This window comes from Oncorhynchus gorbuscha, linkage group LG06 (genome assembly GCF_021184085.1).
Source record: "Oncorhynchus gorbuscha isolate QuinsamMale2020 ecotype Even-year linkage group LG06, OgorEven_v1.0, whole genome shotgun sequence".
NCBI lineage: Eukaryota > Metazoa > Chordata > Actinopteri > Salmoniformes > Salmonidae > Oncorhynchus > Oncorhynchus gorbuscha.
This window is the reverse complement of record NC_060178.1, coordinates 95,015,176-95,087,264: the sequence shown is the minus strand read 5'-3', so window position 1 is coordinate 95,087,264 and position 72,089 is coordinate 95,015,176. Positions and strand designations below refer to the sequence as shown.

At 44.3% G+C, this 72,089-nt stretch overlaps 2 protein-coding genes across 7 annotated transcripts in view; one reads left to right on the top strand and one right to left on the bottom strand.

Moving 5' to 3' along the window:
- The window catches only part of LOC124038590 (casein kinase I), a 16,775-nt gene extending 4,915 nt beyond the window's left edge, over positions 1 to 11,860 (top strand). The window contains exons 2-10 of one of the 5 annotated variants that reach the window (XM_046354641.1): positions 4,322 to 4,432; positions 6,363 to 6,511; positions 6,684 to 6,912; positions 7,051 to 7,221; positions 7,509 to 7,657; positions 7,812 to 7,980; positions 8,217 to 8,356; positions 8,948 to 9,023; positions 9,985 to 11,860. In XM_046354641.1, coding sequence (XP_046210597.1) covers positions 4,322 to 4,432; positions 6,363 to 6,511; positions 6,684 to 6,912; positions 7,051 to 7,221; positions 7,509 to 7,657; positions 7,812 to 7,980; positions 8,217 to 8,356; positions 8,948 to 8,980 — 1,151 coding nt within the window. In that variant the 3' untranslated portion in view covers positions 8,981 to 9,023; positions 9,985 to 11,860. Of the gene's footprint in view, positions 1 to 4,321; positions 4,433 to 6,362; positions 6,512 to 6,683; positions 6,913 to 7,050; positions 7,222 to 7,508; positions 7,658 to 7,793; positions 7,981 to 8,216; positions 8,357 to 8,947; positions 9,024 to 9,984 lie in introns of all 5 variants that reach the window. The other 4 variants (XM_046354638.1, XM_046354640.1, XM_046354639.1 and 1 more) reach the window with 4 other exon arrangements.
- Positions 11,861 to 17,446: 5,586 nt separating this feature from the next.
- LOC124038589 (monocarboxylate transporter 4-like) lies at positions 17,447 to 39,370 on the bottom strand. Of its 2 annotated transcripts, none has more exons than XM_046354636.1 (8): positions 39,137 to 39,370; positions 26,489 to 26,767; positions 25,181 to 25,324; positions 24,116 to 24,252; positions 23,444 to 23,911; positions 22,845 to 23,025; positions 21,065 to 21,285; positions 17,447 to 19,873 (listed from the first exon to the last, which is right to left on the bottom strand). In XM_046354636.1, exons 2-8 carry the CDS (start codon positions 26,709 to 26,711, stop codon positions 19,826 to 19,828), a joined length of 1,422 nt encoding a protein of 473 aa, XP_046210592.1. In that variant the 5' UTR covers positions 26,712 to 26,767; positions 39,137 to 39,370; the 3' UTR covers positions 17,447 to 19,825. The 2 variants fall into 2 exon arrangements, with proteins under 2 accessions (XP_046210592.1, XP_046210591.1); XM_046354635.1 differs by lacking the exon at positions 39,137 to 39,370 and adding an exon at positions 33,044 to 33,194.
- Between the last annotated feature and the right edge of the window lie 32,719 nt (positions 39,371 to 72,089).

Genomic DNA, 72,089 nt, shown 5'->3' with positions numbered 1-72,089 from the left:
ATTTGTTTACATCCCTGTTAGTGAGCATTTCTCCTTTACCAAGATAATTCATCCACCTGACAGGTGTGGCATGTCAGGAAGCTGATTAAACAGCATGATCACCTTGTGCTGGGTATAATACAATTCCTCTCTCTAAAATGCACAACACTATGCCACAGATGTCTCAAGTTAAGGGAGTGTGAAATTGGCATGCTGACTGCAGGAATGTCCACCAGAGCTGTTGCCAGACAATCTAATGTTAATTTCTCTACCATATGCTGCCTCCGTTGTGTTAGAGAATTTGTTAGTACATCCAACCGGCCTCACAACAGCAGACCACATGTAACCACGTCAGCCCAGGACCTCCCCATCCGGCTTCCTCAACTGCGGGATTGTCTGAAAGGAGGGTGGGGGATGCTGAGGAGTATTTCTCTCTGTAATAAAGCCCTATTGTGGGGCCCAGTGAAGTGAAATCCATAGATTAGGGCCTAATTTATTTAAATTGACTCGTTTCCTTATGTGAACGGTAACACAGTAAAATATTTTAAATTGTTGCATGTATATTTTTGTTCAGTGTAGATACAAATGGTATACATACTCATGATCTACTTCTTCCAGGTAAGTCTACTTTGCATTTAACATTTTAATTGCGACGGTTTTAGTTTTTTCCTTCAACCCACACAGGTCATCACATCAACTGGCTACACACAGTGATACATGCGCGCACACACAGTGATACACAAACTCGCACTACGCAGACAGGCAAAATTGCTGGAAATTGGCAGATAGTTAGGTTTGGCTTTTTAAGCCAATAGTCGCTAACCAGGGGTGGGATAATGTCATTATGACAGTTGCTGGGAAATTGCAGTGTCTGACTTGTGAGATTTGCTTGTGAGAGTTTAAGATAAACATGAAAAATTGCATATACTTTCAGAATTGTTTGGCGAACTACTCATAGGTGGGCTTTGACCTGTTGGAGACCCCTGCTATAGACAATGAACAGCATTTTAATTAAAAAATATATATATATATAAGTTTATTGGTGGAGAGACGCATCGATCGACCATATTGCTTGCTGAATGGCTATAAAATGGGCTACAGCATTGTCAATGAACTGTCAGGAAAATTTGAATGGCGAGAGCGACGTGTAGCCCTAGTGTGATGTTATCACATTGGCTAAATTGATACCTTGCTGCACTTACTCATTGCAAATGTAAAACACAGGCAGAGAGAAATTTAGTGAATTCACACAACAAACCCACAGACCTCTGTGGCAGTGCGCGGCCTGTCAGTGACAGTGTCCCAGATAATAATTTATATTGGTCAACAGCTTATTCGTTTGCAAAAAGATCAATTTAAAAAAAACGCCGTGTTCCGAATAAATAATTGACGGATTGTGGCAGGACGATATTTTGCAATTGGTGTGAAAGGCATCATAAACAAGACGTGCCCATATAAGGGTTTCCGTTAAGAAAATGCAATGATGTGTATCCTTACTTCACACTTTGAAGATGTTAACTGTCCACGTGTACTTTTCCTCAGCCAACAACACGAGTACCAAACCGCAAAATCACCTGCCTATGCATAGGCGGTGCGTGAGTTTCAAGTTTTGGGAAGCTCATTTTCACCATTAATAATGCACCTTTTTATAATCAAGCATTCCATGCATCATCGCATATGTAAGAGCCTTCTAATCGTAATTTGATAGTCATAATTTAGGATCATATAATTCAATCACTGTTCGCAAAAAAATATATTTCAATGCATGGCCGTGTGTGGATGGCGTAGATGCCTGGCCTATAGGCTATATCAGATACTTTCCTTTCGCAGTGCGCACTTACCTTGGATTTGGTCTATGCTCTCCACTGGTGCCAATAAGATGGGCCATAGGCCTGCTGCTGTTCCCTCAATTAATAATTTTGATAACTAAAAGACAGATTTGTCTTTTCAGCAATGGTCATTTTGTTTTCTTGCAATTGAATAGTTTAATTTTGTGATATGCCTGACCTGTACTTTTCACTGACCGTCGCAGCTCAACAATCTTCTATTTGTTATTTGCCGCACGCGCAATTGTTTCCTTTCCTTCCGACTGTAGGCAATGTGATTCAATACAATCCACAACGTAATCTTTCTTTTAAGGAGAAGCTAATGATCCTCTGTTGCCAAAGTATGCTTTAGTAGCCTGTTTTGAATTATTTTATTTATTCATGTATAGACAGGAATAGGCTTATGCCATATAATTTTGCCAATTCAATTACGGAAAGCTTAGCTAGTATTAGTTTTCTTCCTAATTATTTGGACCAAAATATCAGACTTGAGAAAGGGCCTTTACTGAAAATAGGCTTTTTGCAGTATTTAAATCATGACATGAGCATCTAATTCTTCTTAAAGATCCAGATAGTTTCCTAAAGTAGCCTTTATGAATGGACATAGGCCTATAAAGCGAATCATCAAACTCACAATCACATCCTGCAAAAGGACCCATCAACGCTGGTTTGGATAGGATTGACCGTTTGACACATTGTAGGAGCCAGAACAACCTTGTCGACTGCTGTTGAATAATTAATAGACACATCCAACTTTTTTTTTTAAAGACTGCTTTATTTATTAGCAAGAAATGAAAATATGCATTGTGTAAAAAAGTCCACATCAAGCTTTTCTTTTTAGGCTTCTGCAACCCCGCTCGCTGCTGGAGCACCAGACAACAGTTGGAAAGAGGAGATGTAGACGGAGTTAGCAGAACTGCTTATAATTGTTAACACTCCCGCTATTAGATTAAGTTGATCTACATTGTAAATAAAGTTCATACAAAATGTATGTAGGCCTATTAAACAGTTTGATGGCTATTTTATCTTCCACGATAAATGTCAATTACAGGGTTATTCAATTACTGTCACAGTCCTATTAAATGCACTGTGTGTGCATATTCAGGTTCAGAGACACTCTCTGACCTTTAGGAAAGTAGATTTATTTTCTCCTTGCATGGCTGCAGTTTAACTTATGGTCAATATATAAATTGTGTTGCAGATGAGAAACCACATGTCCAATGAAACTCAATGTTCCAACTCAACAGACATGAAGTGTAATGAAATTGCACCACTGAGTGTAGGGCTGAGTGGATGTTTTTAATGAGTCGTGACTGAAATAGGAGACGTTTAGTGATAAGGCCATCCAGCCCACCCCACCGAACCACTTAGGATATGGTGTGGGTGTTTTGCTTTTGACACCCTAGCTTGATTGCATAACCAGACCATACATCTATATCACTCTCCTAGGTCACATGAAACATTCTGACACCGGAAGACTTATGTTGAGTTCATATAGTTTGACTACCATGTGAAGTACAATTTGTTCATTTCTAGAGCACGCAGACTTGACTGCCAATTTTGTGGATCAGGCTAAACCGCTATGCCATGGGGCAAAAAATTAACGTGTCAGTCCTAAGTGCCTAGTTCCTATCCATTGTAATGGGAGAGACAGAATGTAATTTCAGCGAGGGAATGGATTAGCTGTGTTCCTGTGTACTCTTCAGGTGAGTGGGGGGAGGGCATTCATCCTACTCACACAGAGGGGAATGGGACGCTCCAGTCAGCTGTAATTCCCTCAGATTAATGCAGCCCCCTTTATGTAACCACATGTAGGACTCATCCAACATGTTATTGTGTGTTCATGGAGGTGTTAAGTGCTTTTCAGGAGGGTCTGAGTCATTCACTGGCTGGTGGCTCTGTTGTGTAGCTGACTGTAGCCTACTTTTGAAATGAAATGTCAGATTTATAAAGCTCCTATTTCCCACTGCTAGCACACAAGCAGCAAATGTGCACCTCTTCAATGCATGTTTAGACTTGTAGCTTTTGCAAGCTGCCCAAAGAGAAGTAGGCCCAGTTCTAAAGTAGATGAATAGAGAAGTAGGCCCAGTACTAAAGTAGGATTCTGGTCACACATGCTGGCAGTACTCCTCATGAGGAAACGTTAAGATTACAGTTAGTTGGTTTGTTTACCTGTTTGAGTTGCATTCTTTTGTGGCTGGTATGATATGAATGGAACTTGGTGTATATGCCCCATCTACATTTTAGTCATTTGACAGACACTCTTAACCATAATGGCTCTGGTTAAGTGTCTTGCTCAAGGGTTCGTCGACAGATTTTTCACCTGTCAGTCAGCAGGGGCATGCACATCACCAGGCCCATGAGTTTACCCTCCCTTACTGGTCAGGTAAAACTGTCCAGGACCTAGTCCTTTATAAGCCTAAATCATACTCTGAACTGAAAGCAATAACACACCTGGTGGCTCTTTATCCATCTACATACATTTGTATTGACAGTATTTCCTCTTTCTCCCCCAGGCACAGACATCTCAGTGGGAGAGGAGGTCGCCATTAAACTGGAATGTGTGAAGACCAAACACCCACAGCTCCACATAGAGAGTAAGATCTACAAGATGATGCAGGGAGGAGGTGAGAAATGGGTCTGAAACATTATACAGGGGCCAGGCTGTGGCTATCAGTCTCTCTTTCCCCATCTCCCTTCTATCTACACCCTTTATCTTCCTTCTCACCCTATTTTCCCCCAATGTCCAGTGATGTGAACCACATCAGGCAGTCATCCACATCAAGCAGGCAGGCAGGCAGTCATCCACATGAGTCAGTCATGCCAGGCAGCAGCCTGAGCGAATAGACTCAGTGGAACCTGTCATCAGATCACAGAGCCAGAGAAACAGCACTTGTGTGTGGTGGGATAGGTATCACACAAGAAATCATGTTAAACCGGATACAGAATGGGATTTCCATTCCCTACGAGTGGGTATCCTTACAAATCACTCTCTCCCTTCCATTCCCTACGAGTGGGTATCCTTACAAATCACTCTCTCCCTTCCATTCCCTACGAGTGGGTATCCTTACAAATCACTCTCTCCCTTCCATTCCCTACGAGTGGGTATCCTTACAAATCACTCTCTCCCTTCCATTCCCTACGAGTGGGTATCCTTACAAATCACTCTCTCCCTTCCATTCCCTACGAGTGGGTATCCTTACAAATCACTCTCTCCCTTCCATTCCCTACGAGTGGGTATCCTTACAAATCACTCTCTCCCTTCCATTCCCTACGAGTGGGTATCCTTACAAATCACTCTCTCCCTTCCATTCCCTACGAGTGGGTATCCTTACAAATCACTCTCTCCCTTCCATTCCCTACGAGTGGGTATCCTTACAAATCACTCTCTCCCTTCCATTCCCTACGAGTGGGTATCCTTACAAATCACTCTCTCCCTTCCATTCCCTACGAGTGGGTATCCTTACAAATCACTCTCTCCCTTCCATTCCCTACGAGTGGGTATCCTTACAAATCACTCTCTCCCTTCCATTCCCTACGAGTGGGTATCCTTACAAATCACTCTCTCCCTTCCATTCCCTACGAGTGGGTATCCTTACAAATCACTCTCTCCCTTCCATTCCCTACGAGTGGGTATCCTTACAAATCACTCTCTCCCTTCCATTCCCTACGAGTGGGTATCCTTACAAATCACTCTCTCCCTTCCATTCCCTACGAGTGGGTATCCTTACAAATCACTCTCTCCCTTCCATTCCCTACGAGTGGGTATCCTTACAAATCACTCTCTCCCTTCCATTCCCTCCACGAGTGGGTATCCTTACAAATCACTCTCTCCCTTCCATTCCCTACGAGTGGGTATCCTTACAAATCACTCTCTCCCTCCTCTCCCTTCCATTCCCTTCCACGAGTGGGTATCCTTACAAATCACTCTCTCCCTTCCATTCCCTACGAGTGGGTATCCTTACAAATCACTCTCTCCCTTCCATTCCCTACGAGTGGGTATCCTTACAAATCACTCTCTCCCTTCCATTCCCTACGAGTGGGTATTTACAAATCACTCTCTCCCTTCCATTTAACCAGTGGGTAGTCAGTTACAAATCACTCTCTCCCTTCCATTTCTTATTTACAAATCACTCTCTCCCTTCCAACAGTGGGTTACAAATCACTCTCTGCCTTCCATTCAGGGGCATCCTTACAAATTTGTACCTTCCATTCCCTACGAGTGGGTATCCTTACAAATCACTCTCTCCCTTCCATTCCCTACTTTATTTTATTTACCTTTATTTAACCAGGCAAGTCAGTTAAGAACATATTCTTATTTTCAATGACGGCCTGGGAACAGTGGGTTAACTGCCTGTTCAGGGGCAGAACGACAGATTTGTACCTTGTCAGCTCGGGGGTTTGAACTCGCAACCTTCCGGTTACTAGTCCAACGCTCTAACCACTAGGCTCCCTTCCATTCCCTACGAGTGGGTATCCTTACAAATCACTCTCTCCCTTCCATTCCCTACGAGTGGGTATCCTTACAAATCACACTCTCCCTTCCATTCCCTACAGTGGGCATCCCGTCCATAAAGTGGTGTGGAGCAGAGGGAGATTACAACGTGATGGTGATGGAGCTGCTAGGCCCCAGTCTGGAGGACCTGTTCAACTTCTGCTCCCGCAAGTTCAGCCTCAAGACTGTCCTGCTGCTGGCTGACCAGATGGTGAGACACAACTGACCATTAAATCCTCAGCTCTTATGCTGGCTATTAGGGTCCTCTGTATCTTCTACAGTTATGGCCACTATGTGCTATAAAATCTGCTAACAAATTAGAAGCGCAAAGTGAAGCTGTCAAGGCGGTGTAGTGGCCACCCCTGCTCTCCTCTCTTCTCCAGATCAGCCGGATTGAGTACATCCACTCTAAGAACTTCATCCACAGAGATGTGAAGCCTGACAACTTCCTGATGGGCCTGGGCAAGAAGGGCAACCTGGTGTACATCATCGACTTTGGCCTGGCCAAGAAGTACCGCGACGCCCGCACACATCAGCACATCCCCTACCGCGAGAACAAGAACCTGACCGGCACCGCGCGCTACGCATCCATCAACACACACCTGGGGATAGGTAGGTCGCACACATACACTCACATCTAGAGGTTGATCACATGCGCGCACAATCCTCAGCACAAGCCTCATAGTGGAGCACTTTCCTTCGATCATGTCAGATCTGGAAAGGATCCTTTTTTCTCATCTCCCTCTGCAGAACAGTCTCGTCGTGATGACCTGGAGTCTCTGGGTTATGTCCTGATGTACTTCAACCTGGGCTCTCTGCCCTGGCAGGGCCTCAAGGCCGCCACCAAGAGGCAGAAGTACGAACGCATCAGTGAGAAGAAAATGTCCACCCCCATCGAGGTGCTCTGCAAGGGATACCCCTGTGAGTAATGTGATTTTTCTACATTTACTCCATCCTGGTTATAGTTTACTAAGGGTTTCTGTGCTTGTCATGTAGTAACAATATACTCTTGGAGTGTTTCTGTCCATTTGTCTTGTCCTTTCTGCACCTCTCTACAAAGAGATCATGCTGTGACTCTGTAAACATGGAAATAATTTCCCTTCCCTATGAGAAATTATTCTGATTAAAAGATGGCGAGAAATTATTCTGATTAAAAGATGACGAGAAAGTATTCTGATTAAAAGTAACACTTTTCTTCCTCCTCACAGCTGAGTTCTCCACCTACCTGAACTTCTGTCGTTCTCTGCGGTTCGACGACAAGCCAGACTACTCGTACCTCAGACAGCTGTTCAGGAACCTGTTCCACAGACAGGGCTTCTCTTATGACTACGTCTTTGACTGGAACATGCTCAAGTTTGTGAGTACTGCCTCTAAATTGTTAATTAACCAGGATGAAACATATTAATGATTTATTACACATTAGTCCTCTTAACCATTAGCTAATGGTACCTCAGCGGCAGCTTTCTGATCTAGTCTCCATTTCTATCCTTCTGACTGCCCCTAATTCCAAGGGGGCCAACCGTGCAGCAGAGGAGGCGGAGCGGGAGCGGAGGGACAGAGAGGATAGGTTGAGACACAGCAGGAACCCCGGGGCCAGGGGACTCCCTGCCGCCTCAGGACGACCCCGAGGAACACAGGACACGGCGCCGCCTACACCCCTCACACCCACCTCACACACAGGTTAGTGTTTCTGACGCACATCTTAAACCCCTCACACACAGGTTAGTGTTTCTGACACACATCTTAAACCCCTCACACACAGGTTAGTGTTTCTGACACACATCTTAAACCCCTCACACACAGGTTAGTGTTTCTGACACACGCCTAGATGTATGGATTACGTAACAATGTGCTTGACTATTGTCTTGTCATGGTCAGGGAGCATAGTATTTATAGTATTTATTTCTCCTCTCTAGCCAACACGTCTCCACGCCCGGTGTCTGGTATGGAGCGGGAGAGGAAAGTGAGCATGCGGCTTCACCGGGGAGCTCCCGTTAACGTCTCCTCGTCCGATCTGACGGGACACCAGGACACCTCCCGCATGTCCACCTCACAGGTACAAGCTCGCCCCATCCCTAGTGTCACCCCCTCGGGCCTCACCACATGACCCTTAAACTCATACGACCATGCCCCATCGTGACCCACTCCTGCAGAGAAATATGCAACACATAACTAATGAAGTTGTCTATAGTCAACTTGAAGCAGGAATGTCCTGACTGTCTTCAAATGTCAGTAAGAGTAGCTATATGTCTAGCAGTGCATCAGTAAGGCCAGGATCACATCAACATAATCTTTTAAAACATGAATGAACATAAAGCTGTTTATTGGAGGGAGGAACTTCAGCTAGCTATGTAAAGGGCCCTGGCGTTAGCCTGCCAAAACAAGACAAGGATAAGAAGGGGAAGGAAATCTACACCAGGATTGAGAGGAAACCCTGAACATCTCCCCACTCTCCTTGGGCAGCGTCAACATCTCCCCACTCTCCTTGCCCATGTCTTAATGTTTCCACCAGGTGGTCATGGGAGTTTTTTATCTCCCACTCCCAGGGCATTGGTGTGACGGTAAGCATCCAATACTACAGACCCAGATCCACTTGTCTGACTTGCCCTATGGCCTTCTCTCTCCCTCCTTCCCCCCCCAACCCCAGAATAGCATTCCCTTCGATCATCACGACAAGTAGAGGCTCGCCACATCCTCGTGTGATGGCCCGATGGCCACACTAGGTGAGTCCCGCTCAGGCTGGCGCTTTGTCCTTAAGCACCAGGGATGCACGTCTCCTGTGTTATTGGGCAGCACTGTCTGTCTGCAGGCTCTCCATTCCTCTCTGTTACACTATGAAAGGGGGTTGAGACCATGTGATCACTGGAGACAAGTAGCTTCAATGTTAGCAGCTAATATCGCTGATGACAATAGGAGCTAGACTTCAGCAGGCCAGACTCTTCCCTTTCATAGCGTACTGATCAGTGTGTGAGTCTTCATATCATACACTGCAGCCCTTGAGAACTGGAGTGCTGCATTCCAGCCTTGTGATAACAAATACACGTGGGGAATTAATGTTTCCCTTATTCCTGGCTGTCACCCCACCTAGCTCTGTGACCTGTGACCTATCCTCCGCTCAGTGCGCGTGACTTGTTGGACTGTGCTGATGCCTGTCTGACGTTCTCCAGCATGTGACTGCATTAGGTCCTATACTGCTCCTAACTCTCTAGTGTCCTTCAAACCCTCTCTCCCTTGACTTTTACCACTGCTCAATGCTGCATGGTTTTTCATAAATCTCCAGAGATTCTCCTCAAGCTACAGTTTAGGTTCGCCACGGCTGAAAGCGTAAACTCTGGTGAATACTGAATTGAGTTGTATTTTTCTGACGTGTGAATGATGCACCAGACTAAAGCCATGTGATGAGGTGGCCCAACGCTGCCTACCCTCATCTATCACCCTCAGCATATCTGCTGCACTACTCAGAAATACTGCTGCTGCTACTGAGAAATATGACAAGATGAAGCTATTTTCAACCCTTCATGCATGTCTTGAACCTTATGAAGAATATTGTACGTCTGGTATTTTTAATGACATTTTAAGTGCAGAAGAGAATGAAGTATAATGAATGATAAGATGGAGATTCCATGCAGAGAAGCTAGAGTAGAGATCCCTGCCTGCAAGTATAAAAGTTTCTCTTTCTCTCAGATGGTGCCTGGTATGATCCCTGGTGGCCTCCACTCTGCAGCGCCTCGATGAGACAATACCCACAATGCACCTGGCACAGCGGAGGACTGCACCAAGCCTGGCTCAACCAATCAGCTGCCAGCCAGCCTAACTACTTCGGAAGATCACCTCTTTCCTCTCCTGACCTGGCGTTCTCTGGTTGATCCTCTCTTTTTCCCCACTAGATCTCTTGTTCCTTTCCCGCTCGCCCTTGATTTCCTTGTACTCTCTCCCAAACACTTACAATCGTTTTGATAAAGAATCTCTGAACTACAGACCACATCTGCAACCTTTTTTCTGGGAGACATTTTAAACGTCTGTGCAGAGGCCGTGGTCTTTGCTGCCATGGCGATCTAACAGATTTAATTAAGACGACAAATGGAACGACAACAACCGCCACCGTTATCGCCATGGTTACTACTTATCATCCATGGCACTTTGTCAATAGACACCAATTTCTACTCCCACAGTACATTACTAAATAACCCTAATCGATAAATCTGGTATGAAAAGAGCTAATCGATGATTGCGGCTCTATTTGAAATGGATCAGTTTTGGTTTTTCATTTGTACTTATTTACAGACCTCTTTTCTCTGACCACCAGCAGGCTTTTGTTTTCACAGCCCTGATCTGTAACTCTAAAGCCATTTGTAATATATACTATTTGCATGTTTTAACACTGGACATCCCTTTGACCAAGCTGAGGTGTATGAGTCAGGTGGAGGGTTTCAACTCTAAACCACATTTGAAGTCTGTTGTCTTTATGGAGTTCTATGATCAACATCCCTCAAGTTGTATGTGTTATGGAGGGGCCCCTGATAAGGTTTCCTCTTCACACACTGAGTCAGACTGCCTCATGGTCTACTGTACAGATCTACATTCTCATTATGTTATTTGTATTGTTTCTAGGCTGTGAAATTGTATTTTAATGAAGATGTGAAATGTTTCAGCTTTTTCCCTTTTTGGTTTCCTTATTGTGGTGAATTTGGGTTTCTGACCGTAGGTCTCACTTGGGGCTGCTCTAAAGTGGGACATCACTGTCCTATAATCGGTCTGTTTTGGGCTGTCAATCATTGTCTGTTCCCAGGCTTTTGCCTTGTCTGTCCACAAAGATGAAGTGCAGGATTGTTTTAGTTGGAGTTCCTCAAATACACCAGATACCCAGAGACTTGAGTGTCTGTTAAATGGCTGCCATTTTACACTATCATTTGTTTTTGAGTGAATGGCTCACAATTACTTACTGGCTCCATGTGAACACTGGTGTTATTTTTACATGTTTTGAGAAGTAAAATGGTCCTGCACTGATGTGGCTAGAAGCAGTTGACTAAACCACTGTCATTACTTCATCTATTCCCTGATAAAAGAACCGATTTACACTTCACTTGGGTGGGCTATGGCCTTGGACGTTCCAGTTGATGGTCATGTTCCCCTGCTCAGACGTTGCATGCATCGACCAGTGATCGATAATGTGGTTAGCTGATGCGTTGTAAGATCTAGCATGCGCTGGCAAGGCCTGGGCAGAGTAACACGCCATGTCTTTACTGGTTCTCAGCAAAGAGTGGAGCAAGAGTTTGGGATATTCAATTTGACCTCTGAGGATAATTTCAATCAGCAAGATGATGAGATTTAAGGGCGGGCACAGCTGAACTGTTGCCATGGTTCAGCTCTATAGGACTGTTTAATGCTGAGCTCATTATTGACTAGTCCTTTCTGGTTTGACTCAGGGCCAGTTTGGTCAATCACTGACTCACCCTCCTGTGTAATTAACTAAGCTACCAGCTCTAAGAATATTCCTTTATCTCCCATTTGTGTACTTTTAAAAACTGTAAATAAATGAAGTACTTTGTACTACCCTGTGCTTTCATTTTCAAATGTTATTTTTTTTGTATGTATGGATGGATGTTTTAATGTCTACCACCTGACATGCACACTATGATTGCCCTAAACTGGGGCACCTGATGGGAAGAGAGACACCCAAAAGACAAGTGGAGATGAAGGACTGTGACCCAACCTGGGGAACCCTCACCAAGAAGATTAAGATAATGGGCGTAATGCCAACCTAGAGATGGTGCTAGTGGGGCACCTATCTAGGATATATAAACAGGGACATTGAGTGTCTGATTCAGATGTTGTGACCTGTCACATGTAATACCTGAGTAAATGATTATACTTGCATTTTACTTAACTCTCCGACGCTAGTTATTCACATACACATAACATGGTGTCAGAAGTGTGAACCCAAAGCCAAGCACTAAGGAAAATGGGATAAGGTATGTGGACAATGTAATCACTATCGGATAAACGCAAACAAGTGAGCGAGGACGACAAGCCTGCAGTGGCAGTCAAATTCCGGTGCCTATGCCATGGATATGAAAGGCGATTTGTATCAAAACAACCAGTTTTTCCGTGATCAGTGGGAAAATTATAAAATTCCTACAGGTTTAGATAAAAATGAGCACCATATGCTTCAGCGTCACCTAGATCTGGGGGAAGAGGATAGAGCAAATCCAAAGAAAATCCTTGACATTTTGAACCCACTCAATGTGATTTATGAAATATTTGTTTTTAACACGTGAACAAACTCAAGCAGAGATGTCGGGTCAATGTGTTATGAGGCTGCGTCAATTGTCTGATTTATGTGATTTTGGGTCAATGAGAGACGAAATGATCAGAGACAAACTTGTGATTGGCTGTAAAGGTAAGATCAAGTATGCCACGCGAAACCCAATTTACGCTGACCAAAGCCATAGATTTATGTAGAGCAAGCGAACAGATCCAATTTTTAAAAATGAACAGAATCTCAATTATGCCACACGGAACAAATAGAGACCATGTCGATAAAAAATGGAAACCATTTTATCAAACATTGATAAAGGCAGAAAAATACTAAACATGGATGCATGTACTGTGGATCTACACACGCAAAAGCCAAATGCCCCACATATTGGGTTATATGCTAATTATGTCAAATAAAATTAAACATTTTGCTAAAGTGTGCAGACAGGGTAAGCCTGTCAATCTGCTAGAACATGATACATGCAGTGATCATAATGCTGATGAAGTGGACATGCTATACATAAGACTTTGAACAATTATGTTCAAAGTTGCACAGATAAATGGTAACTGATTTAATCCAAGCAGCACTATCAAACGCCAGCTAGACAGTGGCTCAACTGTTAATATACACAACTACAGAGACTTTATGCAAGTACTGCAGGATGGAGATGCAAAGCCACAACCAAGCAAGATATGGTGGCTCCGTTATTACACCAGTAGGGGAGTGTGAACTACAAGCCAATCATGATGGGGAAACATGTGCTAAAATTCCAAGTGGTGAAAACCTTGCAAACGCCTCTCCTTTCAGCAGAAACATGTGAAAAGCTTAAGTTGCTACAGCTCAAACACCAACATTCATCATGTCAGCACTAAAGAAAAACAAAAGGCCCCATCAGACTTGAACACCTGAGGCAATACTGAAACAGTTTGAGGACATTTTTGAAGGGATGGGGGCTCTGCCAGGTGAGCTTTGCCTGGTGGTGGATGAGTCTGTTAGACCAGTTCAACAGCTTCCTCGCTGAATCCCTATTCCACTGAAGGAAAATATACTGAAGGCTGTTGATTCAATGGATGAACAGGGTGTCATTACGAAGGTCACCAAACCTACTAAGTGGATAAGCAACATGGTTGTGGTGGAAAAGCCTGGTAAAATAAGAGTCTGCCTTGATCCAAGTGCCCCGAACAAAGCCTTATGTAGGGCACATTACCAAATGCCTGCCATTGAAGAGATACTGCCAAGCCTGCCAAAAGCAAAAATCTTTTTGGTTATGGATGTAACAAATGGGTACTGGCAGGGTACGTTTGAATGAAGATAGTAGTTACCTCAGAACATTTTGGACCCACAATGGTAGATACTGATGAACAAGGTTACCTGTTGGAGTGAAACCAGCTGCAGAGGAATATCAGCTTTATCAACATGATGCACTTCAGGGACTGCCAGGAATAAGCGTCATAGCTGATGACATCCTGGTAGACGGCTGTGGTGCCACGATGGAAGAAGCACTACAGGACCATGACCACAACCTGACTCAGCTCTTACAAAGAGTAAGGGAAATTAATCGAAAGCTGAATAAAGACCTCAGTATTACATACATGGGACATGTTTTGACAGCTGAAGGCCTGAAGCCAGACCCTAGAAGGTGGAGGCAGTACAGCAAATTCCCCCACCTACAGACGCAAAAGCAGTGCAGCGACTGCTTGGTTTTGTAAATTACTGTCTGACGTATGTGAGCCATTGTGTTGGCTGACCAATAAAGTTGTGCTGTGGGCATGGCTTCCTAAACATGAGGCTGCATTGGAGCAACCAACCAATACTGAGGTACTATGACCTCTGAAGAAGTGACCCTACAATGTGATGCAAGTAACAAAGGCCTAGGGGCAGCTCTCCTGCAGAAGCGGCAGCCCATTGCATTTTCTTCAAGGACATTGTCACCCACAGAGGAAGGATATGCCCAACTTGAAAAGGAGTGCCTCGCCATAGTGTTTGCCTGTGACCGTTTTGATCAATACCTTCATGGTGGGGCCTTTATCACGGGGGACACTGATCACAAACCTCTTGATGTTATCATCAAAAAACCTCTTCTGTCTGCCCCAAAGCGACTTCAAAGGATGTTAAAGCCTCAGCGTTATCAACTACAGGCAGTATACAAGAAAGGAGTAGAGCTTCACATTGCAGATTTCTTGTACAGGGCAGCACTACCAACAACTAGTCACCTGCAATATTGGACAAATGACAGTATATGCTCTACAGGCTGAGGTTGAAGATGTGAACCATGCTACTGATCAAAACATCTCCCCGCAGACACCGGATGCTATTAAAGCTCAATAGAGGACAAGACTTCTTGAATGCTTCCGTTTTTTTATCCTAAGAGGCTGGCCGGACACAAGAAAGAGTACACCCATCCTGGTGAGGGACTACTGGACATACAGAGACAAACTCACAATGCAGGAAGAGGTCGTCTACAAAGGCGACAGGATGGTAGTGCCAGAAACTCTACGCCCGATGATTCTCTCTCGTATCCATGCTGGGCCCTCAGGGGTCGAAGCCAGTCTCAGGAATGCCAGAGACTCAGTATTCTGTCCCAACATGACCCAAGAAATGAAACATTTTGTGGCTGTGTGCAGCATATGTAATGCTAATCTACCTAAGCAGCAAAAGGAAACGCTGCAGCCACATGACAACCAACACGTCCTTGATCTAAAGTGGGAATGGATCTGTTCACACTAAAGAACGTTCCTTGGCTGATTATAGTGGACTACTATTCAGATTTTTGGGAGGTGAAGAAAGTGATTGACACAACAGCCGCTTGCATCATCGACTGTTGTAAGCAGCAGTTTAGCCGATATGACATACCTGACAGTGGTGTAGTTACGGATAATGAGCCCCAGTTCACGAGTCAAGACTTTGCATTGTTTGCAAAAGCCTAGGAGTTCCATCATGTGACGTCCTCACCCTACCAGAGTCAGTAATAGTAAGGCGGAGTCAGCAGTGAAAATAGCAAAGACTATGCAGGAAGACACAGATGTGTGACAAGCCATTTTGGCATAGAGAAATGCGCCCAGTTAAGGAGAGCATAGGGCATAGGAGGGCCACATGGGAAGGCCACTGTGAATATCTTCTAGATGGTGTGGGCAGGGCACATAGTGAGGAGACGGGGAAGATCTCTGCCAACCATGCCTTCACAATTTCAGGAGGCTGTGGAAGAGGAAGGAGAGGCTCCCAGAGGTGCCCAACATCCCAGGAGTGCCAGGAGAGGACCTGAGGATACCAGAGGTGCCCAACATCCCAGGAGTGCCAGGAGAGGACCTGAGGATACCAGAGGTGCCCAACATCCCAGGAGTGCCAGGAGAGGACCTGAGGATACCAGAGATGCCCAACATCCCAGAGGTGGCAGGAGAGGACCTGAGAATACCAGAGGTGCCCAACATCCCAGAGGTGGCAGGAGAGGACCTGAGGATACCAGAGGTGCCCAACATCCCAGAGGTGGCAGGAGAGGACCTGAGGATACCAGAGGTGCCCAACATCCCAGAGGTGGCAGGTGGGGACCTGAGGATACCAGATGTGCCCAACATCCCAGAGGTGGCAGGAGAGGACCTGAGGCTACCAGAGGTGCCAGGAGAGGACATGAGGATACCAGAGGTGCCCAACATTCCAGAGGTGCCAGGAGATGACCTGAGGACACCAGAGGTGCCTAATATGCTACCAGTGCGACACACTAGGGCAAAGGCTAACATAAGACCTCGCCAGCGGTACGGGGATTATGTCCCTTAAGAGTAGGACAATGATTTTTTTTTATCCTATAAAAAAATGATTTATGTAAATAGGTATTTTCACTGTGGTATTAAAATGGTATGAAGTGCTCGAGCTAATTCTATACGAAAAGGAGGACGTTAAGATAATGGGAAACAGAGATGGTGCTAGTGGGGCACCTATCTAGGATATATAAACATGTGCATTATGAGTGTCTGATTAGGATGTTGGGACCTGCAACATGTAATACCTGAGTAAATGATTATACTTGCATTTTACCTAACTCTCCGACATGTGTTATTCACATACACATAAAGGACTGTGACCCGACCTGGGGAACCCTCACCAAGAAGGACTGTGACCCGACCTGGGGAACCCTCACCAAGAAGGACTGTGACCCGACCTGGGGAATCCTCACCAAGAAGAACTGTGACCCGACCTGGGGAATCCTCACCAAGAAGAACTGTGACCCGACCTGGGGAATCCTCACCAAGAAGGACTGTGACCCGACCTGGGGAATCCTCACCAAGAAGGACTGTGACCCGACCTGGAGAATCCTCACCAAGAAGGACTGTGACCCGACCTGGGGAATCCTCACCAAGAAGGACTGTGACCCGACCTGTGGAATCCTCACCAAGAAGGACTGTGACCCGACCTGGGGAATCCTCACCAAGAAGGACTGTGACCCGACCTGGAGAATCCTCACCAAGAAGGACTGTGACCCGACCTGGGGAATCCTCACCAAGAAGGACTGTGACCCGACCTGGGGAATCCTCACCAAGAAGGACTGTGACCCGACCTGGGGAATCCTCACCAAGAAGGACTGTGACCCGACCTGGGGAATCCTCACCAAGAAGGACTGTGACCCGACCTGGGGAATCCTCACCAAGAAGGCTGCAGACCGGAAGCAGTGGTGCGCTCTTGTGGACGCCTCAGGTACCTCAACACACACAGATGATTTAGTGAGTTAATAAATGTTTATCACCCTGTTTGAGATGATCTCCTAGATCAGGGGTATTGAAATCTTACCCTACAAGGTCCGGACTACTGTTGGTTCTCTCATTAAATGGCTGCCACCTGGTGTCTTAAGCCTAAATGAGTCCCTGATAAGAGGGGAAGAATGACATTAAGCAGTGGAACGGTCTTTAAGGTTCCAACATTTATTATCATAGTCAAATACAAACCACTCCTGTATTCACAGCCATTGACCCATAAAGGGTGATTTTGGACAGCCTTGAACATTCTCCTGGTGCCGATTCTGCTGACTGAGATACCCTACGAAGTGTGTTTACCATTGTTCTCAAGCCGATCTCAATGTCTAGGTGCCAATCCCATCTGAAGTGATTAAGGGCCGTTGTTTATTTGGCACATTGTGCTACCACCAAGACTACCTCCATCTATGGTACTAAATACAACACATCCTGCCTACGAGGATTGGAGAGTAGGCCTTGGATTAAACACTCACTAACATGTTTGTGTTTCCATTCCCAATAGAGCATCTAAAGAGAGAGTCAACATGCTCACTATCAAGCGTTAAAGAACCAGCCACTTTCTCCACAGAAGAGATATTTATTGGGATGGTATAGGAACACGTCAAGAAGCAGCCACTTTCTCCACAGAAGATATATTTATTGGGATGGTATAGGAACACGTCAAGAAGCAGCCGTATCTCAGAAGAATATGAATAGAATAAATCCACATGAACGTTTGACAGTCAACCATGAGGGTGCTCGTGGACATGGTTGTGGTTTGTAAGTGTCTGCAGATCTATAATTCATAAGCACAAAGATCTCACACAGACAGACAAGATAGGCAGATCAATTTATCAACATGCAGAAACATATAGGACAATACTGACTACACACAGTTTTACAAGTGCAAAGCCAACCTTCGTAGAGCAGAGCAAAGTGCTTCACTTTGTTTAGCTGGGATAACTTATCAGGTGACATCACAGGCAATGTAATACACTGCATCGGTGTAAGAAAATATCGAAATACCACTATATATTCTATTACTGGGTAATCGGCTTTTCTTATGGTCAATTTCACAGCATCCCCAGATGCCAATGTATCAGGTTTAAGGCACTACTATATAAAATAGGTCTTACTCCATATTACATCAGTGTGCTGGGGTTAGCTATAATGTCATATCCTGTCACATGTTAAGGGGTCCCGCTTTTCAGATCTAAAGAGATAGACAGTTGTGTAGGGTTTGGTTAAGTTTGGATACACCAACACTACACAACAGGATCTTTGTAGACTCCCATCTGTAGACTGCCAACATTCTTACTCCACCTGTCAGCATAAACAACAGACAAATGCTTGAAATATCCTTTAAAATGTACATCTGCAGTCCGAACAAAAACACTGAAACAAGCACTGCATTCTAGCAGAAAAGTGACACGCTAATGCCCTCAGTAGATATATATATATATATAAAATGTCCAGTTCAATGTGATTTATCAAACATCTCAGCTATGACAAAGTCCTTACATTGGAAGACAAACAGTGAAATATATGTAATAAAATAAGGCTTAAACGTATTCAGTTCATGGAGTAAATATATATTTATATCAGAAACTGTGTGTGTGTGCACGCGTGTTAGGCTACTGGCTGAAGATTACTTTTATTGAAAGAAACTGATAATGATTTATGAGAGATGCTCTCATAAAATTTCACCAAGCACCTAGACCTTACTGTAACCTGTATAACTCAGTAACATTATACCATAAAGACCTTGTGCAGTCAAAAACGTGATTTCTGTTTTTATTTTGACACGGAAGTTGGAATAATACTGTGAAATTGTGAAAATGCCCTTTAAGTATAAGAGCTTTTGAAAAGACTGCCTGAAATTGAAGCCTGTTTTGGTGGGATGGAGTTTTGTCCTGCCTGGTGACATCAATAGACCAATAAGAAACAAAGTTCCAAACCTCTTTGCCAAAACTGCTAGTTTTCCCTTCCACACTCAGACCACTCTGACAGTATTATCAATATTCTTGCTTGAGAAATTGCTCTTTGCTAAGAAAGCTTCATTTTATTTGACCATTTTAATTTAAAACAATCACAGTAAGGTACTTAAATTGTTACCCAGAAATGATTTGCTATTGAGATTTTAAAAAACTGTTGCATTGGACCGTTAATAAAATAGTATATGTCACACCATCAATCATACAATAACCCATGTTGCCTGCAACCTGCCACAACATGGGTAGTTGAAATAATACTTTTGTGGCAACTTTCTCGAACACAGATCACACCTAGTCCTGAACTAAAAAAAACACTTTCAATTAAGAATTTCCATTGAGCATGCTTCTCAGTCCAGGACTAAGCTGAATCTGAGTTTGGGAGGTCTTAAAGGTCTTAAAAAAAGGTCTTAAAAAAATAAAATTAAAATAAAACTTTTCTTGTACAGAGATGTTTCTTGTCTTTGAAAAGAAGTCACTTCAAGATCTCACGTCACTGGAAGCCACTGTCACTCAGGAGGAAAGAAGAGTTCCATTGTTTCTTTCATCTCTCCTCACTGGGGAGTGTCTCCATAAACAAATACCGTCACTGTGGAAATGTCCTGGGAATGAAGTTGTTGGTTATTATTTTCTGTATCAACAACTGATGAGTCAGGCAGTGACAAGTATTGGTTAGTTCAAGGTTGAATGAGTGTGTGTGCACATGCTCTTTGGTTCCTGCAAGTGTGTGTGGCAGTGCGAGTCCAGAAAACATTTAGTGTTCTTTCTGGTATTACGTGCTGGTCTGTACACAGCAAATTCTCCAGTGTTAAATCTACCACTCTTCCAGTGTTAAATTAACAAACCACTTAGTGTAAAGCCTTATTTTCACATTTCCCAGGTTGTCTTTCAAGTAAATTGTGGAGTTACCACCCATGACTGTATTTGTTAATGACAGAGACATGGTTGTTGCATTTGTTCATTTTCAGTCTTGTGGTCTTCACCAACTGAGATCCTAAGCAAATGTTATCATTAAAATTGAATTCTTTATGACAATACATATTTCATTAGGCCTTATTTTGATGTATCCTGTGAGTGGCCTGAAACTCACGGTTTGGCCTGCAATACATTTATGCTGGCTTGCAAAGTGATGTGTAATTCCTAATGGAATCCAGCCAGAGTGGGATATCCAACATTTGGAATGTTTTATTTTTTATTCAGAATGATTGGCAGGATTGGGAATACTAAGATACGGTAGGAGACTACCAATAGTATCTAAACTGGAACAACCATTTCAGTAATGGGTGCAATAAGTCCAGGTAACATATTGGATTAGTTTAGAAAAATGTACGTTATATTTGATTAGAACAAGATTAATTAATCTGCAAAAACATAAAACAAAGATTTTTAAAAAAACATGCAATTTACCATGCTGGGAAATATGATAATGATTGGAGTCAAAGCTGGTTATTAACACCAACATTGGGGTTCTATTACACCACAGTGTTAATTTAACACCTACAGAGTTAATTTAACTCCTATATCAACACTAGATATGTTACTGTAAAAACAACACTATGTAACACTGTGCATATTAAAGTACACAACACTAAACACGTACAGCGCACCGCAATCCATCCGTCCCTCCCTCCCTCCCTCTGTCAGAGTGTGTACGCATGTCTTCCCTATTGGTGCTTCATCGGGCTCATCAGTCATCACTCTCTATCTCCCCTCTATCACAGAGCCGTCTCTGGGTTCCCCACCCCTCCACTCTTCTCTGCTCCCTCCATCGCCTTTCCCGAGCCTGCCCTCACCCCTTCCGGCTGCTCGCTCTCAGTCTTCCCTCCCTCTGGCAGGCTGTTGAGCTTCTCCATCTCTGCGGGGGCTCCATTCTCTAGATGGGCTTCGGGCTCGTCTGACTTCTTCTTGATGCACAGGAAGTTGCCCAGGCAGATGACAATAGAGGCCAGAATGACCTCACAGCCAGCAAGCAGGAACACATGCATGTAGTTATGGGTGGTGTCCAGCAGACGACCTACGCAGAGGAAAGGAGAAGAGAGAGGTTATACAGGTATGAAGAGTTCATTACCTCCTATCCATTCAAGGCATAAGCGGTTTACTACTAGCTAAAGCAGTTTATTAGTAGCTAAAAATGTTCTTATGTCATTTCTGTCTATACTGGCTTCTGATTGTTTGAAGACTTCGTTCTAGACCACTAACCCCGGCTCAGCCCTAACCCCATATCCACACCCCGGCTCAGCCCTAACCCCATATCCACACCCCGGCTCAGCCCTAACCCCATGCCCACACCCCGGCTCAGCCCTAACCCCATATCCACACCCCGGCTCAGCCCTAACCCCATGCCCACACCCCGGCTCAGCCCTAACCCCATATCCACACCCCGGCTCAGCCCTAACCCCATGCCCACACCCCGGCTCAGCCCTAACCCCATGCCCACACCCCGGCTCAGCCCTAACCCCATATCCACACCCCGGCTCAGCCCTAACCCCATATCCACACCCCGGCTCAGCCCTAACCCCATGCCCACACCCAGGCTCAGCCCTAACCCCATGCCCACACCCAGGCTCAGCACTAACCCCATGCCCCATCAGCCCTAACCCCACCCACACCCCGGCTCAGCCCTAACCCCATGCCCACACCCCCTCAGCTCTAACCCCATGCCCACAACCCCATGCCCACACCCCGGCTCAGCCCTAACCCCATGCCCACACCCCGGCTCAGCCCTAACCCCATGCCCACACCCCGGCTCAGCCCTAACCCCATGCCCACACCCCGGCTCAGCCCTAACCCCATGCCCACACCCCGGCTCAGCCCTAACCCCATGCCCACACCCCGGCTCAGCCCTAACCCCATGCCCACACCCCGGCTCAGCCCTAACCCCATGCCCCAGCTCAGCCCTAACCCCATGTCCACACCCACCCACCCCATGGGCTAACCCCATGTCCACACCCCGGCTCAGCCCTAACCCCATGTCCACACCCGGGCTCAACCCTAACCCCATGTCCACACCCTGGTTGAACCCTAACCCCATATCCACACCCCGGCTCAGCCCTAACCCCATATCCACACCCCGGCTCAGCCCTAACCACATATCCACAACCCGGCTCAACCCTAACCCCATATCCACACCCGGGCTCAACCCTAACCCCATATCCACACCCTGGTTGAACCCTAACCCCATATCCACACCCTGGTTGAACCCTAACCCCATGTCCACACCCTGGTTGAACCCTAACCCCATGTCCACACCCTGGTTGAACCCTAACCCCATGTCCACACCCGGGCTCAACCCTAACCCCATGTCCACACCCTGGTTGAACCCTAACACTAGCCATTACCCTAACATTAACCCTGGCGTCATGTCCACACCCTGGTTGAACCCTAACACTAGCCATAACCCTAACATTAACCCTGGCGTCATGTCCACACCCTGGTTGAACCCTAACACTAGCCATAACCCTAACATTAACCCTAGCGTCATGTCCACACCCTGGTTGAACCCTAACACTGGCCATAACCCTAAGGACATGTCCACAACTAACTCTAACCTAATGCTTCCCTGTGGGTACCGACCTGCTCCAGGCGGTCCCACCAGCACAGCGATTGCCTCCATGAGCAACACCAGCCCTAAAGCGCTGGAGAACTTCTTGGTGCCCACGATGGCCATGAGAACCTCGAACTGCAGCGCCCCTACCATCCCATAAGAGAGGCCAAAGAAGATACAGAACACCACCAGACCAGGGTAGTCTGTCGCCTGCCAAAAGAGAAGCAACATTTAGTTACATTATACGACCATAGAAATATAATTACGGCGGCAGCGTAGCCTAGTGGTTAGAGCGTTGGACTAGTAACCGGAAGGTTGCGAGTTCAAACCCCCGAGCTGACAAGGTACAAATCTGTCGTTCTGCCCCTGAACAGGCAGTTAACCCACTGTTCCCAGGCCGTCATTGAAAATAAGAATATGTTCTTAACTGACTTGCCTGGTTAAATAAAGGTAAAATTAAAAAAAAAAATATGGATCCAATAGCTTCGTATCTTGAGATCTGGTCAATACAGGAATGCCATAATGATACAATAAATGTATTAAATATGATTTATATATTGTTAACATCCATATACAGTGTAAATACATCCATCCAAATAATATCAATCAAAACTTGTTCCAGCCTTACCCGTGAGCTGACCACGTCGGTGATGCCATTAAAGAGTATGGCGAAGCTGAACAGATACACACATCTAGGACGCACCCACTTCATCCCCGCGATCAGCCCACACGTGGGCCGGGCGAAGATATCAACAAACCCTAGGATGGTGAGGAGGAGGGCAGACTTGGTGTCTTCATTCCCCATCTCCTTGGCATAGCTCACCACAAACACAGGGGGCACAAACAGACCCAGTACCATGATGGACGCAGCTATGGCATAGATGAGGAAACCTCGGTCTTTAAATACGCTAAAGTCCAGGAGCTTCTTCGGAGGTTTGGGCTTTTTTTCTGCTTGGTCTACAGCCTGTAACTCCTGGTCCTGGGGCTTCTTGGGGCCCACCAGGGGCCTCATCAGGGCCCCACATGCGCAGCAGTTGAGCAGCAGACCTCCCAGGATGAGGAAGCCGCCTCTCCAACCGTAGTGGTACTGCAGTACCTTTGGGGGTGAAATATGAAGAAAAACATTAACAATATCGATGATCCGTAACTCCAACAGAGCATATAATTTCCCCATTGTATTTATTTTAATCGTTCATCAGAGTAGCACACATCTTTCATTGTGTTCATACATGTTTCTCCCTACATCATAATACTGATCTACAACTGCAGAGAGGGAGACTGAAGAGGAGAAGTGTAGTACCTGTCCCAGAGGCGAGAGGCAGCAGAGGGCCACGGGGCTCCCGGCAGCAGATAGTCCGTTAGCTAGAGGCCTCTTCTCACTAAAGTAACGATTCAGCATGATCAGAGATGGCTGGAAGTTCAGTGCCAGGCCCAGACCTGGTAGAAAAAGGGAAATGGTGGTCCTTCTGTAGCTCAGTTGGTAGAGCATGGCGCTTGTAACGCCAGGGTAGTGGGTTCGATCCCCGGGACCACCCATACGTAGAATGTATGCACACATGACTGTAAGTCGCTTTGGATAAAAAGCGTCTGCTAAATGGCATATATTATTATTATTATATATTAAACACTTCAATTGTGTGTGTTTACTAACCCGTTATAACTCCAGTACAGAGGTAGATGTGTGTTTACTAACCCGTTATAACTCCAGTACAGAGGTAGATGTGTGTTTACTAACCCGTTATAACTCCAGTACAGAGGTAGATGTGTGTTTACTAACCCGTTATAACTCCAGTACAGAGGTAGATGTGTGTTTACTAACCCGTTATAACTCCAGTACAGAGGTAGATGTGTGTTTACTAACCCGTTATAACTCCAGTACAGAGGTAGATGTGTGTTTACTAACCCGTTATAACTCCAGTACAGAGGTAGATGTGTGTTTACTAACCCGTTATAACTCCAGTACAGAGGTAGATGTGTGTTTACTAACCCGTTATAACTCCAGTACAGAGGTAGATGTGTGTTTACTAACCCGTTATAACTCCAGTACAGAGGTAGATGTGTGTTTACTAACCCGTTATAACTCCAGTACAGAGGTAGATGTGTGTTTACTAACCCGTTATAACTCCAGTACAGAGGTAGATGTGTGTTTACTAACCCGTTATAACTCCAGTACAGAGGTAGATGTGTGTTTACTAACCCGTTATAACTCCAGTACAGAGGTAGATGTGTGTTTACTAACCCGTTATAACTCCAGTACAGAGGTAGATGTGTGTTTACTAACCCGTTATAACTCCAGTACAGAGGTAGATGTGTGTTTACTAACCCGTTATAACTCCAGTACAGAGGTAGATGTGTGTTTACTAACCCGTTATAACTCCAGTACAGAGGTAGATGTGTATGATACTGGTGGCCAAGGATGCCAGAATCATTCCCAAGGAGGCAAAGAGCCCTCCCACCATCATCACTGGCCGACACCCAAACTTGTTCACCAGCACACTGCACAGTGGACCTGCAGACACACACATATGCACAATGAGGTGTGTGTAAGGCCAGTACAGAGCTGATTAATAAAAAAAAGTGTTCCAGTTCTCTGCCCCTTCCACTTGGAATGAGCTACAAAATCTATGGTGGAAAATGAATTGGGGGACTGTCAATTTCACCAAACCTCCCCCAAAATATATTCTGTTCAATGTAGATAATGTGTGCTTAGTGCTTTAGGTTGTAAATGTCTCTGAAATTTTGTGCTGCTATTTTGGCCAGGTCTCTCTTGTAAAAGAGAGGTTTCATTTCAATGCGACTGACCGAACATAGTAATATTGTTGTATTAGACATTTTGTAGATTTTCAGTGGTAAAGTAGTGGTGTAACAATGTGTTGTATGTGGTATTGTTTAATTTAAATGTTTTGTGATGTAATTCCCTCCCCCTTACTGGGGAGCCATAATAAACCCCAGGAATAGTAGCTACTGCCTTGGCAGGAACTACTGGGGATCAATAATAAACCCCAGGAATAGTAGCTACTGCCTTGGCAGGAACTACTGGGGATCAATAATAAACCACAGGAAGAGTAGCTACTGCCTTGGCAGGAACTACTGGGGATCAATAATAAACCACAGGAAGAGTAGCTACTGCCTTGGCAGGAACTACTGGGGATCAATAATAAACCCCAGGAAAAGTAGCTGCTGCCCTGGCAGGAACTACTGGGGATCAATAATAAACCCCAGGGAGAGTAGCTTCTGCCCTGGCAGGAACTACTGGGGATCAATAATAAACCCCAGGAAGAGTAGCTACTGCCTTGGCAGGAACTACTGGGGATCAATAATAAACCCCAGGAAAAGTAGCTGCTGCCCTGGCAGGAACTACTGGGGATCAATAATAAACCCCAGGGAGAGTAGCTTCTGCCCTGGCAGGAACTACTGGGGATCAATAATAAACCCCAGGGAGAGTAGCTTCTGCCCTGGCAGGAACTACTGGGGATCCATAATTAATACAAATACCTAGTAAAATAAAATGACATACATGAAGATCCTGTCAGTTTGGTATAGACTCTGGAGGTTGTAACGCCCCAGGTCTGACACCTTCTCTACTCTTTCTTGTACTAGCTCACCATTGGGAAAACACTTCAGTTGGATATACACAATACCAGTATGCATGTGTGTGTGTGTGTGTGTGTACCTGTGCCATAGAGCATGGCCAACAGTATAGAAGAAATCCATGCACAGTCGCTATATCCCACTCCGAACTCCCTGATCAACTCCTTGAAAAACACACTGACAGCCTTGGGGAAGGCATAGGAGAACCCAGTGATGACAAACCCTCCGGCCAGCACGGCCCAGCCCCACCCTCCGTCTGGCGCCTTCACATCACTAGGCTCATCGTCTACCACGGCTCCTCCCATGATGCTCTCTGCTAGGAGATTCCCTCAACCCTCTGTCCCGTCAGCTTGGGTCAGAACTGAGAGAGAAGAGACGTAGATGTAGACAGTAATAGAGAAGTGGGTAACATCAGGGTTAGACACACAGTGTATAAGGGAGGGTCAAGTTATTACTACAAGTTATGAGATTGAAGACCAATAATGGACTGGTGCCCCAAAGTATAACTCCATAAGACTAAAACATTAGTAATACTTGGTAGTGAGCCGTTAGATCTGTCTGGTACCAGAAACAACAATCCTGTAAAAGACACATTTGTTGAAAGATAACAAATACACCACAGATGATACAGAATAAAGGAATGGCGTTTTGGGATAGGGATTTTCAATAAAGTGAAAGCTACTGTAGTTAACAATAAAACAGCATGGATACAACACTTGGCAATAGGTCGAGGCCTAGAATTTAAGAGTTGGGATGGCTTGTCTGTGGTACATAATAATGGCTTGTCTGTGGTACATAAGCTAATATTTTAGCAATGTGTATCAATTATCAATAGGCACAGTCATAAGATAAGTCCTACAGCTTAACGCCAACAAGCAAAGAAAGGCAGTCAGGTTGTGTGCTTATTTATCTGTGTTGAACTCTGGGAGCTTCTCAGGGGCTCTGGTACACATTCCAAAGTTCTTCCTTCTATAAAAATCCATAAAGTGGAGATGACTCAATGTCCTAAGGGTGTCTATCAAGAGCTCAAAAACATATTTGTGTGCTACAGAGGTCATTCAGGAGGGAGTCCCCTATGGGACATGGACAGTTTGACAACAATTGAATAAAGGCATTCACAGTATTTTATAGTTCTAGGGATGGTTTGACTCAGCCTACGTGACCTCTGATTGGCCGAGCTTCAGGTCAGTCCTTCCATTTGAGTCACAGTGTGAAAGAAGGTGTGACTGAGTTAGGTCATGTTCATAACAATGATGTCCATAACTGGCTGTACCAGTGGCTGTACATTCAGTCACAGAACCTGTTTCAACGTTCATGTCATTTCCTTGTGTTTCCGTGGATACCAAAATTGACATAGATCATGATTAAAACATTTCTTTAAAGTTATTACTATCTGAAATAAAAATGTACACGAAGCATAGTGAAAGACATAGCACAGTAACACAATGATATCGGACATTCTCAAAAGGACACTCGGAGCCAAAGAGTAGGAAATGTAAGGTTTTGGCACTCTGTGTCCTTTGGGAAAGAGAATGTAAGGTTTTGGCACTCTATGTCCTTTGGGGAAGAGAATGTAAGGTTTTGGCACTCTGTGTCCTTTGGGGAAGAGAATGTAAGGTTTTGGCACTCTGTGTCCTTTGGGGAAGAGAATGTAAGGTTTTGGCACTCTGTGTCCTTTGGGAAAGAGAATGTAAGGTTTTGGCACTCTGTGTCCTTTGGGGAAGAGAATGTAAGGTTTTGGCACTCTGTGTCCTTTGGGAAAGAGAATGTAAGGTTTTGGCACTCTGTGTCCTTTGGGGAAGAGAATGTAAGGTTTTGGCACTCTGTGTCCTTTGGGAAAGAGAATGTAAGGTTTTGGCACTCTGTGTCCTTTGGGAAAGAGAATGTAAGGTTTTGGCACTCTGTGTCCTTTGGGGAAGAGAATGTAAGGTTTTGGCACTCTGTGTCCTTTGGGAAAGAGAATGTAAGGTTTTGGCACTCTGTGTCCTTTGGGAAAGAGAATGTAAGGTTTTGGCACTCTGTGTCCTTTGGGGAAGAGAATGTAAGGTTTTGGCACTCTGTGTCCTTTGGGGAAGAGAATGTAAGGTTTTGGCACTCTATGTCCTTTGGGGAAGAGAATGTAAGGTTTTGGCACTCTGTGTCCTTTGGGGAAGAGAATGTAAGGTTTTGGCACTCTGTGTCCTTTGGGGAAGAGAATGTAAGGTTTTGGCACTCTGTGTCCTTTGGGGAAGATAATGTAAGGTTTTGGCACTCTATGTCCTTTGGGGAAGAGAATGTAAGGTTTTGGCACTCTGTGTCCTTTGGGGAAGAGAATGTAAGGTTTTGGCACTCTGTGTCCTTTGGGGAAGAGAATGTAAGGTTTTGGCACTCTATGTCCTTTGGGGAAGAGAATGTAAGGTTTTGGCACTCTGTGTCCTTTGGGAAAGAGAATGTAAGGTTTTGGCACTCTGTGTCCTTTGGGGAAGAGAATGTAAGGTTTTGGCACTCTGTGTCCTTTGGGGAAGAGAATGTAAGGTTTTGGCACTCTGTGTCCTTTGGGGAAGAGAATGTAAGGTTTTGGCACTCTGTATCCTTTGGGGAAGAGAATGTAAGGTTTTCAGTGAGGTTCAAACTCTTATTATTGTAGCAGTCTGGTCCCATGTTGTTTTCCAGGGACTACACTCTGCAACATCTGGTTGTTGTGCAAAGTAGAAGGGTTTCCATTGATAGAGGCCATTTGCTGCCGGGTCCAAGGCTAGTTCCATTGTTATTCAATGGTGCCATTTGGGTGGCTGTAATCTCAATTTGAAAGGGAGGGGGACAGAAGAGGGAGAAGGGTATTTCTCTGTGTGTTCCTGGATGAGCTGAAACCAATGAAGAACTATAACAGCAAATCAAAACAAGGAGACATCCTGTTCCAGCACCCACACCCTGCAGAAAAGACACAGCAGCATCCTCCACAGTACAATAACAAAAAAGTGCGCAGACTTTATAATATAATATAGATTACTTATATATATACTTTCACATCCATTGACTTATGTCAATGGGACACTTCTGGGAAAATTCAGATCTGCAGTTAGACTATCGGTTATATACTCCTTCAGTGTCTATTAGCCCTCTGATCTCTCATTTATTTCTTTAGTACAGAAAAAAGGTTTAGAGTCAAGGTTTTACACAATATCTGTTATAGTCCAGGAAGTTGCTTTTTATTTTTTTATTTAACCAGGTAGGCCAGTTGAGAACAAGTTCTCATTTACAACTGTGACCTGGCCAAGGTAAAGCAAACAAATGTATGTACAAATAAAGATTTTTCTATTTATGTTCCCTTGTGTGCAAATGTAGACAATAAATAGGCGAAATAATTACAATTTAGCATCAACACTGGAGTGATAGATGTGCAAGTAGAAACAATGGGGTGCAAAAGAGCAAGAGGATAAGTAACAATATGGGGATGAGGTAGTTGGATGGGCTATTTACAGATTGGCTATGTACAGGTACAGTGATCGGTAAGCTGCTCTGACAGCTGATGCTTAAATTTAGAGAGGGAGATAAGTCTCCAGCTTATTTTTTTTATTTTTGCAATTCGTTCCAGTCATTGGCAGCAGAGAACTGGAAGGAAAGGCAGCCAAAGGAAGTGTTGCTAACACTGCTGGAGCGAGTGTTGCGGGTGGGTGTTGCTATGATGACCAGTGAGCTGAGATAAGGCGGGGCTTTACCTAGCAAAGACTTATAGATGATCTGGAGCCAGTGGGTTTAGCAACAAATATGTAGTGTGGGCCAGCCAACGAGAGCATACAGGTCGCAGTGGTAGGTAGTATTTGGTGACAAAACGGATGGCACTGTGATAGACTGCATCCAATTTGCTGAGTAGAGTGTTGGAGGCTATTTTGTAAATGACATCGCCAAAGTCAAGGATCGGTAGGATTGTCAGTTTTACGAGGGTATGTTTGGCAGCATGAGTGAAGGAAGCTTTCCAGATTTACTTTTGGATTGGAGATGATTAATGTGAGTCTGGAAGGAGAGTTTACAGTCTGACCAGACACCTAGGTATTTGTAGTTGTCCACATATTCTAAGTCAAACTGTCCAGAGTAGTGATGCTAGTCAGGCGGGAGGGTGTGGGCAGCAAATCGGTTGAAGAGCATGCACTTAGTTTTACTAGCATTTAAAAGCAGTTGGAGGCCACGGAAGGAGTGTTGTATGGCGTTGAAGCTCGTTTGGAGGTTTGTTAACACAGTGTCCAAAGAAGGGCCAGAAGTATACAGAATGGTGTCGTCTGCGTAGAGGTGGATCAGAGAATCACCAGCAGCAAGAGCGACATCATTGATATATACAGAGAAAAGAGTCGGCCTGAGAATTGAACCCTGTGGCACCACCATAGAGACTTGCCAGAGATCCGGATAACAGGCCTTCCGATTTGACTCACTGAACTCTATCAGAGAAGTAGTTGAACTGTCCCAGTAGCCAACAGCAGTCTCTTATATAAGGAGGCTGCAGTGAAACGGTCTCAGGGAGGGTGTGAGAGAAATTATATACATGATTATAGTAACACAAGAGAAAGATACACTTATGGGTTAATTTCCTGTTATGGTAAAATGCATTGTCTATTGTATAGGACAGGAAGCAGATAAAGGCCACCAGTATGTCCAGCCTAGACCAGCTGGACATACAAAGATCAGACGGATAGACAAAGGAGGGGGTCAGCCATATGACCAACTGATGGATTACAGACATCAATAGCATCACAGGGGAGACACATACGTCTGTTTGATCTTAGACAACCATATGAAGAGAAGGCGACCAGAACAGCTGGACACCCTAAAGCTAAAGGAGATGAAAGACACATACAAAAGGGACACAGAGTTAATTACAGGGTCTAAACACAGGCCACAAGAAAGAGGGACGTATATTATCTTTAGGTCAAAGCAAGGGTCTTGTCATCATTATAATCTGACGGAAAGCAGATGTGGGCGTTACTGGGCTGAACAAGCAGGATGCACAGATTGGGAGGTAACTGTATTTGCATTGGGGGATGTTGATGTATGTGTGGGTATAAAATGAAGAGTGAGAGCTCCGGAAAGGGGTGTGTCCAGCGGGGCTCTCCGGCTTGTTATACTGTTGTGTTAAAGCCTGATTGATTTCACAAAGTTCTGGTATGCGTTCTATTTGATCCGATTTTCCACTACAAGGGTAGCCGAGGGGATGACTGTTTCATATTTTAGGTTATTACCTGCTGAGGGGGGATAAACTTTGAGGAGGCCAGGATCATTCCCAAGGAGGCAAATCACAGATGTGGCACATCATTGTGCACGTTATGTTACACATCATGAAATATATTTATACAAATTACAGACAGTAGCCTATAAGTAGCAAAATAGAAATCAATTAATTGAATATGAAATGCATTTCACAGTGATTGACATAGGCCTATACTGTTTATATGTTGATGAAGTCAGTTTGAATAATATTTAGCCTACGTTGCTCGTTTGTGTCAATTGCAGCTCTGGAAGAGAGAATCCACACTACAGTGGTGAAAGTGGAGTGGGGTCGTGTTTTCGGTGATTTATATTCATAAATGTATTTTTTTTACAAAAATGCATCTCTCTCCCAAAGGGCTTTATTGGCAAGGGAAACATGTCTACATTGCCAAAGCAAGTGAAATAAACAAAACAGAAATTAACAGTAAACATTACACTCAAAAGATTTCAAAGGAAGAGACATTTCAAATGTCATTATGGCTATGTAGTGTTGTAGCGAGGACATAAGGGAAAATAAATAAACAAATATGGGTCTGTAGTCAAAATATAGAAAATAGCATAGCTCAACTAGGTTGGTGCTCTCCCTCCTGCCTTCCCTCCTAAAAAGCTCTGTTGACGTCAGAGATACACTTGTTTTTGTGAGGAAACATCTAAAAATAACAGGAATTTCATAATATGAAAAGCGTATACTAAAATACTACATGTCATGTCTCAAAATTGATATGCATCTTACCTCTATATTGTTTTATGTCCTCCTGATTTGAGAAGAAAGATGACGAGTTCAACGGTGAGCCTGTCAGTTTGCCTTAATTCTCTCACAGCATCTGGCCTAGCTGACACAATGCTATTTTACAGATTTAAAAAAAACATTTGTCCTCCATTGATTTACCCCCCCTAATTTTGACCATCCTACAAGAGTAAAAACTCCAATAACATTTTGTTTATGATAGAGACATGCGGTTTGGACCATTGGTTTTCTTAGAGGAGTATCTGCACAATGAACACATTTTACCTGTTGGTCAAAAGATGTGTTTGATTGGACACCTTATCACTATTGAATAATGCAACCAGACCATATTACACTCTTTAAAAATGCAAAGAGGTGGGTGGAGCTGGCTTAAGAGGGGGTGCACAACGCTGAATGTGTGTAGACAAAGGAGAGCTCTCCAGTAGTACAAAAACATTCAAAAGGCAATTTTCTTAACAGTGTGGTTACAAGTTTGTCAACAGAATTACTGTCCACTAAAAAGCCATCTACACATTCAGAAATACTTTTTTTGCCAGCAAGTGACAGAATAAATACAACTTTGTTGATAATCTATCGACACTGATTAATAAATATGTTTTAAAAAAGTAAACATCAGATTCCACAGCATTGAATATGTAGCAAATCACCTACCCTTGAAGCAGCTGTAACTCTCTGAATGGGATGTGAGGTGCGCGTCTGCTGTATGAACTACTCCAGTGTCGCATGTAGCCACCTGGCTCCCAACCAACACGCAAACATACACTTCTCCCCTAGCCCCTAGCCCCACCTCTATTCAGCCAGCACTCCACTATCAGCTCTCCTAAAATAAGATTGACATTTCCCATCCCAGGACACATGCACGATTACTAGGATCACTTTCTCTGTGGATAACAGGCAATGCTGTACAGGCGGGAAACATTCAGACCTTTAACGAAGAGGGGTGCACTGTTACCGTGTTGCTCACATTGCCTAGAAGGCCGTGTCAGTTTGGGATTGGACATCCCACGGCATCAAGATCGAATGCTTTCCTGCTAGGACTTCTGCCAGGCCAAACTGACATACAACACATTTGCAAACACATTATCTCACACACCTGTGGCACTGATCCTTGTAGACCACTGATTGACTATGACAGAGTACTGATGTCTGTTCAGAATATTCAGGGCTAAAGATCCAGTGGGACCAGGCAGGTTGTGTCACAGGCTAGATGTGTTCCCCTCTACACCAACACTATAGCTAACAGTATGGGTCTGGCACAGGACAAGCCTTGGGACCTGTTATTTTATCATCGGGGCTTCCAGAAGCCAACAAGTATCAACCAACCATATCCATGTGGCATTGCGGTCTCCCTTGGCTTCAGGAATAAGTTTCCTGCTAAAGCAGTGAACATCTGTTGAACCCTGAATCCTAAACCAGTAGTTAACTTACAGCACAATGTAATGATTAAGAGTGAGAGTATTCCATTCATGGCTTGGATGACCAAGCACACAAAACACTACAATCTCGGTCACCTGTTATAACTACTGTTCTAGACCTTCTTGGACTGAAGAATGTAGGCACACCTGGACATCTCAGAATATATATAGTTCATTTACAAAGTATTCCCTTGCCTTTTTCCACATTTTGTCACGTTACAGCCTTGTTCTAAAATTGATTAAATTATTCTATACACAATACCACATAATGACAAAGTGAAAACAGAGCAAATTTATATTTAAAAAAAAACTGAAGTATTCAGACCCTTTGCTATGAGACTCGAAATTAAGCTCAGGTGCATCCTGTTTCCATTGATCATCCTTGAGATGTTTCTACAACTTGATTGGATTCCACCTGTGGTAAATTCAATTGATTGGACATGATTTAGAAAGGCACACAACTGTCGATACATCGTCCCACAGTTGACAGTGCAAAAACCAAGCCACGAGGTCGAAGGAATTGTCCGTAGAGGTCCGAGACAGGATTTTGTTGAGGCACAGATCTGGGGAATGGTACCAAAACATTTCTGCAGCATTGAAGGTCCCCAAGAACACAGTGGCCTACATCATTCCTAAATGGAAGAAGTTTGGATCCACCATGACTCTTCCTTTTGGGCCGGAGGTAGCCTAGTGGTTAGAGCATTGGGCCAGTAACTGAAAGGTTGATAGATCGAATCCCTGAGCTGACAAGGTAAACATCTGTTGTTCTGCCCCTGAACAAGGCAGTTGACCCACTGTTCCTAGGCTGTCATTGTAAATAAGAATGTGTTCTTAACTGACTTGCCTAGTTAAATAAAAGGTCAATTAAAGTTTTTTAATACAAATCCCTAGAGCTGGCCGCCTGGCCAAACTGAGCAACCAGGGGAGAAGGGCCTTGGTCAGGGAGATGACCAAAAACCTGATGGTCACTCTTACAGAGCTCCAGAGTTCCTCTGTGGAGATGGTGGTCCTTCTGGAAGGTTCTACCATCTCTGCAGCACTCCACCCATCAGGCCTTTTTGGTAGAGTGGATGTCCTTGAGTGTCTCAATGTCCAAGTGGCCCATCCAAAGCCCAGACTTGAACTCGATTTAACAGGTCTGTAGATACCTGAAAATAGCTGTGCAGCGATGCTCCCCATCCAACCTAACATAGCTTGAGAAGGATCTGCAGAGAATAGTGGAGAAACTCCAAATACTGGCGTGTCAAGATTTTTTAATTTGATTTAACTAGGCAAGTCAGTAAAGAACAAATTCTTATTAACAATGACGGCCTACACCGGCCAAACCCAGACGACGTTGGGCCAATTGTGCACTGCCCTATGGTACTCTCAATCACAGCCGGTTGTGATACAGCTTGTAGAGTCATACCCAAGGAGACTCAAGTACTGTGTATAGGGTCTGTGACACCAGTTTTTTTTCCCCTTTATTTAACTAGGCAATTCAGTTAAGAACAAATTCTTATTTTCAATGACAGCCTAGGAACAGTGGGTTAACTGCCTGTTCAGGGGCAGAACGACAGATTTGTACCTTGTCAGCTCAGGGATTTGAACTTGCAACCTTCCGGTTACAAGTCCAACGCTCTAACAACTAGGCTACCCTGCAAATAAATTTGTCAACATTTCTAAAAACCTGTTTTTACTTTGTCATTATGGGGTATTGTGTGTAGATTGATTTAATCAATTTTAGAATAAGGCTGTAACATAACAAAATGTGGAAAAAGTCAAGGGGTCAGAAAGCTTTCCGAATGCACTGTATGTTCTGTACACTGTAACAAATGTGTTGAGTCAACTTAAAGCTAGAATCCTTACTTGAAACAATAACACTGCAGACACCACGCCTCTGTTTTGATTTTTTTTTAAAGATGAGGGATGGGCCTGGAGAAATGTAACAACTCTCAAATTTATAAAACAGAGCAATGGATACAAGGACTGACTATGCATGGAATCAAAACGATAGTTTAAGCCATGTTGAGGCTATACATTGTTTACAAACATTGGGGTAAAACAAGCATATTTTGGGTTCTGATGGGGTATGACAGTTGAAGTAAGCTTGAGGCAAGTATAAGATAGTGGCTTGCGAAAGTATTCACACACTCGGCATTTTCCTATTTTGTTGCCTTACAACCAGGAAAATGTATTTTTTGGAGGTTTGTATCATTTGATTTACACAACACGCCTATCACTCTAAAGATGTGAAAATATTTTATTGGGTGAAATAAACAAGAATTAAAAACCCCAAAAAACAGAACTTGAGCATGCATAACTATTCACCCCCCCCCCCCCCAAAAGTCAATACTTTCTAGAGCCACCTTTTGCAGCTGCAAGTCTCTTGGGTTATGTCTCTATTAGCTTGGCACATCTAGCCACTGGGATTTTTGCCCATTCTGCAAGGCAAAACTGCTCCAGCTCCTTCAAGTTGGATGGGTTCCGCCGGTGTAATGCAATCTTTAAGTCATGCCACAGATTCTCAATTGGATTGAGGTCTGGGCTTTGACTAGGCCATTCCAAGACATTTAAAATGTTCCCCCTTAAACCACCCGAGTGTTGCTTTAGCAGTATGCTTAGGGTCATTGTCCTACTGGAAGGTGAACCTCCATCCCAGTCTCAAGTCTCTGGAAGATTGAAACAGGTTTCCTTCAGGAATTTCCCTGTATTTAGCGCCATCCACCATCCCTTCAATTCAGTTTCCCAGTCCCTGCAGATGAAAAACATCCCCACAGCATGATGCTGCCACCACCTTGCTTCGCAGTGGGGATGGTATTCTCTGGGATTTGTTGGGATTACACCAGACATAGCGTTTTCCTTGATGGCCAAAAAGCTCAATTTTAGTATCATCTGACCAGAGTACCTTCTTCCATGTTTGGGGAGTCTCCCACATTCCTTTTGGCGAACACCAAATGTGTTTGCTTTTTCTTTTTCTTCAAGCAATGGATTTTTTTCTGGCCACACTTCCATAAAGCGAATCCTAAACATGCTCAATGGGTGACATGTCTGGTGAGTATGCAAGCCATGGTAGAACTGGGACATGTTGAGATTCCAGGAATTGTGGACAGATCTGTAACATGGGGCTGTGCATTATGCTGAAACATGAGGGGATGGCGGTGGATCAATGGCACGACAATGAGCTTCAGGAGCAGGTATCTCTGTGCATTGAAATTTCCATCGATAAAATGCAATTGTGTTTGTTGTCCGCCTGCCAATACCATAAACCCACCGCCACCATGGGGAACTTTGTTAACAACGTTGACATCGGCAAACCACTCGCCCACATAACGTCATACACCATGTCTGTGGTTGTGAGGCCGGTTTGACAAACTTCCAAGTTCTCTAAAATGACATTAACAGCTTATGGTAGAGAAATGAACATGGAATTCTCTGGCAACAGCTCTGGTGGACATTCATGCAGTCAGAATGCCAATTGCGCGCCCCCTAAAAACATCTGTGGCATTGTGCTGTGTGAAAAAACTGCACATTTTAGAGTGAGTGTGTCCCACCCGCCAACCCCTCTTTTACGCTGCTGCTACTCTCTGTTCATCATATATGCATAGTCACTTTAACCATATCGACATGTACATACTACCCCAATCAGCCTGACTAACCGGTGTCTGTATTTAGCCTCGCTACTGTATATAGCCTGTCTTCTTATTTCTTTACCTACCTATTGTTCACCTAATAGCTTTTTTTGCACTATTGGTCTGTAAGTAAGCATTCACTGTATTTGGCACACGTGACAAATATACTTTGATTTGTCCCCAGCACATGGTGAACCTGTGTAATGATCATGCGGTTTAAACAGCTTCTTGATATGCCACAACTATCAGGTGATGGATTATCTTGGCAAAAGTCAAATGTGCACTAACAGGGATGTAAAGAAGATACATAAAGAAGAGAAATAGGAGAAATAGGAAATAAACACTTCTAAGATATACATTAATGATTTATATTGTTGATACTATGTATTGGTCAATGAGAGGATTTGAAGCTACCGGTCGGCCATATTGGCACTCCCCAGAAGAAGCAGTCGTCCATAGGAATGGATGGAATTCTACAGTATTTCAATTCAAATGTTTCAAGGATTGTAGTGGGAACAGTAACATTTGTACTTTCTAAAAACTGATAAAAAAAATTTGTGTTCAACCTGCATAATATAATGTAAAAGTATGTATTAAGATGTCTAACAAAAAAACATGTCAAAAACAAATTTAGATACTAATAAATGCATTTCTATAGCTTCTAAAATATGTTTTACAACTGTGGGTGAGTGCCAAGATGGCGGCGCGGTGTTTTTAAAACAGCGCCCCCGTCAGTCATTTAGTGTATATATAAATCATTGATAAACATCCTACCGTAATATGTTAAATACCATCAGTTTGTGATATGGAACTTCACCTGTTTGACTTTGCCTAAAAACACATCTTCCTATCACAACAACCTGTTCGGCTACTAAAACTCATCACATCTACGAGTCTGAAGATCCTACGTGTAATTGCATTGAATCCTACGTTAGGCATAAATGCGCGTTTGGATCATTACATTTTCACTACCTCTACAAGCCATTATGTTGAATAAAATTATATTTTAACTTACTTCAACGGTTGGCCGTGTGGTTGGTCCTTTTGCATGTAGGAACGTGAGACAATATATACACAGGAAAGTATAATTACATCAATTTTTCAAAGCGCTGCTTGTGAGTTCATATTTCTATCACCCAAAGCATGGCACAAGATGAAAATACATATGAGACCCATGCATATTTTCCGAGCTCTGTGCATGCTTCAGTTGGTAGAAATCTGGACACATTACCAGCCCCTTGAAAAGTTGATGTAATTATACTTTCCTGTTGATATATTCTCACATTCCTACCTGCAAAAGGACGAACCACACGGACAAACGATAAAGTACGTTAAAATATAATGTAATTCAACATTCTTGTTTGTAGAGGTTGTGAGGTGAAACTTACTTGATCCAAACGCTCATTTATGACTGACATTGAATCAATCCAAAGCAATTCAGCGTCGGGTCTTTAGGCTACACAGATACAGTTGTGCAAAAAATACCATAGGTGCATACAGACAAAAATAATAAGTAATGCAATATTGATATGAAGTGATGACTTTGTATTAAAGCTCTTATAATGAAGTTATAATAAACACCACTGAATGAGACTGCAAGTCACGATTTATCGACTAAACGGACCTCAGCAATCGGTGACATACAAAATTATCAACGGGTATGGAACTTCAATCATGCCAATGTTCAGCAGTTGCCTAATGATCAGGGTTGTTCATACCTGAGGATGCTTTGTCTTCTGGTCCGGACGATGCGTTCACGCCTCCTTCTCATGCGCGTTTTTTTATTTTAGGGAATGATCTAGAAAACCTGCGTAAGAGGGCTCGGTCCTAAAGCCATCCCTTTTCACATATTTATTCCATGTCTGTGGGTTATACGTTGGTATGATATAGCTACATATATATATATTTGCATCATGTAGGCGAGGAGCTATATTAGTTGCATGCTGTCGAGGTAGCGTTAGCCAACCACCTGCTAGCTTAGCCCTCCTAATGTAGCTAACATCAGCTACGAATTTCTGCTGGCAGCTGCCATGTGTATCTGTATCTGAAATGTATGTCTCTCTCTTTCTAGCTCTATCTCTCTCTCACTCTGTTTGAGTAATGTTCAAATCAAATTGTGTTAGTCACATGCGCCCGAATACAACCTTACAGTGAAATGCTTACTTACGAGCCCCTAACCAAAAATGCAGTTAAAAAAAAAATACGAATAAGAAATAAAAGTAACAAGTATATTAAAGAGCAGCAGTAAAATAGCGAGACTATATACAGGGGGGTACCGGTTAGTTGAGGTAATATGTACATGTAGGTAGAGTTATTAGAGTGACTATGCATAGATGATAACAACAGAGAGTAGCAGTGGTGTAAAAGGGGGAGGGGGGGTTGTAAATGTAATGTATTATTTATTATGTGCAGTGCCTTGCGAAAGTATTCGGCCCCCTTGAACTTTGCAACCTTTTGCCACATTTCAGGCTTCAAACATAAAGATATAAAACTGTATTTTTTTGTGAAGAATCAACAACAAGTGGGACACAATCATGAAGTGGAACGACATGTATTGGATATTTCAAACTTTTTTAACAAATCAAAAACTGAAAAATTGGGCGTGCAAAATTATTCAGCCCCCTTAAGTTAATACTTTGTAGCGCCACCTTTTGCTGCGATTACAGCTGTAAGTCGCTTGGGGTATGTCTCTATCAGTTTTGCACATCGAGAGACTGACATTTTTTCCCATTCCTCTTTGCAAAACAGCTCGAGCTCAGTGAGGTTGGATGGAGAGCATTTGTGAACAGCAGTTTTCAGTTCTTTCCACAGATTCTCGATTGGATTCAGGTCTGGACTTTGACTTGGCCATTCTAACACCTGGATATGTTTATTTTTGAACCATTCCATTGTTGATTTTGCTTTATGTTTTGGATCATTGTCTTGTTGGAAGATAAATCTCCGTCCCAGTCTCAGGTCTTTTGCAGACTCCATCAGGTTTTCTTCCAGAATGGTCCTGTATTTGGCTCCATCCATCTTCCAATCAATTTTAACCATCTTCCCTGTCCCTGCTGAAGAAAAGCAGGCCCAAACCATGATGCTGCCACCACCATGTTTGACAGTGGGGATGGTTGGTTCAGGGTGATGGGCTGTGTTGCTTTTACGCCAAACATAACGTTTTGCATTGAATGCCAAAAAGTTCAATTTTGGTTTCATCTGACCAGAGCACCTTCTTCCACATGTTTGGTGTGTCTCCCAGGTGGCTTGTGGCAAATGTTAAACAACACTTTTTATGGATATCTTTAAGAAATTGCTTTCTTCTTGCCACTCTTCCATAAAGGCCAGATTTGTGCAATATACGACTGATTGTTGTCCTATGGACAGAGTCTCCCACCTCAGCTGTAGATCTCTGCAGTTCATCCAGAGTGATCATGGGCCTCTTGGCTGCATCTCTGATCAGTCTTCTCCTTGTATGAGCTGAAAGTTTAGAGGGACGGCCAGGTCTTGGTAGATTTGCAGTGGTCTGATACTCCTTCCATTTCAACATTATCGCTTGCACAGTGCTCCTTGGGATGTTTAAAGCTTGGGAAATCTTTTTGTATCCAAATCCGACTTTAAACTTCTTCACAACAGTATCTCGGACCTTCCTGGTGTGTTCCTTGTTCTTCATGATGCTCTCTGCGCTTTTAACGGACCTCTGAGACTATCACAGTGCAGGTGCATTTATACGGAGACTTGATTACACACAGGTGGATTGTATTTATCATCATTAGTCATTTAGGTCAACATTGGATCATTCAGAGAACCTCACTGAACTTCTGGAGAGTTTGCTACACTGAAAGTAAAGGGGGCTGAATAATTTTGCACGCCCAATTCTTCAGTTTTTGATTTGTTAAAAAAGTTTGAAATATCCAATAAATTTCGTTCCACTTCATGATTGTGTCCCACTTGTTGTTGATTCTTCACAAAACAATACAGTTTTATATCTTTATGTTTGAAGCCTGAAATGTGGCAAAAGATCGCAAAGTTCAAGGGGGCCGAATACTTTCGCAAGGCACTGTATCTCATGACTCCTTGCAGCCTGCATAACACAGGCTGTAGCTAGAGAGGCTACAGCCCCGTCGATGAGAATGGGGGCGTGCTCGGTCCTCCTTTTCTTGTAGTCCACAATCATCTCCTTTGTTTTGATCATGTTGAGGGAGAGGTTCTTATCCTGGCACCACATGGCCAGTTCTCTGACCTTCTACCTATAGGCTGTCTCATCGTTGTCAGTGATCAGGCCTACCACTGTTGTGTCGTTAGCATGCAGTCCTGGGCCATGCAGTTCTGGGTGAACAGAGAGTACAGGAGGGGACTGAGCACGCACCCCTGAGAGGCCCCCGTGTTGAGGATCAGAGTGGCAGATATATTGTTATGACCATCCTTTCAAAGCACTCCATGGCTACAGACGTGTAGCTTCGTCTATGGGTCGGTAGTCAGTTAGGCAGGTTACCTAAGTGTTCTTGGGCACAGGGACTTTGGTGGTCTGCTTGAAACATGTTGGTATTACACACTCAGTCAGGGACAGGTTGAAAATGTCAGTGAAGACACTTGCCAGTTGGTCAGCGCATGCTTGGAGACAACGTCCTGGTAATCCGTCTGGCCCTGCGGCCTTGTGAATGTTGACCTGTTTAAAGGTCTTACTCACATCGGCTACAGAGAGCGTAATCACACAGTCGTCTGGAACAGCTGACGCTCTCATGCATGCTTTAGTGTTGCTTGCCTCAAAGCAAGCATAGAAGTAATTTAGCTCATGTGGTAGGCTCGTGTTACTGGGCAGCTCTCGGCTGTGCTTCCCTTTGTAGTCTGTAATATTTTGCAAGCCCTGCCACATCCAACGAGCATTGGAGCAGGTGTAGTACGATTCAATCTTAGTCTTATCCTATATTGACACTTGCCTGTTTGATGGTTCGTCTGAGCGCATAGCAGGATTTCTTATAAGCGTCCGGGTTAGAGTCACGCTCCTTGAAAGCAGCAGCTCTACTCTTTAGCTCAGTGCTGATATTGCCTGTAATCCATGGCTTCTGGTTGGGGTATGTACTTACAGTCACTGTGGAGACGATGTCATTGATGCAGTTATTGATGAAGCCAGTGACTGATGTGGTGTACTCCTCAATGCCATCTGAAGAATCCCGGAACATATGTATGTGCTAGCAAAACAGTCCTGTAGCTTAGTGTAACAGTATAACTTTAGACCGTCCCCTCGCTCAAACCCGGGCGTGAACCAGGGACCCTTTGCACACATCAACAACAGTCACCCCTCGAAGCATCGTTACCCATTGCTCCACAAAAGCCACAGCCCTTGCAGAACAATGGGAACCACTACTTCAAGGTCTCAAAGGAAGTGACATCACCGATTGAAACACTATTTAGCGCGCACCGCTAACTAAGCTAGCCATTTCACATCCGTTACACTCACCCCCCTTTTGACCTTCCTTCTTTTTCCGCAGCAACCAGTGATCCGGGTCAACAGCATCAATGTAACAGTATAACTTTAGACCGTCCCCTCGCCCAAAAGCCGCGGCTTTTGTGGAGCGATGGGTAACGATGCTTTGTGGGTGTCAGTTGATGTGTGCAGAGGGTCCCTGGTTCGCGCCCGGGTATGGGCGAGGGGATGGTATAAAGTTAGCATCTGCATTATCTTACCACTTCTTTAAAACCTCTTTGGGCTGAGATCCCGCTAACGGGATTGATATGACAACAGCCAGTGAAAGTGCAGGGCGCCAAATTCAAAACAACAGAAATCCCATGATTAAAATTCGTCAAGCATACAAGTATTTTACACCATTTGAAAGATACACTTCTTCTTAATCCCACCACAGTGTCCGATTTCAAAAAGGCTTTACAGCGATAGCAAACCAAACAATTATGTTAGGTCAGAGCCAAGTGACAGAAAAACACATTTTTCCAGCCAAAGCAGAAATAGAGATTAAAAAAACAGAAATAGAGATTTTAAAAAAAATTAAAAAAGAGAAATTAATCACTAACCTTTGATGATCTTCATCAGATGACACTCATAGGACTTCATGTTACACAATACATGTATGTTTTGTTCGATAAAGTTCATATTTATATAAAAAAATCTCAGTTTACATTGGCGCGTTACGTTAAGTAGTTCCAAAACATCCGGTGATTTTGCAGAAAGCCACATCAATTTACAGAAATACTCATAATAAAATTGATAAAAGATACAACTATTATGCATGGAATTATAGATGCACTTCTCCTTAATGCAACCGCTGTGTCAGATTTTTTAAAACTTTACGAAAAAAGCACACCATGCTATAATCTGAGTACAGCGCTCAGAGACCAAAACAACCCAAACAGATATCCGCCATGTTGTGTAGTCAACAGAAGTCAGAAATAGCATTATAAATATTCCCTTACCTTTGATGATCTTCATCAGAATGCAATCCCAGGAATCCCAGTTCCACAATACATTTTTGTTTTGGTCAATAATGTCCATCATTTATGTCCAAATACCTCCTTTTGTTTGTGCGTTCAGTTCACAAATCCAAATTCATGACGCGCGATCACTATGAGCAGACAAAAAGTAAAAAAGTTCTGTTACAGTCCATAGAAACATGTCAAACGATGTATAGAATCAATCCTTAGGATGTTTTTAACATAAATCTTCAATAATGTTCCAACCGGAGAATTCCTTTGTCTGTAGAAATGCAATGGAACAGAGCTCGCACTCACGTGAATGACTCATTCACCCCCACTTCACAGTAGAAGCATCAAACAAGGTTCTAAAGACTGTTGACATCAAGTGGAAGCCTTAGGAAGTGCAATATGACCAATATCCCACTGTATATTCGATAGGCAATGAGCTGAAAACCTACAAACCTCAGATTTCCCACTTCCTGGTTGGATTTTTCTCCGGTTTTTGCCTGCCATATGAGTTCTGTTATACTCACAGACATCATTCAAACAGTTTTAGAAAGTTCTGAGTGTTTTCTATCCAAATATACTAATAATATGAATATCTTAGCTTCTGGGACTGAGTAGCAGGCAGTTTACTCTGGGCACCTTATTCATCCAAGCTACTCAATACTGCCCCCAGCCATGAGAAGTTATTGACCGAGTCACTGGTGCTTCCAGCTTTAGTTTTTGATTCTAATCAGGAATCAGGAGGATATAATTATGTTGAGATTTGCCAAATGGAGGGCGAGGGAGAGCTTTATATGCGTCTCTGTGTGAAGAGTAAAGGTGGTCTAGAGTTCTTTTCCCCCTCTGGTTGCACATGTAACATACTGGTAGAAATGAGTTGAAACTGATTTAAGTTTCCCTGTATTAAAGTCCCTGGCCACTAGGAGCTCTGTTTCCGGATGAGCTTTTTCCTGTTTACCTATGGTCTTATACAGCTCATTGAGTGTGGACTTAGTGCCAGCATCGGTTTGTGGTGGTATATACACAGCTAATAAAAATATAGATAACAATTCTCTTGGTAAATAGTGTGGTCTACAGCGTATCATGAGATACTCTACCTCATGTGAGCAAAACCTTGAGACTTCCTTAATATTTGATTTCGTGCACCAGCTGTTGTTTACAAATATACACAGTCACCCCTTATCTTACCGGAGGCAGCTGTTCTATCTTGCTGGTGCAGCGTAAATCCCGCCAGCTGTATTCTATCCATGTCGTCCTTCAGCCACGACTCTGTGAATCATACTGTAAGATATTACAGTTAATGTCCCGTTGGAAGGATATTTGTGACCGTAGTGTCATGTTTGTCATTTATTATCATGTCTTGTCCCTGTGCTCCCCATTCTATTCGTTTCCCTCTGCTGGTCTTATTTGGTTCTTTCCCTCTTTCTATCCCTCTCTCTCCCCCTCCCTCTCTCACTCTCTCGCTCTCTCTTCTCTCTATCGTTCCGTTCCTGCTCCCAGCTGTTCCTATTCCCCCTAATCATCATTTAGTCTTCCCACACCTGTTCCCGATCCTTTCCCCTGATTAGAGTCCCTATTTATTCCTTTGTGTTCCGTTCCTGTCCCGTCGGTTCCTTGTTTAGTATTCACCATGCTGTGATTGCGTATCGCCCTGTCCTGTCGTGTTTTTGCTGTGATTGTGTATCGCCCTGTCCTGTCGTGTTTTTTTGCCTTCATCAGATGCTGCGTGTGAGCAGGTGTCTCTGTCAACTACGGCCTGCGCCTACCCGAAGCGACCTGCAGTCTGTGGCCGCTTCTCCTGTTATTCCCCTCTACAGACTAGAGGATTTCTGTTATTCCCTGTTTGGACTTGAATAAACTCTGTTTCTGTTAAGTCGCTTTTGGGTCCTCTTTCACCTGCATGACAGAAGGAACCGACCAAGGAATGGACCCAGCGACTTCAGACGCTCGTTACACTGCCGTCGAGATCCAAGGAGCCATGCTCGGCAGACACGAGCAGGAATTGTCTGCTGCTCGCCATGCCGTGGAGAACCTGGCCGCTCAGGTTTCCGACCTCTCTGGACAGTTCCAGAGTCTACGTCTCGTGCCACCTGTTACTTCCTGGCCTGCCGAGCCTCCAGAACCTAGGGTTAATAACCCACCTTGCTACTCCGGGCAGCCCACTGAGTGCCGCTCCTTTCTCACGCAGTGTGAGATTGTGTTCTCTCTCCAACCCAACACATACTCTAGAGAGAGAGCTCGGGTTGCTTACGTCATTTCACTCCTTACTGGCCGGGCTCGAGAATGGGGCACAGCTATCTGGGAGGCAAGGGCTGATTGCTCTAACAAGTTCCAGAACTTTAAAGAGGAGATGATTCGGGTTTTTGACCGTTCAGTTTTTGGTGGGGAGGCTTCTAGGGCCCTGGCTTCCTTATGCCAAGGTGAACGGTCCATAACGGATTATTCTATTGAGTTTCGCACTCTTGCTGCCTCTAGTGAGTGGAACGAGCCGGCGCTGCTCGCTCGTTTTCTGGAGGGACTCCACGCAGTGGTTAAGGATGAGATTCTCTCCCGGGAGGTTCCTTCAGATGTGGACTCTTTGATTGCTCTCGCCATCCGCATAGAACGACGGGTAGATCTTCGTCACCGGGCTCGTGGAAGAGAGCTCGCATCAACGGTGTTTCCCTGCTCCGCATCGCAACCATCTCCCTCCTCTGGCTTTGAGACTGAGCCCATGCAGCTGGGAGGGATTCGCATCTCGACTAAGGAGAGGGAACGGAGGATCACCAACCGCCTGTGCCTCTATTGCGGAGTTGCTGGACATTTTGTTAATTCATGTCCAGTAAAAGCCAGAGCTCATCTGTAAGCGGAGGGCTACAGGTGAGCGCAACTACTCAAGTCTCTCCATCAAGATCCTGTACTACTTTGTCGGTCCATCTACGCTGGACCGGTTCGGGTGCTACATGTAGTGCCTTGATAGACTCTGGGGCTGAGGGTTGTTTCATGGACGAAGCATGGGTTCGGAAACATGACATTCCTTTCAGAGAGTTAGAGAAGCCTACGCCCATGTTCGCCTTAGATGGTAGTCATCTTCCCAGTATCAGATTTGAGACACTACCTTTAACCCTCACAGTATCTGGTAACCACAGTGAGACTATTTCTTTTTTGATTTTCCGTTCACCGTTTACACCTGTTGTTTTGGGTCATCCCTGGCTAGTATGTCATAATCCTTCTATTAATTGGTCTAGTAATTCTATCCTATCCTGGAACGTTTCTTGTCATGTGAAGTGTTTAATGTCTGCCATCCCTCCCGTTTCTTCTGTCCCTACTTCTCAGGAGGAACCTGGCGATTTGACAGGAGTGCCGGAGGAATATCATGATCTGCGCACGGTCTTCAGTCGGTCCCGAGCCAACTCCCTTCCTCCTCACCGGTCGTATGATTGTAGTATTGATCTCCTTCCGGGGACCACTCCTCCTCGAGGTAGACTATACTCTCTGTCGGCTCCCGAACGTAAGGCTCTCGAGGATTATTTGTCTGTGTCTCTTGACGCCGGTACCATAGTGCCTTCTTCTTCTCCGGCCGGGGCGGGGTTCTTTTTGTTAAGAAGAAGGACGGTACTCTGCGCCCCTGCGTGGATTATCGAGGGCTGAATGACATAACGGTTAAGAATCGTTATCCGCTTCCCCTTATGTCATCAGCCTTCGAGATTCTGCAGGGAGCCAGGTGCTTTACTAAGTTGGACCTTCGTAACGCTTACCATCTCGTGCGCATCAGAGAGGGGGACGAGTGGAAAACGGCGTTTAACACTCCGTTAGGGCATTTTGAGTACCGGGTTCTGCCGTTCGGTCTCGCCAATGCGCCAGCTGTTTTTCAGGCATTAGTTAATGATGTTCTGAGAGACATGCTGAACATCTTTGTTTTTGTCTATCTTGACGATATCCTGATTTTTTCTCCGTCACTCGAGATTCATGTTCAGCACGTTCGACGTGTTCTACAGCGCCTTTTAGAGAATTGTCTCTACGTAAAGGCTGAGAAGTGCTCTTTTCATGTCTCCTCCGTTACTTTTCTCGGTTCCGTTATTTCCGCTGAAGGCATTCAGATGGATTCCGCTAAGGTCCAAGCTGTCAGTGATTGGCCCGTTCCAAGGTCACGTGTCGAGTTGCAGCGCTTTTTAGGTTTCGCTAATTTCTATCGGCGTTTCATTCGTAATTTCGGTCAAGTTGCTGCCCCTCTCACAGCTCTTACTTCTGTCAAGACGTGTTTTAAGTGGTCCGGTTCCGCCCAGGGAGCTTTTGATCTTCTAAAAGAACGTTTTACGTCCGCTCCTATCCTCGTTACTCCTGACGTCACTAGACAATTCATTGTCGAGGTTGACGCTTCAGAGGTAGGCGTGGGAGCCATTCTTTCCCAGCGCTTCCAGTCTGACGATAAGGTTCATCCTTGCGCTTATTTTTCTCATCGCCTGTCGCCATCTGAGCGCAACTATGATGTGGGTAACCGTGAACTGCTCGCCATCCGCTTAGCCCTAGGCGAATGGCGACAGTGGTTGGAGGGGGCGACCGTTCCTTTTGTCGTTTGGACAGACCATAAGAACCTTGAGTACATCCGTTCTGCCAAACGACTTAATGCCCGTCAAGCTCGTTGGGCGTTGTTTTTCGCTCGTTTCGAGTTTGTGATTTCTTACCGTCCGGGTAGCAAGAACACCAAGCCTGATGCCTTATCCCGTCTGTTTAGTTCTTCTGTGGCTTCTACTGATCCCGAGGGGATTCTTCCTTATGGGCGTGTTGTCGGGTTAACAGTCTGGGGAATTGAAAGACAGGTTAAGCAAGCACTCACGCACACTGCGTCGCCGCGCGCTTGTCCTAGTAACCTCCTTTTCGTTCCTGTTTCCACTCGTCTGGCTGTTCTTCAGTGGGCTCACTCTGCCAAGTTAGCTGGTCATCCCGGTGTTCGAGGCACTCTTGCGTCTATTCGCCAGCGCTTTTGGTGGCCGACTCAGGAGCGTGACACGCGCCGTTTCGTGGCTGCTTGTTCGGACTGCGCGCAGACTAAGTCGGGTAACTCTCCTCCTGCCGGTCGTCTCAGACCGCTCCCCATTCCTTCTCGACCATGGTCTCACATTGCCTTAGACTTCATTACCGGTCTGCCTTTGTCTGCGGGGAAGACTGTGATTCTGACGGTTGTCGATAGGTTCTCTAAGGCGGCACATTTCATTCCCCTCGCTAAACTTCCTTCCGCTAAGGAGACGGCACAAATCATTATTGAGAATGTATTCAGAATTCATGGCCTCCCGTTAGACGCCGTTTCAGACAGAGGCCCGCAATTCACGTCACAGTTTTGGAGGGAGTTCTGTCGTTTGATTGGTGCGTCCGTCAGTCTCTCTTCCGGGTTTCATCCCCAGTCTAACGGTCAAGCAGAGAGGGCCAATCAGACGATTGGTCGCATACTACGCAGCCTTTCTTTCAGAAACCCTGCGTCTTGGGCAGAACAGCTCCCCTGGGCAGAATACGCTCACAATTCGCTTCCTTCGTCTGCTACCGGGTTATCTCCGTTTCAGAGTAGTCTGGGTTACCAGCCTCCTCTGTTCTCATCCCAGCTTGCCGAGTCCAGCGTTCCCTCCGCTCAAGCGTTTGTCCAACGTTGTGAGCGCACCTGGAGGAGGGTGAGGTCTGCACTTTGCCGTTACAGGGCACAGACGGTGAGAGCCGCCAATAAACGCAGGATTAAGAGTCCAAGGTATTGTTGCGGCCAGAGAGTGTGGCTTTCCACTCGCAACCTTCCTCTTACGACAGCTTCTCGTAAGTTGACTCCGCGGTTCATTGGTCCGTTCCGTGTCTCCCAGGTCGTCAATCCTGTCGCTGTGCGACTGCTTCTTCCGCGACATCTTCGTCGCGTCCATCCTGTCTTCCATGTCTCCTGTGTTAAGCCCTTTCTTCGCACCCCCGTTTGTCTTCCCTCCCCCTCCCGTCCTTGTCGAGAGCGCACCTATTTACAAGGTACATAAGATCATGGACATGCGTTCTCGGGGACGGGGTCACCAATACTTAGTGGATTGGGAGGGTTACGGTCCTGAGGAGAGGAGTTGGGTTCCGTCTCGGGACGTGCTGGACCGTTCACTCATCGATGATTTCCTCCGTTGCCGCCAGGATTCCTCCTCGAGTGCGCCAGGAGGCGCTCGGTGAGTGGGGGTACTGTCATGTTTGTCATTTATTATCATGTCTTGTCCCTGTGCTCCCCATTCTATTCGTTTCCCTCTGCTGGTCTTATTTGGTTCTTTCCCTCTTTCTATCCCTCTCTCTCCCCTCCCTCTCTCACTCTCTCGCTCTCTCTTCTCTCTATCGTTCCGTTCCTGCTCCCAGCTGTTCCTATTCCCCTAATCATCATTTAGTCTTCCCACACCTGTTCCCGATCCTTTCCCCTGATTAGAGTCCCTATTTATTCCTTTGTGTTCCGTTCCTGTCCCGTCGGTTCCTTGTTTAGTATTCACCATGCTGTGATTGCGTATCGCCCTGTCCTGTCGTGTTTTTGCTGTGATTGTGTATCGCCCTGTCCTGTCGTGTTTTTTGCCTTCATCAGATGCTGCGTGTGAGCAGGTGTCTCTGTCAACTACGGCCTGCGCCTACCCGAAGCGACCTGCAGTCTGTGGCCGCTTCTCCTGTTATTCCCCTCTACAGACTAGAGGATTTCTGTTATTCCCTGTTTGGACTTGAATAAACTCTGTTTCTGTTAAGTCGCTTTTGGGTCCTCTTTCACCTGCATGACACGTAGCTTGTCTATTTTGTTATCCAATGATTGTACATTGGCTAATAGGACTGATGGTAGAGGCAGATTACCCACTCGCCTTCGGATCCTCACAAGGCACCCCAACCTACGTCCCCGATATCTCTGTCTCTCTCTCCTGCGAATAACGGGGATGAGGTTCTTGTCAGGTGTCTGAAGTAAATCCTTTGCGTCCGACTCGTTAAAGAAAAACTCTTTGTCCAGCACGAGGTGAGTAATCGCTGTCCTGATATCCAGAAGCTCTTTTCGGTCATAAAAGACGGTGGCAGAAACATTATGTACAAGATAAGTTACAAATAACGTGAAAAAACACATACAATAGCACAATTGGTTAAGAGCCCGTAAAACGGCAGCCATCTCCTCCAGCGCCATTGGTATCCATGACTTCTTAGAGCTGGCCGCCCGACCAAACTGAGCAATCAGGGGAAAAGGGCCTTGGTCAGGGAGGTGACCAAGAACCCGATGGTCACTCTGACAGAGCTCTATAGTTCCTCTGTAGAGATGGGAGAACCTTCCAGAAAGACAACAATCTCTGCAGCACTCCACCAATCAGGCCTTAATGGTGGAGTGGCTAGGAAGCCACTCCTCAGTAAAATGCACATGACAGCGAGCTTGGAGTTTGCCAGAAGGCACCTAAAGGTCTCACTGACCATGAGAAACAAGATTCTCTGGTCTGATGAAACCAAGATGGAACTCTTTGACCTGAATGCCAAGCATCACATCTGGAGAAAACCTGGCACCATCCCTACGGTGAAGCATGGTGGCAGCATCATTCTGTGGGGATGTTTTCAGCAGCAGGGACTAGGAGACAAGTCAGGATCGAGGCAAAGATGAACAGAGCAAAGTACAGAGAGGTCCTTGAGGAAAATCTACTCCACAGCGCTCAGGACCTCAGATTAAGTTGAAGGTTCAACACAGGAGTGGCTTCGTGACAAGTCTCTAAATATCCTTGAGTGGCCCAGCCAGATTATAGGGTCTGAATTTTTTTTTTTTTATGTAAATAAATTAGCAAACATTTATAAAAACCTATTTTTGCTTTGACATTATGGGTTATTGTGTGTAAATTTATAAGGGGGAAAATAAACTATTTAATACATTTTTGGATAAGGCTCTAACCTAACAAAATGATGAAAAAGTCAAGGGGTCTGAATACTTTCCGAAGGCACTGTAAGTGATTTGAAGTTTTAACTGTCTAAGACTGTCACTTTGCCTGAAATATGTGAAAGCCCTCTCCATGTTTCTTCTGTGTTCTCAATTTTGAGAGGTCATCTAGTGTCATGGTGGTTTCAGTGACCAGTGTAAGTGTATTTCCTGATGTCATGGTGGTGTCAGTGACCGGTGTAAGTGTATTTCCTGATGTCATGATGGTGTCAGTGACCGGTGTAAGTGTATTTCCTGATGTCATGATGGTGTCAGTGACCGGTGTAAGTGTATTTCATGATGTCATGATGGCTTTTGCATCCAGTGTGCATGTGTACCTTCCAGTGGCATGAGGGCTTCGGCCTCTTGTGAGTGACTGTATGTGTGTGTCCTCTTTCTGTGACTCAGCGCTCAGGCTGGTGACATTCAGAAGCAGAGAGAGGAGTACGAAAGGATGAAATGAGATCTCCAACATAAGGCCCATGAGGTGGAGGGAGAGCTGGCTATACAGAACCAGGTACACAAACACTCACACACACTTGACAAGGGAAGTGGGAAGGTGCAGTGCTACTCTCTGGTTTTAACATAAGAATAAGAGTCATCATGTTTTCACCACATCAGCCAGATGGGAGAGACCTTTACATTCACAACCTAGACACAAGAGCAGTTAATCTACCTTGATTAAATCAGTCAATCACCATTAGACCACATTCCTGCAAAGCCTATGTGTGTTTCTGGGTGTGTTTCAGTCTGAACTTTGGCATGCAGTGTGTCCTGCTGCTGGCTGTTGTCCTGGCTCTTTGCTGTGTCACTCAATCTCTAGATAAAATACCATTTTTTGAGCTGCAGTGTATGTGTGTATTTGTCTGACTGTGTGTGTATGATTGTCTGTGTATGGGTCTGTGGTGTGTCTGTATGTGTGTTTGTGTGTGTAGTTGTCTGCGTGCGGGTCTGTGGGTGTGTGTGTGTTCGCGAATGTGTGTGTGTGATTACCCCCCTTTCTCAAATCTGTGAGGTAAGGAGAGAAGGTGCTAACACCTGCTGTGATGAATGAGGTTGGGTGAGGCTAGCTGGTCTGCTGGTGCTGGCTCTGTCTATGGAGTCTAGAATAGGTCAGCTGGAAATATACCTTCCGTGGAGGTCTGTATGGGCTGTCGGAAACCTCATCAACAATTCATCATCCTCTATTTAACTACTATGACACATCCAGATGAATTTGAGGAATTCTTTATACGTTAATCTCCAAGGATTTTCTCTCTATCCATCACATGTTCAGGAGATGATGACAAACTTTGACAATGAAATGGGGCAGGGAGAGCATGAGTTCAACCTGAGGATGGATCTTTAAAGACTGCTGAACAATTAATCAAATTGGCCACCCGGACTATTTACATTGACCCCACCTTTTGTATTTTGTTTATTAGTAAATATTTTAATAACTCTATTTCTGCATTGTTGGTTAAGGATTTGTAAGTCAGCATTTTACAGTAAGGTCAACACCTGTTGTATTCGGCACATGTGACAAATACAATTTGATTTGATTTGAGATGAGATGAGAGCCGTGGTCCAGTCTCACAAAGGAGCAGGTGTGTAGGTCTGTGTGTAAACACTCCCAGGAAAACTGCTGAATAAGATGGGATGATACGTGCTGATCCCTGACAAGCGCAAGTGTGTGTGTGTGTCTCTCCCCAGGTGAAGCTGCTCTCTAAGGAGACAGCGGTCCACTCTCAGGCCCAGGCTGTGGAGGCCCTGAAGGCCTCAGAGGATCTCTGTCAGCACACACAGCTACAGCACAGAGACTGGGAGATAAAGGACCTCACCTCCGTCAAGGACGCACTTAAAATGATTCATGCCAGCCTTATTTCCCATGGTCATTTCAAAGGAGCTAGAAGACAAACTAAAAGCTATGCAGACCAAGAGGAAGAGAGAGAAGGAGAGGAAGAGAGAGGAAGAGAAAGAGGAAGGGAGAGGAGGAGAGAGGAAGAATTATACAATAAGAAGGGAGTCCTAGATCTTACCACTACTACTATACAAATGCAACAGACAGAGGCACAAAGACAGACCAATTAGCAGCATAGGAGTAGAAGTCCTAGACTAATGGTGGTCTATTGGATGGTGTCTTGATTTTCCCATCTGTAGGCATGATGAATTGGACCGGGGAGTGCGTGAGAGAGAGGCTCAGCTGGATGCATTACGGGACGCTTACAGAGAACAGCTACGACTGGCGGAGACAGATACCGATCATCTACGGTCCCAACTGGACGCTATGCCAACACACACACGCAGGCCCCGGAGAGACCACAAGGAAATACTGCGAAACAGACACACACAGTGTCTCACCTGTCTATGTGTGTATGTGTGTGTGCATTCTGTGTTAACTGGGTCTGTGTTTTGACTGTGTGAGTGTGTGTTTTATCCATGATGTGCGTTTTTTTCTGGTCCAAGGTCCTGGATGATCACAGTGTTTGTACATGCTCAGTGTGTGTGAGAGTGTGTGGTATGAGGTCTTCAGCTTTCCCACCCGGCCTGAAATTATATATTTTCGAAACAGAGACCAGTTCAGAATGAACCAGACTACAGTCAGACCTGTTCCGAATGAACCAGACGACAGTCAGACCTGTTCCGAATTAACAGGATAAACATCAGACCTGTTCTGAATTAACCAGACGACAGTCAGACCTGTTCCGAATGAACCAGACGACAGTCAGACCTGTTCCGAATGAACCAGACGACAGTCAGACCTGTTCCGAATTAACCGGATGAACGTCAGACCTGTTCCGAATGAACCAGACGACAGTCAGACCTGTTCTGAATGAACCAGACGACAGTCAGACCTGTTCCGAATGAACCAGACGACAGTCAGACCTGTTCTGAATTAACCAGACAGTCAGACCTGTTCCGAATGAACCAGATGAACGTCAGACCTGTTCCGAATGAACCAGACGACAGTCAGACCTGTTCCGAATGAACCGGACGACAGTCAGACCTGTTCCAAATTAACCAGACGACAGTCAGACCTGTTCCGAATGAACCGGATGACAGCCAGACCTGTTCCGAATGAACCGGATGACAGCCAGACCTGTTCCGAATGAACCGGATGACAGCCAGACCTGTTCCGAATGAACCGGATGACAGCCAGACCTGTTCCGAATGAACCCAGGCGACAGTCAGACCTGTTCCGAATGAACCGGGCGACAGTCAGACCTGTTCCAAATGAACCCGGGCGACAGTCAGACCTGTTCCGAATGAACCGCGCAACAGTGAGACCTGTTCCAAATGAACAGGGTGACAGTCAGACCTGTTCCGAATGAACCTGGTGACAGTCAGACCTGTTCCAAATGAACCGGGTGACAGTCAGACCTGTTCCTAGAGGCCCATGGAAAAATAAACCCATGCTGATTTGGCCTATTTGTCCTTAAAAACTGTCTATAACAATTACTAAAAAACTATTAGTTGTGTTTGGATGTGTAGCCTGTGGTTCAAAACTTTGTAGCCTATTGTTTTATTGGTTTGTACAATAATTATTCTCCACCTCACGGTTCAGCTGCTAGAGATTTGAGCTGGAAATGCATAAGGCCTATATTTCAAAAGTGAATATAAAGGAAGAGGAGTTTAGGCCTAACCCTAGAGAGACCGAGAGGAAGAACTAACTGAGGATCTCAATTTAATCTTGCGCAATACCCTAGATGCAGTTGCACCCCTAAAAACTAAAAACATTTCTCAGAAGAAACTAGCTCCCTGGTACACAGAAAATACCCGAGCTCTGAAGCAAGCTTCCAGAAAATTGGAACGGAAATGGCGCCACACCAAACTGGAAGTCTTCCGACTAGTTTGGAAAGACGGTACCGTGCAGTACCGAAGAGCCCTTACTGCTGCTCAATCATCCTGTTTTTCTAACTTAATTGAGGAAAACAAGAACAATCCGAAATTCCTTTTTGATACTGTCGCAAAGCTAACTAAAAAGCAGCATTCCCCAAGAGAGGATGACTTTCACTTTAGCAGTGATAAATTCATGAACTTCTTTGAGGAAAAGATTATGATTATTAGAAAGCAAATTACGGACTCCTCTTTAAACCTGCGTATTCCTCCAAACCTCAGTTGTCCTGAGTCTGCACAACTCTGCCAGGACCTAGGATCAAGAGAGACGCTCAAGTGTTTTAGTACTATATCTCTTGACACAATGATGAAAATAATCATGGCCTCTAAACCTTCAAGCTGCATACTGGACCCTATTCCAACTAAACTACTGAAAGAGCTGCTTCCTGTGCTTGGCCCTCATATGTTGAACATAATAAATGGCTCTCTATCCACTGGATGTGTACCAAACTCACTAAAAGTGGCAGTAATAAAGCCTCTCTTGAAAAAGCCAAACCTTGACCCAGAAAATATAAAAAACTATCGGCCTATATCGAATCTTCCATTCCTCTCAAAAATTTTAGAGAAGGCTGTTGCGCAGCAACTCACTGCTTTCCTGAAGACAAAAAATGTATACGAAATGCTTCAGTCTGGTATTAGACCCCATCATAGCACTGAGACGGCACTTGTGAAGGTGGTAAATGACATTTTAATGGCATCGGACCGAGGCTCTGCATCTGTCCTCGTGCTCCTAGACCTTAGTGCTGCTTTTGATACCATCGATCACCACATTCTTTTGGAGAGATTGGAAACCCAAATTGGTCTACACGGACATGTTCTGGCCTGGTTTAGATCTTATCTGTCGGAAAGATATCAGTTTGTCTCTGTGAATGGTTTGTCCTCTGACAAATCATCTGTAAATTTCGGTGTTCCTCAAGGTTCCGTTTTAGGACCACTATTGTTTTCACTATACATTTTACCTCTTGGGGATGTTATTCGAAAACATAATGTTAACTTTCACTGCTATGCGGATGACACACAGCTGTACATTTCAATGAAACATGGTGAAGTCCCAAAATTGCCCTCGCTAGAAGCACGTGTTTCAGACATAAGGAAGTGGATGGCTGCAAACTTTCTACTATTAAACTCGGACAAAACAGAGATGCTTGTTCTAGGTCCCAAGAAACAAAGAGATCTTCTGTTGAATCTGACAATTAATCTTAATGGTTTTACAGTCGTCTCAAATAAAACTGTGAAGGAACTCTGCGTTACTCTGGACCCTGATCTCTCTTTTGAAGAACATATCAAGACCATTTCGAGGACAGCTTTTTTCCATCTACGTAATATTGCAAAAATCTGAAACTTTCTGTCCAAAAATGATGCAGAAAAATTAATCCATGCTTTTGTCACTTCTAGGTTAGACTACTGCAATGCTCTACTTTCCGGCTACCCGGATAAAGCACTAAATAAACTTCAGTTAGTGCTAAATACGGCTGCTAGAATCCTGACTAGAACCAAAAAATTTGATCATATTACTCCAGTGCTAGCCTCTCTACACTGGCTTCCTGTCAAAGCAAGGGCTGATTTTAAGGTTTTACTGCTAACCTACAAAGCATTACATGGGCTTGCTCCTACCTATCTCTCTGATTTGGTCCTGCCGTACATACCTACACATACGCTACGGTCACAAGACGCAGGCCTCCTAATTGTCCCTAGAATTTCTAAGCAAACAGCTGGAGGCAGGGCTTTCTCCTATAGAGCTCCATTTTTATGGAACGGTCTGCCTACCCATATCAGAGACGCAAACTCGGTCTCAACCTTTAAGTCTTTACTGAAGACTCATCTCTTCAGTGGGTCATATGATTGAGTGTAGTCTGGCCCAGGAGTGGGAAGGTGAACGGAAAGGCTCTGGAGCAACGAACCGCCCTTGCTGTCTCTGCCTGGCCGGTTCCCCTCGTCCACTGGGATTCTCTGCCTCTAACCCTATTACAGGGGCTGAGTCACTGGCTTACTGGGGCTCTCTCATGCCGTCCCTGCAGGGGGTGCGTCACCTGAGTGGGTTGATTCACTGTTGTGGTCATCCTGTCTGGGTTGGCGCCCCCCCCCCCCCCCCCCCTTGGGCTGTGCCGTGGCGGAGATCTTTGTGGGCTATACTCAGCCCTGTCTCAGGATGGTAAGTTGGTGGTTGAAGATATCCCTCTAGTGGTGTGGGGGCTGTGCTTTGGCAAATTGGGTGGGGTTATATCCTTCCTGTTTGGCCCTGTCCGGGGGGTGTCCTCGGATGGGGCCACAGTGTCTCCTGTCCCCTCCTGTCTCAGCCTCCAGTATTTATGCTGCAGTAGTTTGTGTCGGGGGGCTAGGGTCAGTTTGTTATATCTGGAGTACTTCTCCTGTCCTATTCGGTGTCCTGTGTGAATCTAAGTGTGCATTCTCTAATTCTCTCCTTCTTTCTTTCTCTCTCTCGGAGGACCTGAGCCCTAGGACCATGCCCCAGGACTACCTGACATGATGACTCCTTGCTGTCCCCAGTCCACCTGGCCATGCTGCTGCTCCAGTGTCAACTGACCTGAGCCCTAGGACCATGCCCCAGGACTACCTGACATGATGATGATGACTCCAGTTTCAACTGTTCTGTCCTGGTCATTTATGAACATTTGAACATCTTCCATGTTCCTGGCCGGAGGACCTGCCCTGCTGACTACCCAGCTGTTCCACCTGACTGTTCTGCTCCAGTTTCAACTGTTCTGCCTTGTTATTATTCGACCATGCTGGTCATTTATGAACATTTGAACATCTTGGCCATGTTCTGTTATAATCTCCACCCGGCACAGCCAGAAGAGGACTGGCCACCCCACATAGCCTGGTTCCTCTCTAGGTTTCTTCCTAGGTTTTGGCCTTTCTAGGGAGTTTTTCCTAGCCACCGTGCTTCTACACCTGCATTGCTTGCTGTTTGGGGTTTTAGGCTGGGTTTCTGTACAGCACTTTGAGATATCAGCTGATGTACGAAGGGTTATATAAATACATTTGATTTGATTTGATTTGAAGACAGAGATATGTCGGCAACATGTTCAACACCGACATGCATTTCTTTATTCTTGTCACATAGGCCTATAGGCATACTGAATGAGGATAATTTGATCATTTTCTATCAGAATTATTTTCTTAATGATAAGCATTATATTGTTAGATTAACTCTGGTAGGCCTAAAACATTCTTCCTCACCTAAAGTTGCTTAACTTTATTAGAGTAATATCAAAAGTATTGTTTAAAGAGAAAATAGCAACCGGTTATTATATTGCGGTATTAAATCAAGTTTTGCATCTCGCCCTCTTTGGTTTTTCCTTTTCACCGTGTGAGTGTGATTAGCACTATAGTAGATCAATCGCTATTCTATTATATTGCTGCAAACACATTACATTTGGAACTTCATTTGGGCAAAGAAAATGGCTTAACAGAATGAAACAAAACACTTGTTGCATCTTTAATGAATTGGTTTAAACCTTCAAAGGTTTTGAACAGGCTTATATTGCTGCAATTACCAACAAAGACGAGTGCCTACCGTAGGCCTACCCAACAAATGACAGCAATAGGCTAATGCTATTTGTTTTATAATAGGCTTAATTTTAACTTATCTAAAATTAATCACAGAGCACAAAATGAAAAATGTAGCCAAAGAAAATGTCTCAACAACATGAAACAAAACACTTTTTGCATATTTAAATAACTGGTTTAAATAGGCCTATAATAATGATAAAATAAATGCTAATAAATATGAAAATAAAACAATAAAAATAAACAAATTGTATCAAACTTGAATAGCGAGTTGTACACTTTTGGCCACTACAGTATAAAAACTTGTCCAAGGACATTCCCTTTTCGGCTTCTTTTCACTCGTCTCCTCAAACGTTCGTTTTACAATAATACAGTGAAAATATACAGAGGAAAAACACAGCCTGCAAATTGTAACACAACAATACCAAATGGATTCAGGACTCACCTCCAGGATGCTAAAGGTACTCTTGATGAAAGGAGGTGAACATTTTAGTGTAGTTTCAGTACAACAACTAACCTGTGTTTTATTGTGTTGTGAAGGCTTCGTATGGAGCTAGAGACAATGCGTAGTGGCACGTACATCACTCAGGTCTCTAAGGAGATGGTTGTCAAGGACACAGAGCTGCTGGCCCTTCAGTAGAGAGAGAGCAAACTACGGCCCGAACTGGATCGGAGCAGGGGGAAGATGGAGAGGTCTGCTTGTGTGGGTGTGTGCGTACGACATGCGTTTGTGTTAAAACCATAAGCAGTGTGTGCTTGTCCTAGCTTTAAAGGGTCATTTATAAACTTCATATTCATCATCTTCAACATATGTGAACATGGCTCATTTCTATGTTTTCTAGTAAAGAAGATAGATGAAGATACACTGCATGGCCAAAAGTATGTGGACACCCTTTCAAATGAGTGGATTCAGCTATTTCAGCCTCACCCGTTGCTGGCATTTGTATAAAATCGAGCATACAGCATTGCCATCCCCACAGACAAACATTGGTAGTAGAATGGCCCGTACTGAAGTGCTTAATGACTTTCAACGTAGCACCGTCATCAGATGCCACCTTTCCAACAAGTCAGTTCGTCAGATTTCTGCCCTGCTAGAGCTGCCCCGATCAACTGTAAGTGCTGTTACTGTGAAGTGGAAACATCTAGGAGCAACAACGGCTCAGCCACAAAGTGCAAGGCCACACAAGGTCACAGTACGGGACCAGCGAGTGCTGAAGCGCGTAGTGCATAGAATATGTTATATGTTCTCAGTTGCAACACTCACTACCGAGTTCCATGCTGCCTCTGGAAGCAACGTCAGCACAAGAACTGTTCGTTGGGAGCTTCATGAAATGGGTTTCCATGGCCGAGCAGCCGCAAACTGCCTAAGATCACCATGCGCAATTCCAAGTTCGCCGTCATTGGAATCTGGAGCACTTTATACTCGTTCTCTGTAGTGATGAATCACGCTTCACCATCTGGCAGTCTGACGGACGATTCTGGGTTTGGGGGATGCCAGGAGAATGCTACCTGCCCAAATGCATAGTGCCAACTGTAAAGTTTAGGGGACGAGGAATACAGTGCCTTGCAAAAGTAATCACCCTCTTGGCGTTTTTCCTATTTTGTTATATTACAACCTATAATTTAAATGGATTTTTATTTGGATTTCATATAATGGACATACACAAAATAGATGAAGTGAAATGAAAAAAATTCAAAAAAATAAGAAACAGAAAAGCGTGGGTGCGTATGTATTTGCTATGAAGCCCCTAAATACGATCTGGTGCAACCGTTTACCTTCAGAAGTCACATAATTAGTTAAATAAAGTCCACCTGTGTGCAATCTAAGTGGCACATGATCTGTCACATGATCTCAGTATATATTTACACCTGTGCTGCTCCAGTTTCAACTGTTCTGCCTTATTATTATTGGACCATGCTGGTCATTTATGAACATTTGAACATCTTGGCCATGTTCTGTTATAATCTCCACCCGGCACAGCCAGAAGATGACTGGCCACCCCACATAGCCTGGTTCCTCTCTAGGTTTCTTCCTAGGTTTTGGCCTTTCTAGGGAGTTTTTCCTAGCCACCGGGCTTCTACACCTGCATTGCTTGCTGTTTGGGGTTTTAGACTGGGTTTCTGTACAGCACTTTGAGTTATCAGCTGATGTATGAAGGGCTATATAAATACATTTGATTTGATTTTTATTTGATTCTGAATGGCCCTAGAGTCTGCAACACCACTAAGCAAGGGGCACCACTAAGCAAGCTGTCAAGCCCTGACCTGAGATATCTCTGTTTTCTTTTATTTTGGATAGGTCAGGGTGTGACTAGGGTGGGTACACTAGTTTTTGTATTGTCTTGGGTTTTTGTATGCCTAGGGTTTTTGTAGGTCTAGGTGATTTGTATGTCTATGGTGGGATCTTGTCTATGTGTAGTTGTTAGTGATGCGCATGGTGTCTCCAATTCGCATTCATAGCCCGGTGCGCTCTATTCCAGCTCCTCGCATTTGCCGGGCTAGAATGGGCATCCAGCCAGGACGGATGGTGCCGGCTCAGCCCTCCTGGTCTCCAGTATACCTCCTTGGACCAGGATATCCTCTGCCGGCTCTGCGCACTGTGTCTCTAGTGCGTCTGCACAGCCCAGTGTGTCCTGTGCCTGCTCCTCGCACTCGCTCTGAAGTGCGTGTCTTCAGCCCGGTTCCACCTGTACCGGTCCCACGCATCAGGTCTCCAGTGCGCCTCCACAGTCCAGCGCTTCCGGCGACAGTTCCCAGTCCAGCGCTTCCGGCGACAGTTCCCAGTCCAGAGCTTCCGGCGACAGTTCCCAGTCCAGAGCTTCCGGCGACAGTTCCCAGTCCAGAGCTTCCGGCGACAGTTCCCAGTCCAGAGCTTCCGGCAACAGTTTCCAGTCCAGAGCTTCCGGTGACGGGCCACAGTCCGGAACCTCCAACGATGGGCCACAGTCCGGAACCTCCAACGACGGGCCACAGTCCGGAACCTCCAACGACGGGCCACAGTCCGGAACCTCCAACGACGGGCCACAGTCCGGAACCTCCAACGACGGGCCACAGTCCAGAACCTCCCGACGGTCCACTGTCCGGAACCTCCACCGACAGTCCACAGGTATGGGGCTGTTTTTCATGGTTCGGGCTAGGTCCTTTAATTCCAGTGAAGGGAAATCTTAATGCTATAGCATGGGGCTCCCGAGCGTTCTAATGCACTGCATCTCAGTGCTAGAGGCGTCACTACAGACCCTGGTTCGATTCCAGGCTGTCTCCACCGACTGTCCACAGTCCGGGGTCTCCAGCGATGATCCGCAGTTCAGAGCCTCCGGCAATGATCCACGGTCCGGTTCTACAAAGGTGGAAGGATCAGCGTAAAGAGGGGGGGCTGCGTCCAGAACCGGAGCCGCCACCGAGGGTAGATGCCCACCCGGGCCCTCCCCTATAGGTTCAGGTTTACGGCAGGGAGTCTGCACCTTTGGGGAGAGGGTACTGTCACACCCTGACCGTGAGATATCTCTGTTTTCTTTATATTTTGGGTCAGGGTGTGACTAGGGTGGGTACACTAGTTTTTGTATTGTCTTGGGTTTTTTGTATGTCTAGGGTTTTTGTAGGTCTCTGTGATTTGTATGTCTATGGTGGCCTGATATGGTTCCCAATCAGAGGGAACGTGACACAAGCAGCATGAATGTGACACAAGCAGCACCATGAAGACTTAGGTAGCGCCCCAAATAGGTCACGGATAATGTTGTGGAGAAGTACAGATCAGGGTTGGGTTATGAAAAATATCAGAAACTTTGAACATCCCACGGAGCACCATTAATCATTTGTTTAAAAACATTAAGAATACTTCTAAAGCAACAATCGAGTGGTTTAAGGGGAAACATTTAAATGTCTTGGAATGGCCTCGTCAAATCCCAGACCTCAATCCAATTGAAAATCTGTGATATGACTTAAAGATTGCTGTACACCAGTGGAACTCATCCAACTTCAAGGGATTGGAGCAGTTTTGCCTTGAAGAATGGGCAAAAATCACAGTTTGCAGTTATTCTTTGTCTTATTTCTTGTTTGTTTCACAGTAAAAAATATTTTTATCTTCATGTTGTGTAAATCAAATGATTTAAACAAAAATCTATTTTAATTCCAGGTTGTAATGCAACAAAATAGGAAAAATGCCAAGAGGGGTGAATACTTTCGCAAGCCACTGTAATGGTATGGGGCTGTTTTTCATGGTTCGGGCTAAGTCCTTTAATTCCAGTGAAGGGAAATCTTAATGCTACAGCATGGGGCTCCCGAGCGGTCTAAAGCAACTGGTCGTGATTGTAAATCCCATAGGGCGGAGCACAATTGGCCCAGCGTCGTCATTGTAAATAAGAATTTGGTAAGGATTTGTTCTTAACTGACTTGCCTAGTTAAATAAAGGTTAAATAAAATAAATAAACAATGACATTCTAGACTATACTGTGCTTCCAACTTTTTGGGAAGGCCCTTTCCTGTTTCAGCATGACAATGTGCCCATGCACAAAGCGAGGTCCATACAGAAATGATTTGTCAAGATCGGTGTGGAATAACTTGACTGTTCCATGTTCCAACATAAAATGAAAAGCCTTACCAGAAGAGTAGAGGCTGTTATAGCAGCAAAGGGGGTACCAACTCCATATTAATGCCCATGATTTTGGAATGAGATGTTCGATGAGCAGGTGTCCGCGTACCTTTGGCCATATAGTGTAAGTGATTCCAATTAAATCATCAACCAGTTAATAGACTATGCCTACACATAATTAGTTCAAATCACACAATGCACACCGATGATGTCATTTCACACAGACATATGTTGATCTTTGGGTGGTGCTGTAGAATATGAAGTTGAAACATTTTGGAATTTCCCATTAACTTGTGTGTGTTTGCATGTGTGTGTGTCCGCGTTTATGTGTGTGTCCTCAGACTAGTGCAGAGCTGAGAGAGAAGGAGATAGAACTACAGGACATGGTTACGGCACACTGTTACCATGGAGAGAGACCAGGCCCTGGGTCGGCCACTCAGAGAACAGTTGTGGTCCTTCTGTAGCTCAGTTGGTAGAGCATGGCGCTTGTAACGCCAGGGTAGTGGGTTCGATTCCCAGGACCACCCATACGTAGAATGTATGCACACATGACTGTAAGTCGCTTTGGATAAAAGCGTCCGCTAAATGGCTTTTTTTTTTAAAAAAATTTATTTATTTTTTTTTTATTTTTTTTTTACATGGGAGGGATGTCGTCCAATCATGTTAGAGCTTTAACTACTTGTCACAGAGTGAAAGGTGATAGTGATGGGTTACAGTAACATGACAGGCCTGTTATGAGAGAGAGAGAGAGAGAGAAGATGTTTAGGGACAGTCGTAGCCAGATGTCCTTCTGTGCATCTATTTCTGTGTGTAAGAGACATGTTCAGTATTACTAACCCCTTCACCCCAGAAACCAGTGTTGTTACAACAGTTATTCTAGAAGCAACAGGAGTCCTCCACTTGTAGTGGAAGTTGGAGTAGGGTGTTAGAGTAGCATACTGTGGGGGACTATAGTGTTGGAGAGGGGGAGGGTAAAAAGGAATGGCTGTGACTGACATTACCCCAGGACCCCTAAAGCTTACTACAAGCTCTACGAAGACGAAAGATTCGGAGTGTTGCGAAGTCATTTTCCGGCACAAATAATATGTAATACGCTCCGGCATTCGCCATACTTTTCTGTTACCTGAAAATGTAGACACGCCATATCATTCCTTCCACAGCCGTGGGGGCAGTGTTGTCTCTTGGTTCCTCTGTCTGATCTTTAGGCTATTCATCAAAGTAGCCTTTTTTGCACTGATAACCAGGCTGCGAGCTAGCTACTATTAGCAAGGAAAGGTGACTCTTCCTTGTTTTCATAAAATGAAAAGACTTGTAGTAACCTTAACCCTCGTGAGGTTACCACAGCTATTCTGAAGAACAGCAGGATCCCCAAACGTGTCCTGGATAGTGAGAGAAGGGGAGTAGGATGATAGACAGAAGCATGGGGAGGAGGAGGGGAGTTTGGGTGTGAGAGCTGGATTTTTTTTGAGGGGCCTTAGCTAGGGCATGACTGAAACAATATCCCCTCGCCCCAGGCTGGCCATTCATCTTGAGCATGTAAAGGTCTTTAAATAGTTCAACCAGTGATGCTGCAGCCCACTGACAGATCGGCATGTACCCTCTCTCTCACACATTCTGACTGATCTTATGCCACGCCAACAGACTACAGCCACCCTTACTCTTTCACATTTGTTCTTTTTTAATCTTTATTTTAAATAGGCAAGTCAGTTAAGAACACATTCTTATTTACAATGACTGCCTAGGAACAGTGGGTTAACTGCCTTGTTCAGGGGCAGAACGACAGATTTTTACCTTGTACGCTCGGTATTCGATCTAGCAACCTTTCGGTTACTGGCCCAATGCTCTAACCGCTAGGCTACCTGCCGCACCCGAGCTAACAGACAACAGCCAGGACAAAGTGACAGACTGGAAGGGAATGGGGGGGATTCTGACAGAGACAGGAGAGGCTGTTGCCAAGTGAGGAGAGGTAGCCTTTAAATGCCCCTCGGCTCCTGTTAACCTCTACGGGATCGGCGACCCCCCCCCCCCCCCCTCCCACTGGACGGTTCAGCTAACGTGCGCTAATGTGATTAGCATGAGGTTGTAAGTAACAACTAAATTTCCCAGGAGATAGACATATCTGATATGGGCAGAAAGCCTAAATTCTTGTCAATCTAACTGCACTGTCCAATTTACAGTAGCTATTACAGTGAAAGAATACCATGCTATGCTATCAATAAACCAATTAGGCACTGTCACGCCCTGGTCTAAGTATTTTGTGTTTTCTTTATTATTTTGGTCAGGCAGGGTGTGACATGGGTTATTTATGTGGTGTGTTTTGTCTTGGTGTTTTTTAGGTTATGGGATTGTGGCATAGTAGAGTTATCTAGGTAAGTCTATGGTTGCCTAGAGTGGTTCTCAATCAGAGGCAGGTGTTTATCGTTGTCTCTGATTGGGAAACATATTTAGGCAGCCATATTCTTTGAGTGTTTCGTGGGTGATTGTTCCTGTCTCTGTGTTTGTTTGCACCAGATAAGGTTGTTTAGGTTTTTCACGTTACGTCTATTGTTTTGTATTGTATCGTCATTATCTTTATTAAAGATGTATGATCTTGGTCCTCCTCTCCTTTGACGGAAGAAAACCTTAACAGGCACATCTGGGCAGACTTGATACAACACTTTGAACAGAAATGCAGTGGTTTATTAGATCAGTCTTAAACTTTGCACATACTCTGCTGCCCTCTAAACTGTGCCTAAACTGGAATAATATATTGTGGCTTTACTCTTGCATTTCAAAGATGATGGAACAATTTTATTTTTTTGTAAAATGCATGTTTTTTCTTTGTATTATCTTTTATCAGATCTAATGTGTTAAATTCTCCCATTCCACACGGGCGTGCGCGCACACACACACACTTCAGTGTTCTCTCCCCTTCTGATGCCCTTCTGTTTCTAGAGAGGGGCTCTGATCCCGTCCAGACTTTTTTAAGTGGTGCCCTTTCCTTCAGCATCCCAAGTAGTCTGATGCCCTTTCATATTGGCTGACCAACATGCCTGTCCCTGTTGCCTCTATGGCACTTACCCTGAACCCTCAGCAAGACTTTAATGCCAAAACATGTTGGGTTTGAACTTGAACTTTCATTTTGTTCCCAAGAGTGGCTATCCTTCGTCAGCCTATGGGACCTAGATATCAAAGGGTATTTGTCACATGCTTCGTAAACAACAGGTGTACACTAACAGTGAAATGCTGACTTACGGCTCCTTGACCAACAATGCAGAGTTAAAGATAAAGATATATATATATATAGAAGTAGTGGCACGAGGAATAAATACACAGTTAATAACAATAATGACTAAAAATGACATGGTTATATCTTGATTAGACAATTATTCAACCCCAAATACTATGTAGAAACATATTTGGCAGCGATTTTAAAACTTCTTATGGATCAAATCACGTTAACGGGGTCGATTTGACAACATCCGGTGAAATGTCAGAGCGCCAAATTCAAATTAAATTATTCTAAATATTTAACTTGCATACAATCACAAGTGCAATACACCAAAATAAAGCTTAACTTCTTGTTAATCCAGCCATCATGTCAGATTTCAAAAAGGCTTTACTGCGAAAGCACCCAATCAAACAAACACATGACAATCATATTTCAACCTGCCAGGCGCGACACAAAATTCAGAAGAAGATCTTCTGTTGGCACTCCAATATGTCCCATAAACATCACAAATGGTCCTTTTGATTGATTTATTCCGTCATTATATCCCCAAAATGTCCATTTATTTGGCAGGTTTGATTCAGGAAAACCGCCCAACATGACTACAAATTATCTAATAAATTACCTGTAATCTTGGTCCAAACATTTCAAACAACTTTCCTAATCCAACTTTAGGTATTTTAAAATGTAAATAATCAATCAAATTTAAGACTGGATAAACTGTGTTCAATAGCCGATAAAATGAAAGTGTAGCGAGCGCCAGGTCGTGATACCCAAACAAAAGATTCCACTTGGCTCGACTCCCAGAAAGGAAAGGGCTAATTCTTCATTACTCAAAGGAAAAACATCAAGCAATTTCTAAAGACTGTTGACATCTAGTGGAAGCCATAGGAATTGCAAGCATATTTATATTAAAACGGGCTTGCCATAGAAACCTAATGGAAAACAGCTTGACCTCAAAAGAAAATTCCCTGGATGGATTGTGCTCGGGGTTTCACCTGCCAAATCAGTTTTGTTATACTCACAGACATTATTCAAATGGTTTTAGAAACTTCAGAGTGTTTACAATCAAAATCTACTAATAATATGCATATCCTAGCTTCCGGGCCTGAGTAGCAGGCAGTTTACTTTGGGCACGCTTTTCATCGTGAAAATACTATCCCAGAGAGGTTTTAAAGCTAAGAGTCTTTCTGGGTTAGTCTCTAATAGCTTTGCAAACATGGATTGTACAATATTTGTCCATTATTCTTTCAAATATTATTCAAGCTCTGTCGAGTTGGTTGTTGATCATCGCTAGACAGCCATTTTCAAGTCTTGCCAATGTCACGCCTTGGTCATTGTATCTTGTGTTTTTGTTATATGTTTGGGTAGGCCAGGGTGTGACATGGGTTTATATGTTGTATTTCGTATTAGGGTTTGTATTAATTGGGAGTGTGTATTATTAGGGGTGTGTCTAGTTAGGCTTGGCTGCCTGAGGCGATTCCTAATTGGAGTCAGCTGATTCTAGTTGTCTCGGATTGGGAACCGTATTTAGGTAGCCTGAGTGCGCGTTGTATTTGGTGGGTGATTGTACCTGTCTTAGTGTTAGTCACCAGATAGGCTGTATTAGTGTCATTTGTTTGTTGTTTTCTTCTTCGTTATTTCATGTACCGTATTAGCTTCATTAAAAGTCATGAGTAACCTACACGCTGCATTTCGGTCTGACTTTCTACAAACAACAGACGAAGATCATTACAGCCAAAGATTATCAAGCCAATTTAAGTCAAACCTTTAACTACTCAGGAACATTCAATGTCGTCTTGGAAAGCCACTCCAGTGTAGATGTGTTCTAGGTTATTTTCCTGCTGAAATATTGTATTTCCAGCTGTTTGAAGCTGGTGTACAAAACCAAAAGTAAAAGAGGCAAGAATGTCCCTTAAGAACAGGAAGCATAGAAATTGCGCACATAGAACAGATATACAGCTTTAGACTTGCTTTCAACGCTAATGACAGATCTACAACTTCTATATGAACTTGGTCGGGTCGGCCAAAAAGTGACATATTGCAGCTTTAAATGGTTGAGCATTTTGCCATGTCCTTTTGGTCTGTTTTGCCCTGTATTTGCTGACCGTTTGGAAGCTTTTTTTTAATACCTCTGTACGTGTAGATGATATAAAACACCAAATATTCATGAATATGCTGTAATGTGTAGACACTTAACCTATTAGCCCGCCTGCTTGCACCAATGGCTTGTAATTACAATAAAATCATGTGAAATACAAACCCCTCCCCTCAATTAATTTAATTAATCCATTCATCCATTACACTCATCCATTACATTCATTTATTCATCCATTACATTTGTCCATTCCATTCATCCATTATATGAATTCATTCATCCATTGCATTCATCCATTATACTCATCCATTACATTCAATCATTTACTTTTTTACAGTATCCTACAGTCAATTTTACAATATTGTACTGTGTGTCATGACACAGTACTTGCTTTGATACCATACTTATATTACAGTAGGTGTACTGTAATATGAAAAACAGAATTTTACTTCCCACCGAGCTGCCTGTAAGTTACTGTCAAATTCATGGCAATCCCTTTGCAGGGTAACCTTAAACATCAACATTCTGAAACAGTATCTTACCGATTCCTACCGACGGTGTATATGGAGGGTCTGAAACTGGACACCCTATTGTCCTAGGGCCTAAGGTCAGGTGTCTATGGCTTCCTGAAAAGGTCGCTACCCCAAGTTGAATTTAGAACAGGCAAAAACTCAGTATCGGTTTTCACTCAGCCGGTCATATCGTTTGTCAAAGTGATGTACTTTGTTTGGGTGTTTTCTAAAGGGCACTTTCCCTTTTAGAAAGAATACTTAGAACAATCAACGATAATATACAGCAGTGGTTCCCAAACGGGCACGCAAGGGACCGCCCCACCCAAAAATAATACTAAATAATAATTATATATATATATATATATATATATATATATATATATATATATTAGTACCAGTCAAAAGTTTGGACACACCTACTCATTCAAGGGTTTTTCTTTATTTGGACTATTTTCTACATTATATAATAATAGTGAAGACATCAAACTATGAAATAACACATATGGAATCATGTAGTAACCAAAAAAGTGTTTAAAAAATCATATATATTATATATTTCAGATTCTTCAAAAATGCAACCCTTTGCCTTGATGACAGCTTTGCACACTCTTGGAATTCTCTCAACCAGCTTCATGAGGAATGCTTTTCCACCCGTCTGTAATGGTCCGGGTGTCGTGGGTGTGGAGTCAGACGCAGGAGACAGAGAGTGCAAGGCTGTGCTCTTTAATGCACCAACGCACCACAGGGTGCTCACAATAATAACGGCCCCAAACACGGGGAATGAGAAAGGTACAACTGAAATTTCACGACCAGGAACAAACACGTTCCTCTACATTAGAGCCGAAGGTTACAATCATTAATCCCGCACAACAACCAGGCGGGCCGGCTGTCTAATAAAGACAAACTAATCATTCACCAACAGGTGCTACCAATAAACATACAAAGAGGGGGAGGAAAGACTATCAGTGGCAGCTAATAGGCCGGTGACGACGACCGCCGAGCGCCACCCGCCCGGGAAGGGAAACCACCCTCGGTCGGACTCGTGACACAGTCTTGAAGGAGTTCGCACATATATTACTCTGCACCCTGATCTCTCTTTTGATGAACATATCAAAAATATTTAAAGGACAGCTTTTTCCATCTTCGTAAACATTGCAAAAATCTGAAACTTTCTGTAAAAAAAATTATGCTGAAAAATGTATCCATGCTTTTGTCACTTCTAGATTAGACTACTGCAATGTTCTACTTTCCGGCTACCCGGATAAAGCACCAAATAAATTTAACTTGACTAGAACCCCAAAATTGTATCATATTACTCCAGTGCTAGCCTCTCTACACTGGCTTCATGTTAAGGCTAGGGCTGATTTCAAGGTTTTATCGCTAACCTACAACCAGTACATGGGCTTGCTCCTAGCTATCTTTATGATTTGGTCCTGCCGTACATACCAACATGTACGCTACAGTCACAAGACGCAGGCCTCATTACTGCCCCTAGAATTTCTAAGCAAACAGCTGGAGGCAGGGCTTTCTCCTATAGAGCAAATGCCAAACGTCCTGCACAGTGTTGGGCTGTAAGCACAACCCCCACCTGTGGACGTCGGGCCCTCATACTACCACCCTCATGGAGTCTGTTTCTGACCGTTTGAGCAGACACATGCACATTTGTGGCCTGCTGGAGGTCATTTTGCAGGGCTCTAGCAGTGCCCCTCCTGCTCCTCCTTGCACAAAGGCTGAGGTAGCGGTCCTGCTGCTGGGTTGTTGCCCTCCTACGGCCTCCTCCACGTCTCCTGATGTACTGGCCTGTCTCCTGTTAGCGCCTCCATGCTCTGGACACTACGCTGACAGACACAGCAAACCTTCTTGCCACAACTCGCATTGATGTTACATCCTGGATGAGCTGCACTACCTGAGCCACTTGTGTGGGTTGTAGACTCCGTCTCATGCTACCACTAGAGTGAAAGCACCGCCAGCATTCAAAAGTGACCAAAACATCAGCCAGGAAGCATAGGAACTGAAAAGTGGTCTGTGGTCACCACCTGCAGAACCACTCCTTTATTGGGGGTGTCTTGCTAATTGCCTATAATTTCCACCTGTTGTCTTCCATTTGCACAACAGCAAAGTGGACAGTTTGATTTCACAGAAGTGTGATTGACTTGGAGTTACATTGTGTTGTTTAAGAGTTCCCTTTATTTTTTTGAGCAGTGTATAAAATATATTTGGATTTGTTTAACACTTTTTCAGTTACTACATGATTCCATATGTGTTATTTCATAGTTTGGAAGTCTTCACTATTGGAAAATAGTGCAAATAAAGAAAAACCCTTGAATGACTAGGTGTGTCCAAACATTTGACTGGTACTGTATATACAGTGAATTTTGAAATTATTCAGACCCCTTCCCATTTTCCACATTTTGTTATGTTACAGCCTTATTCTAATAATAATATATATATACGCGTCTGTGAGCAGTTTCAACCAATGACCACTTGATGGGGGTAAGGAACTGATTGTAGTCGATGAGTGATGGCTGCCATCTTTTTGATGAGTGA

What these genes read in the sequence shown, in the direction of transcription:
- LOC124038589 (XM_046354636.1), bottom strand. Translation starts at nt 26,711, where the DNA reads ATGGGAGGAGCCGTGGTAGACGATGAGCCTAGTGATGTGAAGGCGCCA. An exon ending in GGCCATGCTCTATGGCACAG is followed by an intron (nt 25,325 to 26,488) that starts GTACACACACAC and finishes GTGTGTCTGCAG; the next exon opens with GTCCACTGTGCAGTGTGCTG. An exon ending in CCGACGTGGTCAGCTCACGG is followed by an intron (nt 23,026 to 23,443) that starts GTAAGGCTGGAA and finishes CTCTTTTGGCAG; the next exon opens with GCGACAGACTACCCTGGTCT.